General features: G+C 35.7%; 3 protein-coding genes and 1 long non-coding RNA gene across 9 annotated transcripts in view; 3 read left to right on the top strand and 1 right to left on the bottom strand.

The window, feature by feature from the left end:
• The first annotated feature begins 24,365 nt into the window (after window positions 1-24,365).
• pou1f1 (POU class 1 homeobox 1) lies at window positions 24,366-31,435 on the top strand. The gene is made up of 7 exons (XM_053497133.1): window positions 24,366-24,507; window positions 28,477-28,626; window positions 28,754-28,849; window positions 29,907-30,152; window positions 30,643-30,807; window positions 31,064-31,124; window positions 31,222-31,435. The coding sequence occupies exons 1-7, from the start codon at window positions 24,366-24,368 to the stop codon at window positions 31,433-31,435; spliced, it is 1,074 nt and encodes a 357-aa protein (XP_053353108.1).
• A 1,613-nt stretch (window positions 31,436-33,048) lies between these two features.
• On the bottom strand, window positions 33,049-49,374 carry chmp2ba (charged multivesicular body protein 2Ba). Of its 2 annotated transcripts, XM_053496898.1 has the most exons (7): window positions 49,284-49,374; window positions 47,306-47,366; window positions 39,400-39,491; window positions 37,041-37,235; window positions 35,762-35,864; window positions 34,727-34,833; window positions 33,049-34,432 (listed from the first exon to the last, which is right to left on the bottom strand). In XM_053496898.1, the coding sequence occupies exons 3-7, from the start codon at window positions 39,400-39,402 to the stop codon at window positions 34,319-34,321; spliced, it is 522 nt and encodes a 173-aa protein (XP_053352873.1). In that variant the 5' UTR covers window positions 39,403-39,491; window positions 47,306-47,366; window positions 49,284-49,374; the 3' UTR covers window positions 33,049-34,318. The 2 variants fall into 2 exon arrangements, with proteins under 2 accessions (XP_053352873.1, XP_053352872.1); XM_053496897.1 differs by lacking the exons at window positions 47,306-47,366; window positions 49,284-49,374 and adding an exon at window positions 43,100-43,202.
• Window positions 49,375-49,539: 165 nt separating this feature from the next.
• Window positions 49,540-52,157, top strand: vgll3 (vestigial-like family member 3). 3 transcript variants are annotated; one of them, XM_053496960.1, is made up of 4 exons: window positions 49,540-49,833; window positions 50,372-50,633; window positions 50,768-51,259; window positions 51,400-52,157. In XM_053496960.1, the coding sequence occupies exons 1-4, from the start codon at window positions 49,723-49,725 to the stop codon at window positions 51,438-51,440; spliced, it is 906 nt and encodes a 301-aa protein (XP_053352935.1). In that variant the 5' UTR covers window positions 49,540-49,722; the 3' UTR covers window positions 51,441-52,157. The 3 variants fall into 3 exon arrangements, with proteins under 3 accessions (XP_053352935.1, XP_053352934.1, XP_053352933.1); XM_053496959.1 differs by having other exon boundaries at window positions 50,312-50,633; XM_053496958.1 differs by having other exon boundaries at window positions 50,309-50,633.
• A 19,021-nt stretch (window positions 52,158-71,178) lies between these two features.
• The window catches only part of LOC128523839 (uncharacterized), an 8,607-nt gene continuing 7,696 nt past the window's right edge, over window positions 71,179-72,089 (top strand). The window contains exons 1-3 of one of the 3 annotated variants that reach the window (XR_008360458.1): window positions 71,179-71,297; window positions 71,517-71,642; window positions 71,925-71,975. This is a non-coding gene — a long non-coding RNA (uncharacterized LOC128523839). Of the gene's footprint in view, window positions 71,298-71,516; window positions 71,976-72,089 lie in introns of all 3 variants that reach the window. The other 2 variants (XR_008360459.1, XR_008360457.1) reach the window with 2 other exon arrangements.

Here is a 72,089-nt window from a genome sequence, read left to right as displayed (position 1 = left end):
AAGTAATAAACTTTGAGAGTTTATGAAATTTCAGATTGACTCTACTACTTACTATACTATTTACCCTTTTGAAAAGCATCAGCATTGATAGTGTCACGCTGACACAAATAATGGTGTCTAACAAATCTGTACCTTACAGCAATTTAGCCATTATTGTTTTGCTGTTTTTAAATAAATGTATATAGGGCTCAAGATTGTGCAGTATAGAGTGAAATATCCTTTTTTCTTAGCGTGAGCTTTGTGATTAACTGATTTTACAGTAGTTCCTTTTAACCAACTATACAAATTATTCTTTTAAATGGGGCACATACAGTAGGCAAAGGAATAGCACAGATGCACCGGATCACAAGAAGTGTGAAGTGTTTTTATTGATGTTTTTGGATGTTTCCACGATAATTAGCATAAAAATACTAATATGCTCATTTTGATTCTAGACTCATTGAAAATTTCTGCACCGTCATTCGTATATTCTGGTAGTGGTAGAATTTACCCTCTATGAAATGACCTGACATATAAAAAAAATCTAAATACACAGTTTGAATTCTGAAGCCTTCCCGTTAACTCACCCGCCCAAGGCAAATTACAATGCATTTAAATTCAACATAGGAATATCAAAGGAAAATACGCTACTTATCACTTAGCTTTTGAATTGAATAAGATAAAGCAGCTCAGAAGCATAGACATCAAACTGATTGGTAAAGTGGTCTATGTGATGCTGTCTGTAAGGATGATAAAAATCTAGAACACACCACATGCTACTAGACATGTTTACATTATAAAATTACAACCCTATGTAGAGTATATACAGTACAAACAGAAACAGATTTTTTACAGAAATATATTCATAGTATTGTGTATTTGACGTTGAACAACCAAAATATATATAAGTGCTGCTTTTATAAAGAGTTAAATGGCAAGAGGGTAAAGGCGCGAGTGTCAGTAACAAAACTAAGGTCAGAGACACACTTTACTGTACCTTTAGTTTTATGGGCATAGTTGTCATAGAGATGGTTTTAACTTCGGAATAGAAAGGGCACTTTTGAATGAAATATTAAATTACCATTTCAAGTCATTTTCCCCGTGAAACGCTTAAAAAGCTCATTCATCATAGGTGCCTTAATTAAACATGGCACATACTGTAGTAAAAAAAATTAAGTTTACCTGAATGCCTAATTTTCAGTCTCATGTTCTTTTAATTAAGTAAAGTACAATATGAGATAATAAACTGATTCTGTGTGAAAGACTGCAAATTTATTTGATGAACTGGAAATATTCATGTGGAGAAATTCCTGAAAACCATCTTACCTTCTTGAAGTCACTCACTATAAATGAGCCAGTCAATTACAGAGAAAAGAGACACAATTACTTATGCTTTAATTAGGATTATCATCACACCAAGGAAAAAATGCCAAGCTGTGTCCATTAATGTCTAATGTTAAATAAGGCATACTTTTAATGTCACATACTATTAAATTAATAGATTTATGTATTGTTTTAACATTCAGGAGTTATTCCATCATGTTACAGTTGTAAAAGAAAAATTAAAGACATGGTGTAAGAAGTTGTTTACATTAAAGGCCATTTTATTTAAAACTGAATCATAATATTGTGGTTATATTTATGGAATGGTTCCTGAAGCTTTAAAGCTAAACTTTTCAGACATCCTGGCTGATTTGGAACTCTTGTACTTTACTGGTTCCATCTTATGCGCATGTAATATTTGAGTAAATGAGTAAAATAGAAAGAAATAAGTCAGGTAAGAAGACAAAACCCTGGTTAATAACGAACATAAAACAATGAATTTCTGTTATGTGGTGCGGTATGGAGAGCCGCACCACAAGATGTTATAAAATTAAAAAGAGCCCTGACACAGGGCTTCAGAGGGGGTCAATGAACTAGGACTTTGGGAGAGTGCTTATGATATGCAAGGGAAGACCTTTCCGTATGGACATAGCGTGGGATTATAAATTAATGAACTAAAAGGAAACCAAAAGAAAACTAAAAACCAAAAATAAACAGAGCTCCGCCGTCTAAGCAAGAACGTACAGGGCTCTGGAAACAAAAAAAAACATAAGATTCTCTCGGGGCATCCGCCCTTACTGAGGATTTATTTGAGAGAGAGAGAGTTTTTATTTTATATATATATACTTTTATACTTAACCTAAGAGCGCAGGCTTAAAGGACAGCGCGTCGCTCTGTCTCTTTCGCTCTCTCTTTCGCCGGCATCTTAGGGAGGCAGAGGCTGGGTCTTTGCCTCAGTCTCTCGCCTTTTTGCATGCTTGTATTTTCTTTGTCTTTCTTTGAAGTGCTGAGGTATCAGGACCCTTAAATAGACATGCCGCTAGGTGTGGACATTGCAACCATGTGTATAAATGGCTGCGCCTCTGCCTGTTTAGAACTATGTGGGGTAGCAGCCTGCAGATCTGCCCGTTCTGAACAGTGCAGAGTATTTATGCGTGGTTCTGCCTCTCCTGAGACCTGTCGTTACAATCGTCGTGGTTACAATTTCCTTAAGTATTCTTTATGTAATAAAAAAAAAAGATTTTTTTTGCTAAACATAGTTAATAGTAAAAAAAAAAATTAATAAATTAATAATTAGGTGTGATGTGCCTACACCTTAAAATACTGTATGTATTAAGGCAAACCTAAAAACAGGATAGTAAAATTTTACTTTAATTTTTAACAGACATTAATATGCTTTTTAAACTCCTGTCATCATCAGAACATACAGTATATATACACTGCTTATACTACTCATACTGTACTGCACAAAAGTTTGGCATCATTGTCTAACTCCATGGTTGTTCCTGATTTTTATTCCTTTCTACATTGTACAGCAATGCTGAAGACATCCAAAATATTTAATAATCTGCTTTGAACAGTTAACGTTGAGATGTATCTGCTACTCATAATGTGTAAAGCCTTCTAAACGGCTCTAATCCGAGGTGCTGTTAATTGTTGATTTTTAAGGCTGATAAATCTAAATCTCTGCATTAAAAGTAAGTTTTGGTCTTGACTTGCTGATTTTTGAGAGCCAGTTTTATCGTTGTAGTTGATGGGTTTTGCAAATGCACCTAACAATACTGTTCTTGCAAGAACTATTCCAGAAAGGCCTCTAAATATTAAAATAACAACTGACTGTTGTTGTTGTTGTTGTTACATAATTATCTTCCATATGTGTTATTTTATACTTTTGATCCCCAGTATTGTTGTAGAATGTATAAAATAAATCACTTAACAGAAACAAAGAGTTTTGCAAGTGATCCCCTTTCATGTAAACCTTATCGTAAAACCCAACGTAAAATCCTTATGTGCATGCCTCTAAGGTGGAAGTCAGTATTTAATCACAGGTGATCTGTACACAAGTGATATGTTAGTTTCTGGACAGTATATGCCCAGAGCAAAACATTGTTGCAGCTTCCTGCAGGAACCCGGACACCCCTTCCTTTGTCAACAGAATCTTTGTAAGAGATAATGGGATGACCCTGGTCCATTCTCTTAGTGGGCTTTATCAATGACCTCTCAGTCTCAGCTGTAGTAATACTTAGCAGTCTCAGCTAAAGTAATACTTACAGTGGTAGGTTTTTCGGAAGCCTATTGTCTCATCGGATTACAGACAAACAAAAGTATGTTTCTAGCAGATGCACAAATATATCAGGTATTACATCTGATTGGGGAATTACCTCAATTAGTCATCAACAGTCAAATGAACAGACAAGTTTTTCAAGTATTTCATCAAACGAGAACAGCAAGCAGTAAGCAAAATGCATGCCCAAGCAATTGCATTACAGCTGAGTGGGGAGAAACCATGAATGACTAAAAGACATTTTCTTTAGCCAATATATAAGGTAGAGATGTTGGATCAGTATATAAAAGTCTTATAACCAGACCAATCCACTCTTTCACTTATTTGCACATAGTATTCAGGAACAAGCCCTCTGAAGCAAAACCACTTCACAGAGCCCACACTTCTTACACCCTTCCTAAAGCACCAGTGCTGAAACTGCTTAAGCCACATTCCCTCACCTTTCCTTTCCCATAACTGCTACATAAATTCCTTCTTCAGTGCTCAGCTAGCACACCTTTCTTTTTCCTTACACGACCCCTTTTTTCAGAACTTAAGAATAGAATGATAGACAATATACAAAAATAAATGACTAAATTGATTAATAAATAAAAAACATAGGCAAATAGTCACTGGTTATTTTATATTCTCCAACAAGTGTATTGCTTCATTAAGCTGAGTATTAATTAATTATGAGTGGAGAGTTCTAAAGACTAAAGCGTTTTAGTCAAAATAATTATATTATTAAAAAGTGACCCAAAATAATTTAACACCCGTGAAGGACTCCTCTGTAGCATTGTGGCAACATGCCAAGAAATCATTACCAATTTCCACTTTCCAGATTCTGATAACAAGTTTGACACAAGACAGAGAGAAAGAGAAGCCCTTGTACAGCAGGAGGAATGTTTTAATCAAACTGCACATCTCATCTGCTAGTCACGTAGGATAGCTATTGTTTAAAATACACATTTGGGTCACTCTCCCATGCTGATGACAATGTTGACCCACATTCCATTAATAAAAATGGTCAATGCTCTAAATGCTTTTAGAACGATTTGGGATTTAGCGTGATTAAATAGAGCTGTTGTAGTGCAAATAACACCTGAGGTTAATGTCTGTGGCTGGAAAAACAAGCAGTAGGTTTAGACTGTTAAAGAGCAAAATTGTTTCACTGCCCTGAAAAATCAGATAACATTATACTTACTGGTGGTATTTAAGCAATGTACTCATCAGAATTAATAGGATTTATGTGTTTTTTTTCTCTCGTTACATATACAAAAGCATTCTTTTTCCAGCCTGATGCAAAGCGGGTAGGAGGTATTGTTTTTCTCTACTGTTGACATCAAAACATGCTCTACATACAACTGTTATCATCCTGTCACAATAACAATGTACTGTATGTATGTGGATGAACAGTACTGTGCAAAAGTCTTAGGCACATGCAAATAACTTCTGTAGAGCAAGCAAAGATGTTTTTTAAAAAGAAACATCCTGCATAACAAGCAATAGTCCTTCTGGGGACTTTGTCGCACATGCTTCTGCTTTTATGCATGCAGAGCCTTTTTTTTTTACTTAATATGCTGCTTTTTTTCTGGCGTACAGATATTTTCCTGTAAGATTTTTTTTTTTTTGAATAGTAATGTTTGGAAATCAGAAATGTTTTTTTTTGTACTGACGTCTAAGTCATAAAATAAACATGTAAAACAATGTTGGTTAAAAAAAACTTTTGCACAGTACTATACATAAAAAATACTTTTAAATGTATATTATTTAACACAAGAGGCATTAGTAGAATCAGTGATTAAGATATCATTATTTCAAGGCACTATCAGTGAGCTGTTATATAAATTTGAGGCTTATAATCAAAAAAGCCTCATGCTCAAAATAAGCTAAAATAATAAGCTAAGATAATTAGCAAAAGTATACTATTTGCCATTCATGCTTTATGATGTTTTATCTTTTTATCACAAATGATACTTTAAGGTACAATTCTGTCTTTCACTACAAGCAAACCTCATTTTTGCATCATAAATGATGTTTACTCAGTGCTTGTTTAGCCCTTGAACTAATCTGTAGTCACCTACTGTACATCATATGATCCAAAACTACTACTTTTGACTACTGCTTTTGTGTCTACATTAATTCTTTATCCTCATAGATACTTACTACTAGGCAATAGACATTAAATGTAGTATAGGTAACTCAGAAAACTGTTCACTGTTCAAAAAAAGTTAAATAGCATGGACATAATCTCATTATCAAACAATTACCTGATATAAAGGATTCAGAGTAAAATCCAATCATCAAAATAAAATAAAAAAATTCTAAAATAGTTGGCTTAGCTACAGCATACATGCTCTCTGCTGATAACAGTCTGACTGACACACACTATAAGGAAGTGTAATACTTGGAAATGAGAGACGCAAAAAAGAATTTGAATTGATGACAAGTCAAGATGTTATTAATAACACACCAATAGTGTTTGTATAACGTTCAAAAATATTTTGAATGTTGACTTTATAGACACCTACATTATAGTAATAATAATCCTCATCATTATCATCATAGCATTGCAAATAATATAACTGTATAAGCATATAAGTGCAAAAAAATCCATCAAAGCTAATATTTCATAAGGGCATTTTGGGAGCTGTTCAGTTTGCCCAACTGTAATAATCTTTGATTTGTTCCAGCAGAATGGATCTTATTTATTATGGAGATGGGTTTAATTTGCTTGACTTGATTAACATATTCAATTTTGTTCTCATAATTTTATAACTCAAGTGTAAGCACATGAGAAATGCACAAACACTAATTAGGCTTTTCAAGCCTGAATGCTATTTCTGTTTTAATGTGTGCTATGATGTCTATGTTTTACACATGACATATAATTTTTTAAACCAAAATTAAGAATTTTAAGACAAAAGTTAAACAAAAAAAAGTTAAAAATCCATTTTTTATATAAAGCACTGGTGTATGTATAGTTTTATGTAAAGCCCATAATTATATAACATGAATGCACAATAACACAAACACATGCACTTAGCCATCACAAATGACTAAATTTGAATAGGATTTGGCAGAAATGTAAATACACTGAAATGAAAAAGATGTGAAACATGAACCTTGCATTTGTTTTGGCTAGCGGTTACTTTAACTCCATACTGACTTCATTTAATTAATGTGAATGTATTTTGCATTTATCTGTATTAAATAACATATGTTCTGTTTCCCTACGAAAGCACACCTACAGTACATGTTCCTATAACTACTTGCCACTAACTGACTCAAATAACCATTACACACCAACATATTCCTATTACAACTATACCCACCAATACACGCCGATAGTCATTACAAACACACACAGACATTCCAGTAGCCACTCCTTATATAACCGCATATCACATGCCAACACACTCCTACAGTATGTGACGATCACACACATACACATACCAATATGCCTTTTAACCATTGCAAACTAACTTTAATATCCATCACACACACACACACACACACACACACATAGCACTATGTAATGTTTAAGCTCTTGTTGATGTATATGAGTCAGTGAAGCTGAGTGTTGGTGTATTATGGTTATGAGTGTAAGATTTATACACTAACCTGCTACTATGCATTTTAACCCCTTACAATTTTTAAGAAACATGTTTATTTTTATGAATTAATGTAGCAGATACTCAAATCCCCATAAAACCGTTTTAAATGGTCTCAATTACCTGTTAAATAATTTGCTGAATTGTTACTCCGTATATGAAGTAAACGCCTAGAACTTTATAACTGTGATTACTTACAGATTCATAAAGATGACCAGATCTCTCAAATATACAAGCGGTGCATATGAATACCCGATAGAACTGATTAATCAGAGTTATCTCTGCTTTTTTTTTTTGAACAAAAAAAGTGTTCTAACCACGAAATCTCCCCATGCATTTCTAAATAACAATTATAAACAAACGAGAGAAAGAGAGAGACTGCGTCTAACATGCATGCAGCAGGAAAAAAGTAGCCTAATTTACATCCTTACGCATTTCACCTAAATATTTGCAATGCGCTCCGGTATTCTGCTTTGCGTCTTCATATGTATTCATCTTCATATGTATACATATTTTAAATGCTGTCATTAGTGTTTATAGAAAAAAGCTTCACAGGAATACTCACATGTTCGTGTAGTCGGTTAAAGCAGGAGCTGTTGAGCGGAGCGGCTTTCAGACTAGACAGTGGCCGTGAGCGCGCAAAACCCAAGACGGAGACGCGCACAAGTCCCAGGACTGAGAAATCGGTTCGGGAACACGCATACTGTACGGGTGTGGGATTGGACTAGCGAATGTCATCGCAGATCGACCAGTAAGTGAAAATATGGTTACACTTAGCTTGATACAGAACAACACATCTCCCCGCACACACACACACACACACACACACACAACAAGGGGAAAGAAGAAAAATATAAATAATTAAATAAAATGGTGGATTCATATTGTACATACATTCAGAGAGACAACGAGAAAGAAAATTTCTGGTATAAAATGTACACTTAGCAAAATTAATTCAGTAACTGAGGAGAGGAGAAATATGAAGGTCATTTCTGATTCACACAGGGGATGACTTCCTGTCAGTGGAAGCAAAAATACAACATAGCCCATATCAGTGAAAAAAGAAACTCAGACCTGTCAAATTTGCTAGAAGCTACATATAAGGGAGGCTTTCTAAAGACATGTACTTTCACATTTTACTATGTATTTTTAACAAATCTCTACAATCACTTTTAGAGATTATTTATGATCTATTAATAGCACCAGCATCTATGACTAATTATATAACAGTATGCCCAGAGTGATTATAAAGAATAAAAGAAAACAACACTTATAAATTGTTCAGCAAAAAAGCAACACACTTCTTCCTCCAAGCCACTAACCATAACAAAGAGAAACAGGACAATATTTCCCCCCTCCCCCCCCCCCCAAAAAAAAAAATGTTGAAAAGGTCAAACTGTCACAGCCAGTGGCCTTTCACTTTTTTTCAACACATAACTCTAACATCCACTCAGCAACTGATTACTGTGTTTGTGAAAAACTGCAGAATGCTTTCAATTACAGAAATGGGTCCTAATTTCACCCACAGTGCTGCACATTCATCTATTTCCTTGCTCATATGAATGATACTGCTTAATATATATCTGTTTCAATTTAACACAGCATATTAAATGCAATAATTGAATTTATGTTGGTGGCACGTGGTGTAGTAGTTAGCACTGTCACCTTGCACCTCCAGGGTCTGGGTTTGATTCCTGTCCCTGTGTGCATGGAGTTTGCACGTGCTTGGTGGGTTCCCTCCAGGTACTCCAGATTCCTCCCACAGTCCAAAGACCTGCAGATTAGGCTAATTGGTGTTTTTAAATTAGCCGCAGTGTGTGCCCTGCGATGAATTGGCCCCCCTTTCCAGGGTACCTCCCGCCCTGTGCCCTAAGTCTCCTGGGATAGGCTTTAGGTCCCCACGACCCTGAATACAGGATAAAGCAGTAAAGACGATGAGTGAGTGTAATTTATCTGTTGCAAAACTGGTCTCTGGTATCAACAGCAAATTACTGTAGTAAAAAGGAAAAAAAACACTGTTGCATTATTTTAATTTCCTTGGCAAAACAATGTATAAAAACAATAAATAGCACTATAGACTAATAAATATACTAATCTATTTAAATCCAGTTTGACTTTTTAACATCTACAACATAGACCCCCCCCCCTCCCAATATATATACAGTATCGAATAAATTGCTTTAGAAAAAAAAAGACCAAAAATAGTTTAACTAAACTGAGAGACAGGTGAAAATGAAGCTTTAATTACTTGCTTATTTCTATTGACATGTCTTAACTGCTTGCAAAATTACACTAGGTACTGTAGACTAGTTTTATTTTGCAAATATCCAGTAGATGTGGGTGAGTAGTTAACGAAATGCATATCACTGTTACTTCTAATGACCTCTTAGACTCTAAAGGGCACATACAGTACTAAAACCATCCAAGATCAAGATGGTTGTAATCTGGCATATGATGCCTGCCGCAATGTCACAACAAAATGTCAATAAGCTGTTTTGATCTTTTCTTTTTTGCCTTTAATTACTTTTTTTTAGCTTTTAAAAAAATATCCATTTGAAATACAGTGTAGGAGGATAGCTTTCTCTCTTAAGCCACCATTTTATCTTTAGTGATCTTTTCCTTGTTCTTGTGATGAGCAGAAAATTAGTCATCACGTTTTAGACATTGAATTATCTAGGGATGTACAGTACAATGTGCCCCTTATCAGAACAATGGACTAAAGTAATTAAAATCTTATAATTTTTTTAATTAAAGAAAAGCTGTTTATTTTTGGCCAATATGCAAATTTTCTGATACAGTAACAGATAAAAAGCCTTAGAGAACAAAAAAGAGTGAAAAAGGTGAGTCACATATACACAAATAGAGAGATCCACCATTCATATTAATTTATACAGAAATATTGCAGTGTACATCTGCAATTTTCTTTCACACATGTTCTCATACTTACACACATCAGACAAGCATAGTGTCTGTTTAAGGCCGACACCACAATGACCTTCAGCCGTACTAATGTTAAAGCTGCCCTGATAGAGTTCTATCAGCATACCATCTTGCTTCTCAGCATCTAAGAGTACTTTCTTGATGAGTTTATCTCTTTTCTGCAAACCTCCCCTCAGTCGCCCTTCTTCTACAGTAAATCTCTCTTCGATCTTTCAGTCTTCCAGGCATGTTCTGCCAGCTTGTTTTTTTTTTAATCACCTCCCTTAGTTGCTATTATAATGAACAGCAACTTTCCCAACTGTTTTTTCTTTTTCTACCCATCCCGAGGCACCTGGAGATTCTGCCAGCTCCAGTAGACAGCCAACCCTGCGTGGATCCTGAGGCTTCCAGAGTAGGACAACCTCCAGCTAGATTCTGCTTCATGATGGTTTGGAGCTACACACACTGCTCTCGAGCTCCCAGCAATCAAGATCCCCAATACTGGATAATAATGCAATACTCTGCAAATAAATAGTGTAGGTGTAGACCATGGATGTCTTAAAACCCCCCACAAATAATTAGTAAAACAAAGTCTTTCAATTTACTTGAAATGAAAGTTTTACTGTATCCACTCACAGTTCTTCTTAGAACACTGACTGTTGCACATGCAACATTTTTTTTGTATGAGAAACGCAGCAGCTATCCCTTATATTGATTGCACTGTGAACATGTGGTATGGCTTGTTTACTTTTCTTTAAATGAATACAGATTTGTCCTTGGAGTATTAAAATAATTTATCACTAACAAGACTTATTATTGTTATATTGTCGATATTGCCATCATGGATAGATGTTTGCTTAGCTTGAGTTATATTTTAATTATATTTGAATTACTTTAAATACTCTACCTTTACCTGCTAATAAGAATTTAAAAAGCTGTTTTCTTTTATGCTTTTTCATTTCTATAACAAAATTTGTACTAAAATACATGGTGTCTAAAACTTTTTATTACAATACAATAAGCTGAAACTATCTAGATAGTGGTACGCCACAATGACCTATGACAGACACAAACTCACACATGCACACACACACACACACACACACACACACACACACACACACACACACACACACACACACACACACACACACACACATTAATGTGTGGAAACCATTGATCATAGTGTTCTCCTACATAGATAAAAAAAAAACCTAGAAGGAATTAAAAGAAATGTTCACTCCTGGTTTAGATCCTATTTGACTGATCGTTATCAGTTTGTAGATTTAAATTGTCACTATGCTGCCTGTTTTCAAGTAAAGTTTGGTGTTCCACAGGGTTCGGTTTTAGGCCCACTGCTTTTTTCTTTTTATATGCTTTCTCTGGGCTAATTTGTAAGCATGGTATTAGTTTTCATTATTATGTTGATGACACACAGTTATTATATGTCTTGGCAAAAACAGATGAGAAAAAACAGCTTAATAAAGTTGAGCAATGTGTGAATAAAATAAGAGACTGAATGGTAATTAACATCCTTCTGCTTAATCCTGACAAGACAGAAGTTTTGGTCATAGGACCACATGCAGCTAGAAGCAAGCTTTTGAAATCCACCGTAACTTTGGATGGCCTCTCTGTTTCATCAAGTGCAACAGTAAAAGACTGGTATGATTATAGATTTTAGTCTTTCATGTAAATAATATTACCAGGATAGCTCTTTCATCTCAGAAATATTGGCAAGATAAAGAATATATTGTCACCAAATAATGCAGAAAAAATAGTTCATGCATTTATCAACTCTAGATTGGACTATTGTAAAGCCTAACTGTCTGGTTGTTCAACTAGGTGCATAAATAAGATCTTTTCTACACTGCATAGGCCCCCAGTGAAATTTGATGAAAGGATGCAGGCTGCTTGTCAGTACTGCTTATGAAAACCACAATATGGGGCAGAGCTTTTTCTCACAAAGCCCCAAAGTTATGGAATAGCCTTTCAATTAATGTTCTGGACTTTGACACACAGTCTCAGTGTTTAAGTCTAGGCTAAAAACCTATTTATTTAGCCAAGCAGTTTTGTGAATAGATTTGCCTTAGGTAAAAAAGCAGATCTGGGGGACTAATGGACCAAGAGTATTATGGTGAATGTGTATGTTTGGATGTTGTCTTCCCCACTCTCATTGATCACTCAGGTTTGTTGACGGTGAAGGGATTGGTTGCTTTACATCCCAGGGAGCCCTCGTTTCTGTGTTTCCTTCTGGCTCTCCCTTTTATTTATGCTTTCATAGTGACTCTTTGCTTGCACGCTGCATTAAATATACATTCACCATAACGTGTCTGTGACCATACCTAACAGTTATCTCTCCTTCTCTTCCGCTCTCTACTGCTCTCTAGGTAGGAAACGAGAGAAAGAAGAAAAGAGAAGAGTCTCCTCTTTTTTCTTCTCTCTCTTCCTTTCTTCCTCTCCCTGTCTGTCTTTGTCGAGGTGCTCAGCTGCCAGTGATCCAGACCTTCTCTGCCATCTGGACCTGTCTGACTTGTCCTGGTGCCCCGCTTCAGCCTGAAGATGTAGTTGCATGGATGCCCTGTGTGGTCTGCTTGGGATTTGGGTGGTGATACTTTACCATGAAGACGGTTCTGAGGACTTGTGTCTGCAGTCGTTCCATAGTCAGGACTGAAATTTCCTACATTCTACCTCCAATAACGAACAGTACATTTTAACCTAAAGACGTCCAGCATGAACTTCCAGCCGCCTTACACACAGTATGACTGCAAAAAAGTTCCTGCTCTCCATTATCACCCAAATGAGGGTGGGTTCCCTGTTATCTCCTTGGTTCCTCACAAGATTTCCTCCTATCACCATCTCAGGGAGATTTCTTTGCCCCTCTCCTCCTTAGCTTGCTCATCAAGGACTATTCAATCATTTAAATTAAACACATTTTTTACATTACATACAAATTTCCATAATTTTATTTGGACAGTGTAAAGCTGCTTTGCGACAATGACAATTGTTAAAAGCACTATACAAATAGAATTAAATTGAATTTAATTGAAAGACCACATGTCAACTGTCAGGGGAAATCAGAGTAGTTGAATGAAACACACCAAGCACACAGAGAACATGAAAACTTTATATGCACAGACTGGGTGAGTTTTGTGCCATGTATTTCTAGAAAAACTTAAAATCCAACACATATCAATACTGTTTATATCTGTAGATAAAATTTTTACAGCTCTAAATTAAATTATATGAGGGTATTGCCTGCTTATACAACATAAGATTTTATTTGTTGCCACCTCTTAGTTATAAGGTGGGCCAGGTTGATCCTGAGCTTGAGTTATTGTTTATGTGGACTTCACATGTACAATACTCCATCTGCTCAACAGGGTTTCCTCTTGGTACTCTGGCTTCCTCCCATTTTCCAAAAACATGTTGATGCGTTGATTGTCTACAAAACCTTCTCATAAATGAGTTTGTAAATGTATATATGCATTGTGCCCAGTAAAGTACTAGTGTCCCAACATTGAATAAGCTCTTGAGCCACCCCAAAAAAAGATTTATATTCAACTGGGGAACAGTGGGTCTAAATTAACGGATCACCTTAGCATTGTGGAGCCATAAAGTTCCCGGGCTGGTGTCAAATGTGAGCTAAGGGGGGATTTTTTTGGACAACAAAGTAACCATTATCTCGACAGATTGGTAATGCTCAAAGAGAAGAAAAAAAATTCTTGGCATTTTGTGAAAATATCACAAGGTGGGAAGAAGGATTCAATCATCAAGGGCAGCTAGAAATAGAAAGACTAACAGCATACCTCTAAACCACACTTAAGAACAATAGGTAAATGTGCAAACCAAATAAGGGCTTAGAATTTCTATGCAGATGAATAGAAATTTCACTGCGAATGATATTGATAAGCTAAAGCTATAGAGCAGCTAATTATTGAAGGAAAACAGTTGTGTTCTCATTAGTGGATGGGAGGTAGAGCTAACTGAACAATAGTCATTAGTTGAGCTGAGCCTAAATTACAGATTACAGTGATTTACATTAGCCATGCAACATCTAACAACATTTAAAAATTAACCTATACTGCATAACAATATCTTACTTCCTTAGTGTATGTTTGCCTTTAAAAAAGGAAAAGAAAAGAATAGAAAAAGATTGTAAAAAATAGAAAAAAAATATACAAACAAATGTATACTGCCAAATAGTACCAGGTCCATTGTTCTAAAAATGCTACACACAAGATTATATATAGATCTCCCTATGAATGTAATATTCCAATAACATAAATATTTTTTTCTGCATGTCTATTTGTATAACTTTAACCTGATTGTTTTTACAAAAGATTTTAAAAAACTATTTGCAAAAATATGTATAGTCTAATATGTCTAGTACTAAATACTATAGTACTAAATACTTTATGACAAAGAAATATTTATTGGGTTTATCTGAAATCAAACAAAATAGCATTCATCAAATCTTAAAATGCACACAACTGTATTATCACAAGCATTGGTGAAAAAAATACATCTACTTTCTATAACACTTAATTAAATAAACTTGCTGCCTAACAGTGATGTAGCCTACTATTGAGTAGTTTGAAATGCTCATTACAGCTTAGGGAAAAAAAAACTTACCAGGGGTAAATCTCTGAGGTTTATAATTTGCATAAATCTGAATATACAAGCTGTGTTGTAATTCACAGCTATAATGACTCTTCCTTTATCTGCATGGGTTCATTCTTACAATGTCTGTGATATGCTAATTGCTGCTGTGTGTTTTTAACAGCTGAAAAAATAAGACAAATTGGTTTGAATGTTTCAGAAACTTTTGATCGCTGTGATTTTCACAAAAATCTTTATCTTTTACACAAAATAATAATAATAATAAAATAATAATAATAATAATAATAAATAATTCTGCATTCTGTGTGCATGGACTTTGCATAGTCTCCCTGTGTTCTGTGGGTACAGGTGCTCTGGTTTCTTCCCACAGTCCAAAGAAAGGCAGATTAGGCCAATTGGTGTTTCCCAAATTGCCTGTAGAGTGGAACTGGGTATGTGAGTGTGTGTGCTTGTGCAATCAAGCATACATATGGGGACTTAAGATACCAGGTCATGGCTGTAAACTCCTAGTCATTTTCTTTAAAGAATACGTAAACCATTTTTAAAGTGTGGAAAGGGAAATTATCTTGCCAAAAAAGGCCACTCTTACTGGGTTTAGATAATGATAAACTGATTTTACCTTCTGAAAATGGTTATGTTGCAGACTACCTTAACCACAATGGCTAATAGCAAGGTAAACATCTGTTTTAAGGTACAAATAGAGAAAATAACATAAATAATAGACAAATCAGCCCTGGGAAAAGGCTTTCAGCTGTCTGCCTTCCACCTCATCTTTCTCATTTTCTTTCTCTATCTCTCTTCATCCCTGCTGTTAAGGTTATTCCTCACTGGATCACACAAGGTCATGACTTAATTTTTTTTTCTCTCTCCAGCACATCTGTTCAACTGTCAGTGTCAATCATAAGCCAGTTATCAGCAACTTGCTTTTGGGGACTCAATAAAGTCTCTGTCTCTCCTCTGAAAACGGTGTACTTTTTAAATACTGAATAAATACATTTTCAGATCTGCTTTTTGTATAAGTGTGTGCATGTCGGCTGTAATTTATTAATAGTAATATTTAGTAATAATTTTTATCATACCCGCTTTAAAATGTTTAAGATACACAAGACAGTTAACGTGTCAGTGGCTATAGTGTATTTGGTGATTTTTTTCAGTGGCTAGTGTATTTGGTGATTTTTTTTGCTCACCACAATTTTGCATTTAAGATATCTCAAAATGTCAGTAGTTTGCATTTGATCTTTTAAAATTACTGAGAGACTGATTAAGATTAAGCATTAATATTAGGGCTGATATGGACTGAAATATTATATTATGATTGGAACAGTTTGACATTTCTGACAAAATCTAATGAGTTATTTTTGCCTTTGATTTGAATTGTGAATTGTGAATGCCTTTGATTTGAATTGAATTGCCTTTGATCACTGGTAAAACTGCTGGAGGTGGCACACTTTTTTTAAATGCATAATTACAGCTGTTGTTTAGCAGGAACATCTGTTTAGCTGCACATTCATGCAATGATTAAATTAGCCAATCTTTTATTTAATTATTCAAATCATGCAGATACAGGTAAAAACATTCAGTTAATATTCATATTGAACATCAGGAAAACATCACCTTATCTTTAGCTGCCCACTTTTAATAAGTCTATACCCAATGTAGCTCCGACTTAAAGCCGCTTCAATGTAAGTTGCACAGCTTTTTTAAGTTTACTCAAATTTTAGAGAAATTTGCTGGACAAAAAAAAATATTTTAGACAAGACAAAGATAAATCCAGTAAATATCACAGAACATCTGGCTATGATAAAAAAAAATTTAAATCAAAGATATGAATAAGGCTACATACCACCAAAGGTGTAAAAGACTTATTCTGTTATAGGGTTCTTATAAAATCATGTTAATTTATCTCAATGAAGGTACATTGCTAGCTCAAGTTGATTTTTTTAAGTTTATTTAGTGGGTGTCTTCAAAGTTTTCAAGTACTTAATGTTACCTGTTGTCTCAATAAATTCCACTGTTGGGCCATCAATACAATATTAATTAATTTAACATTCATCTAGTTGGACTTTTTACAGTGTGGATAATAGGATTGGAAAACAACTCCTGGTGGTCTTTTGCTGTTGCTACCCATCAGGCTCATGATTTAACATGTTGTGCAATCTGAAATATTTTTATGCACACAACAGTTGTAAAGTCTGATTAGGTTAAATGCATGAGATCTGTCTGCTTAAATCATTCTCTCCATCTCATTGGATGTTTTTGTTTTTACATCTGTGCAAACTTTGAAAATTGTTGCAAAGATCCCAGAAGATCAGTCATTTCTGAAGAAAAAAAAAAAAACTGGCCACCTGGCACCCACAACCATGCCAAGTCTCTAAGATCACATCTTTCCCCCATTTTATTCTGAAAATTAGCTAAAGCCCTTGACGTGTATCTGCCCCACTGCTGGCTGATTGAATGATTGCATGAATTGAACATGTGTAGAAGAGTTTCTATTGGCCAAAAAATTAAAAAAAAAAAAAAATGTTTTGTAATTTTAAAAAGTTCAGAGGAATTTATGCTTAAAACAACAATGAATGCTGTGACATGTTGTTTCCAGGAAGAATTATTAAACTTTTAGAAAAAGTAATTGAAAAAAAAATAGATTTTAAACTTTTCTGCTATTGCATTGCTTAGATTTCAATATAACTAGATAATTTTGCAAACAAGATTACTTTCAGAAAAATTATTATCAGGAGAAAGGAGAACAAGAGACAAAATGTCAGTTTTTAGAAATCTAAAATTATCTGTGCAACTACTTGCATTTGACCTTTAAAGAGATCATGAAAACCTTTGTTCAGCTACTTATCTACTTCTTTGATATTATTTTGTGTAATGTAAGATTCATCAAGTGGCCTGGCCCCTGGAGTAATAAGGTGAACTGGTCTGATTCTCCGGTAATTATTCTTAAATCTAGGAGCAGTGGCGTTGCACTGGGGCACTTTCATCCTTAGACTGTGCACTGTTTGATCTTAGCCTCCAGGCAGTATTTAAGGACTACAAGGGACAGCAGAAGCACTGTCATTAGCCTTAGTACTTTTATCTGCTTCAAAGCTACTGACTAGTCAATGCCATAAATCATAATGAAAATAAATGCCCACTGCTTACCATTTTATATAGTAGAGCCAGTTGAAAAGTTCTAATCAATTACATTCATATCAATTACAAATATTTGTATATTATAATAATATTTTATATTACTAAAGGTATATACTACAGATCTAGTTTTTTGTATTATATTTTATTGATTTTTAACAACACCAAAAAAAAAAAAAAAGCAGAGCAAGATCAATATACAATTGACACCGACAGCAAACATTTAAACACACACAATTTTCTGCATATATAAAAGAGTAATCATGGGAAAGCCAAGAGCAGAACAGTCCAGTGAAAGTAAATATAAAAGAAAAAGAGGATTGGGATGGGATTTATTTTTTTTATATCCGCCTAAATAAATCAAATTTGTTCTGTAAGTCATATGTAAACTTTTCCAAAGGAACAAGATTAGCCTATTGTGCTATAAGTACTGTATATATATATAAATACAAATAAATAAATAAGTATATATTTAGATAAACTGGGGTGAGGTATGTTCTATATATAAGTTTTAAGTTTGCTCATGCACAGATTTATGAAAAACCTCCTCACATATAGAGAGCCATTCATCATCATTGATCATCAAATGTCTGGCCCATATCCTTTTTCCAAACTTTTCACAGAGGATTTAAAGGTAAAGAGGTTTCTGGTGAAAGGGATCTATACAGATATCTGACCCTTCAACACCTCGAGGAGATGGAGATGATTTCAATGTCAGACATTTCAGCATTTCAGCAGATTTTCCTGAGGACATGACGTAGCTGGAAAATTTTGAAAAAAATCTGTTTAAGGAAGTTGAAAGTCAATTCTAAGTGTCTCAAAAGATTTGAGAACATTATCTGTAAATAAACTTGCAAAATTAGAAATACCCTTTTCTGCCCAGGTTCGAAGGCCAATACTGGATAACAAAGCAGGGAAATCATTTTTTAAGGTGATTGGGGATTGCATGATCAAATTCCTGAACAGACTGAGATGCTTTCTGAGATCTTCCCAAGCCAAAAGAGTGTTAAATAACAAAAGAATTTCAACCACTGGTCGGTGTATATACTATACTGATGTAGAACAACCACTCCCAAAAATTATTAATGAGTGGAAGAGATGTTAGTGTTCTCAGAACACATGCAAAGGATTCCATACTACAGATCTAGTTTCAAGGATTTTTTGGAGTGATTCATACAGTATTTGCCTTGCCTTTGATTTAAATGTTTTTCCCAGAACAATATTTGTGCTCTTGTAAAAATAAAAAACTAAGACTTTTATTAGAGAAGAAAAAAACTACGTCTGAACAAATTATTTGTTTAATCACATGTGCCTGTCTTTCATAGGGAATTTGATAGCAAATGTTTTAATTATTTGTGAGGAACAATGAATACCAAATTGTGTTTATTTTAATCTGATAATAAGACACTGAACTGTTTTACCTATGATGTATGGGTTTTATGTATTTTCACTAATAACAAAAGAAAAAGAAAAAAGCTTATTTCAGTAAAACATTTGTCCCCACTAATTATACTTAATCTACATAAATTTATATATTAATAAATATTAAGTTAAATGGCATAAATGAATAAGTTAATAATAATAATAATAATAATAATAATAATAATAATAATAATAATAATAATAATAATAATAAAAGTTTATTTAATATGGAGAAATGATGGGTAAATCAAGCCTTCAAACAGTACTGTATATGAGAGGAACATTTTTATAATAGTTACTATAATACCTTTATTGGCTGCTATGAGAACTTTAAGGGTCCATGTCGTCCATAAGGTCTTAAAGTGATAGAAATACTCCTGCTAAACATAACAGTTTATCTCTGAAATAAATTAGCATCTTTGTGTTTATTCCAAAAAGATATTTTTCTAATATCACTTGACAGTTGTGTAGTGGTTAGCACTTTAGCCTCACACCTCCAGATTTGAGGGTTCAATTCCTGCCTCAAGTCTGTGTGTGGAGTTTGCATGTTTTCCCCTGGCTTGGTGGGTTTCCTCTGGGAATTCCGGTTTCCGCCCACAGTCCTTACATATGCATCCATACTGCAATGGATTGGAACCCTGTCCAGGGTGTACCCCGCTTTGTGCCACCTGGGATCTTTGGGGGTTCTACTTAGCCCCAATTTCTATTAGTGCAGTATGCTCTAAGTCCATTAAACATTTTTTTTAAATGCTAAAATGTAATTAAAAAAAAAAAAACATTTTTTTGAAAGGCTAGTAATATATTATGTGTTTGCTGTATTGCCTTAAATATGAGGACAAAGCTTTTTAAAAGGCTGTAAAAAAAAGTGATCTCCACAAATCCCGCCTAGGTCAAAAAAGTCTGCTACTTTTTATCACTTTAAAAAGAAGGAAGAAAGAAAACATCAGGTTAATTATTATTTTATTTTTTTAAGGAATACAATATTCTAGCTTACTCCAAGCTGATTTGTAAATTCAATTTTATGTTAATTTGCTGCAGATTATAGGCAGAGTATGATGAAAATGGAACAAAGAATGAATAAGGTAATTCATTTGCTGCATAAATACTGTAACACCAAACACTGATTACTACACAAAGACTTTTAAGCATTCAGAACTCCCAAGTAAATGATTAGCTGGGAGAAATAATAAAACAGATTGAAGCAATGTGCTTATATTGTATATTAGAGTAACCTATATAATGTGGGATTCAAAACTTTGATGATTGAACATCCCACAATGGCTATGCATCAGAACATATATTTAATCCTGTTATATTATAATCCTGTTATATATTAACACAACCCTGTTTGTGTTAATATATAATAACATTAATGGTAAAAACCTGAACATTTGCAAATAATAAATAAACTCTGCCAACCACTGTGGACCTATGAAATTAGAGCTGCCTTGCTTGGCCTCCTGCCTAACTTTTCAGTATCCTGCAAGATATTGAATATGATGATGAAATTATCTTCATTGCCACTGTTTTTCCTGTTTATTCATTGAAAACCGAGTCACTGATCCCTCCAGGCAGATGTTTTAGGAATTAAATGTACGGTTGTCTTGATATTCATCAGTACACTGAGCTCCACAGTTGTTCATGTTTGCATAATTAAGAAATTAAACCTGGGAGCTGTGGCCTGTTTTTCAGATGACATTTATCACAGCCACTTGATTAATTTTCAGGCAATCATCAAGTGTAGCAGCCAACAGCTGTTTAAAGTACAGGAGTCACTTTTTTTTTTTTTGGTCAAATTTACACAGTGCCAAGAATCTTTGTAATAATTAATATTTGAGCATTGCACTTGAAGTATGTTAATGGATTAATATGTTTATATAAAATGTTAATAATATATGGATACTGGATTGAGAATAATTTATGGAAAAGTGTAGTGTTAGTAATTAATCAAGACAAAATAAAAAATATTTCCATACACAATGTACACAAGATCTACAGTATATGCCTTACATTTCTATACTGCATAAATGTGTATTAAGTAGCTAAGCTGTGATACCTGTGAGAAGGTGTGTGTAGCTGCTGTTCCCACTAGAGACCTAGGTAAAGTGACTCCTGTACTGTAAAGGTTTGACGTGTCACCGTGTCTGGCCATGAGAGACAGCAGGCTGGAACAGGTGCAAGAGGATGACTCCAGGCCTTCGTTCAACTCTCCCCATGATAATTAAGACCAGAGGCTTTGTGCAGCAGTGCCTTGTTAGTCTGGAAGGCTATAAGGGCTCAGTAAGCAAGGATTTAGGCTAAGCGAACCAGTAAACATTGCCCTACTCTCTTAAATCACTGTCCTTTTGTCAATTTTCATGGGAAATGGGTTTAGTTGCTGTTTATGCCTCCTGCCTGTCTCTGTTTCTCTGTCTATAAAAAGCACACTCACATGGAGCTTTTTCCAATATGTGACTTTCTGAGAGGAGCCCCTTGGATTTAAAAGACAATCATCAGTTCACACCCTATGTTATCAGTACACCATAAAGTGGCATGAAACACCTCAGGCACAAGTCACATCATGCAATTGATGAAGAAATTAATATATTTAAATGCAAATTGTGAGGGTCTCAGTATCTATCTGTCTGTCTGTCTATCTGTCTATTTATCTATCTATCCATCTAGAGAGATAGAGTGGGTATTGAAAATAATCACCCCCTTTAAAATAATCACATTTTGCTCATTTAAGGGTGGTCATAGTCTGCATGTTACAACAATATCACAAATTCTTTACAAATGTAGCTTGTATAGGAGGTTTGCAAAAAAAAAAAACACCACTCCTCAACAAAGTCCATATGCAGTCATTACTGAGGTTTGCAAAAATGCAGGAAGTCAGATTTAAAACTTAATTATGACAACAAGACCAGATGATATGTCAGCTCACTGTCCAAATAACACCAGTCATACAATAAAGCATGGGGGTGGTAATATCCTGCTATGGAGATGTTTCTCTGTAGCAGGGTTTGGAGCAGTTGGCAGGATAAAAGGAAAATGGATGGGGCAAAATACTATCAAATTCTTGAGACAAATCTGTTGCCTTCTGGCAAGAAAGTTGTCAATGGAAAGAAGGTTTACCTTCCAACATGACAATGACCCAAAGCACACAGCAAAACTGACCACACAGTGATTGAAGGAGAAAAAGGTGAATGTCCTTGTATGGCTTAATCAGATCGCAGATTTAAACTCAATTGAAAATCTGTGAAATGATCTAAAGACTACAGTCCACAAGCGGTCATCACCACATTGAACTCCACGTACCAGTTATGCAAAGAAAAGTGGGCAAAACTTGTCGAGATGTGCAAAACTTTGTGTGCCATTGAGAAGATGATTAGCTCCACTTGATTGAGTCAATACAAGTCATCTTCTAAATCAGTGATTCTGTTTTTTATTTTGCAAAATGTAATTATGTTAAGGTGCGAAGGGAGGGGGAGGGTACACACACAAACGGACAGATGACATGAATAACAATAATTATCTTTCTATACTGTGGTGGGATATATCAGGCAGCAGGTGAACAGTCAGTTATCAACATTGATGTGCTAGAAGCAGGAAATCTGGGTAAGCATAGGAACTGGGAGACTTTGACAAGGACCACATTGTGATAGCTAATAAGGTGGGATAGAGCATCTCCAGAATAGCAGGTCTTTTACTGGCAAGTTGTAGGTGTCCAGTACTTCTTATTCGGTATTGGAAGCAAAGGTGACGCTGCTTGGGCCAATGTCACATAACAGCTACTGCAGCACAATTTGCTGAAAAAGTTATTTTTGGCTATGATGGGAAGGTGTCAAAGATGGGGATGCGGAGCCACAGACTGGTCAGTGTGCAATCTGTCTATATATATATATATATATATATATATATATATATATATATATATATATATATAAGGCACACACACAAGGCCATGTGAAATATGCATGATTTTTCTATAAATTTATCTTGTAAGGTCTTTTACAAAATATAAAATATATACCAAATATCTACTTTAAAAAAAAGGGATGATCTTTAAATGCAGATGTAATGAAAAAAATATTGTTAGTATTACTTCATTTACATATCTAAATGAAAACCCTACAGTTTACAAAGATGAGCAGTTACCAAAATGCAATTACATGTTGGCAATACATGTCAATGTCAAACACAAAGACTCTGAAGAGCTTTACTTCAACTGGTGATCAGCTGTGTGTGGCCATAAATCTTGCAGGGCCAGTCACCTGCTTCCTTAAGTACTCCCTTAAGAGTGAAATGATCACAAGCAGAACAAGTCAAGACTCAAACGTGTGCTTTTAACAATTACACAAATGGACTATCTGAATAGCAGTCATGCAAAAGTTAATCCTCACTTACCAGCTGGCATGCTTTACACATAAAAGCCTAGATAAACATTTCTTGTACTGCCGAAAGATTCCCTGTAGTTGTACTAAACGTGACAGAAGTAAAGCATAAAAGATGAACAGATTTTTATTGACTGAAAACTAAGAGTGATTCATAAATGCCTCACATAAAATTACACATAAAATTGTTATAATTAAAGTAAACTAGTGTTTATATATAACCTTAGATTAACTTAGTTCTTATTATTTTATAATTTAGATTTTTAAATCTTAGAAATAATTTATGGCATTTTTATATACTTATTCTAATTCACATCTTTTTTTCTTTCATATAGTATACGTATTAAAAAAAATCATGCAGCATTTTAATATTGGCTGCCTTTAATATGTACTGCCTTCGTACATGTTTAGCCAATAAACAATCACAGTGGATTTGTTTAAGCAGTGACAGGCATTAACTGAAACCCTCATGGACAGTGGAAATGGGGAGGAGGGTGTCAGGTTACCCCTTTTTGTCCTAATTACTGTGCTTTTGCTCTAGGAGACTGCAGAGGCCTGATGTGGCCCTCCCTGGGAAGGAAAGCATTAACATGGATGAGCAAACCTGAAGGAGAAGCTCATATAAATACCTGTACATGCCATGCATGAATCACACAGGTGGCCTGATACTGCTAGTGCAGGTGAGCCCAGAGACATCAGGACAGAGATAGACAAAAAGACATGAGCTGCCAGGCCTTCAGCAGTACTGACTCATTCAGCACTTTGAGCGGTGATTCAGCTGCGCTGCCTCTACTTATGCACCATGCTGGAGGTGCTGACTGCCTTCCTGTCACCAGCCACACTACCAACATTATGCCTCCAGGTAACTGCACCACTATTCAGCAAACACACCTCATTCATCTTAGACTTAAATAGAGGAAAGTAAAGTGATAAGAGTGCTGACATCTGTCAGCATAGGCAATTACAAGACAATTGCAGAGGACTTTGGTGTTCTGTTGAGAGCTGATGTGTTTCTGATCTACCGAAGGCAATGTTACTGATACTGGGATTTTATTCACTCAACTATCTAATAGCTTTTTTGCAAAGGAGCTTTCACAAAGTATTCTTTCTCGCTGACTGACCAGTAGGTTGTCTTAAAATACCCATAAGCGTGAAGACAAATAGGCTTGTTATAAATCAATCTCAGAGGAGACCAAGGTTTGGAAATAGCTGTCTGAGAGAGAGCGATAGAGACGAAAAAAGCGATTAAGGCTTGGTTGGGAGGTCACTGTTTTTATAAAACAGAAATTCTCCAGTGTTATTGATTACACATACATCTTACTTGATCTTTGTCTTGCACTTACATTGAAGTCATGACTTTTTCCATCATAACTACAAACTCTATTCTAATTTAGTTATTCACTTCATTTACCCAGAGTTACTGAAATGTAAATGTATTTTATCTCCTAGCTCAAAGTTGCATGTGTACTGGCACTGTTTTAATATTACTCGTAGTGGTAGTAGTAGTAGTCGTAGTAGTAGTATTGTTATTATTATTATAATTATTATTATTTTACTTTGATAAAATAACATTTTTGTAACAATTGTTCATTTTTTTCAGTGCTTTTCCATTTACCAACACTAAATGGTGCCAATATGCCAGAGAATTGTGTAATATTTGCTTTTCTTTGACAAGGTACCAGCTGTACAGTGCTGTCTAATGAAAATGGGCTGTGTTGTGTTTTCATATGGGCTTGTAAGTTAGCATCTGGAGAATGTGGACTGACAAACAGCAATAGACTAAAATAAGTAAAAATTATAAGCATAGTTTGCACAGCTGCTGTTTTCACATGGCAATTACAGAACCAGACATGTTGTTGTTTTGACATGTTGATGGCTAAATTAGCATTTGTTCTTTGCATCAGTGACTTGCATATGAGAACAGCTTTGAATAAATGTCCCTAAGAAGCTCACTAAATTTAATGATGTTTTTCTCCCACTCACTGCTACACACAATAAATCCCAGCACTTTAGCAAAATTGCTTATAATGCAATAATTGCGTATAATGCACTACTTACAGTATGTTATTTCTACCAGCACACAATTATACACTCGCCTCAGACAAGATTCAGATAGGTGCCCCTGAACATTTTGAAGAGGGCTGATTATCTAATAATGTATTGACAATCGCTGTCTTTCTGATCTATAATGTGATTCCTTGTCAAGCAGTGTTAAAAATAACAAATAGCAATGGAGATGTCTTCATACAATTCCGGACAGAAGACAAGAATGTAACATTCAAATACTACAGATCGGATAAAGAAACATCAGGGAAAAATAAGTGGAATAACAAAGCAAGAGTTGACGATACTAAAGGAACTAAAGGAATTGTAATAAGTACGGTACTAAAGGAATTGTAGTAAGTACGGATTTTGTTCTTTTCTAAGGATTTTACCCTGTTCCCTCATAAAATCTTTTTAAAAAACACTTTAAAAAGGGCCTTTTGAGGAGTTGATTGCTAAGTATGATATTCCATGCAAACGTCGATTTAAATATCTACAAGTGAGAAACTTTATTAGATCATCTCAAAATCAGTGCTTGTCAATCCCTCCATTGTCCACATTGGAAACAGAAATGAAAAAAGATTGCTTTGGAAAGAAAATAATCTCCAAACTGTATAATACATTAGTAGAGGGCTCCCCTGAATCTTCTTTAGGGAAACTTAATGCCTGAAGGAAAGACTTACAGGAGGACTTATCCTCTGAAGACTGGGAGGAGGTATGTGCTGAGGCACAAACACAAACTACCAGTACTCGTCTCAAAGTACTGCAATATAATTGGCTAATGAGGACATATGTGACTCCAGAAAAGCTTAATAAGTATGGTGGTGATATCCCAGACTTGTATTTCAGGTGTGGAGAGAAGAAAGGCACATTCTTCCACTGTATCTGAGAATGCAATAAAATGCAACTGTTTTGGAAAGAGATCAAACAAGCTCTGGATACTATATTGGGTGTACAATTAGATCTTGACCCTAAACTATTTATTTTAGGTTTATATCCTGATGGACATCTTATGTCTAGAAAGATAATTAACGCCATGGACTTATGTCTACTGTTGGCAAAAAGAGTTATAGCACTCTCATGGAGGAAGACCAGTAAATCAAAACTCATTAACTGGATAAAGGAATTTTCCACAACTTTACCTATGGAGAAAATTACTTACATTGTCAAGGTAAAACTCTCACTTTTTCAAAACATTTGGGGTCCCTTTATGCAATATATGGAAAATGTGGATCTTAGTAGTATTGTGAATGAGGCAGATGAGATGTACAGTAATTGTTGTCAGTCCTCTGCAGCTTCCAAAACTAAATAAATTTGAGTTTGTAATTTTGAACCATACACAACAGTACAATTGAGGTGAAGTTGAGCAACCCTTGGAAAATAGAGAAACTTATTTGTTGTTGGGTTTTTTTTTTTTCTTTTACTTGATTAAGTTATTATTTACAGGTCATATTTTGTACTTCCACCTAAATGTTGTTTTATCATCTTATAAATATCTGATTGTCTGATTGACTGTTAAAGGTTGATTGACCAATCCAATTTTCTCCTATTGTTATCCAATAATTTAGTTGCCTTAAATGTTCCTTTTGATGTGGAAGCACTCTAATTTCTGTATATATATATATATATATAAACTCAAAAAAGATATTGTTGGGGGAAAAAAGGGCCTTTTTGTGCTGCAAAAATAGCTCTGACTCGCCAAGGCATGGACTCCACAAGACCTATGAAGGTGTGCTGTGATATCTGGCACCAAGATGTTAGCAGCAGATTATTTAAGTTCTGGAAGTTTGAACTGAGCCTTGTTCAGACTTGTGTGTCCAACACATCCCACAAGTGTTCCATCAGACTGAGATCTGAAAAGTATCTAGGCCAAGTCAACACCATGAGCTCTTTTTCTTGTTCTTGAACAATTGGTTTGCTGTGCGGCATGTACATTTTGCTCCTGAAAGAGGCCACTGCCATTTAGCCTCCAATAATATTTAGATACGGTGTAAAATTCACATTGTAAAATCCACATGAATGCAAGTACATAGCAACACATTACACAGAGCATCATGTTGCATCTGTCAGCTTTCATCTTTCTTCATTCCACAAATAAGTGATACACAATGGTTTAGTGGTGGGCAAAGGTCAGCATGGCCACTCTGAATGGACTGCAGCTACGCAGCCTTATCTACAGCAAGCTGTAATGCGTTGTATGTTTTAACACATTTCTATCATAATTATACCTTATCATACCTTAATTTATTTCAGTAATTTGTGCTTCAATAGCTCTTCTGTTGGATAAGACCAGAAGGGTGTCTACACTTCACTCCCTATGCACTTAAAGAGTCTCGGCTGCCTGTGACCCTGCAGCCAGTTGTCCTTCCATGGACCACAGGTGGCGGTGGCTCAGTGTGTTATGGCTCTGAGTTACTGATCGGTGGGTCAATTGTTTGGCCAGGTTGCCGCTGTTGTGCCCTTAATCAAGGCCCCTAACCCTGTCTGTTACTAACAAAAGAATACCAAAAGAATAAAGAATTTTACTGTGCAGAAATACACACAATTTTTAATTTCCATCTTCAAACACATGAATTTCATGTGAACTTCAAGCACTGACCTGTTCACTTGTGATCTAATATACCCTTATTCATTTATAACTTTTCAAAAATAGTCTATTTTTCTTAGAATGTTAAAACAATATGATACGTTTTCATCAGTTCCATGAATCCCTGTCATTGTTCTTATCATTTTGCCCTTTGGATGTAGCTGATAAGATTACATGCATGTCCTGTGCTTCTCTTCACAGTTCCCTCAGGTTTGCCCCTAGTCCAGTCGTCCAAGCGCTCTCACATGCATCTTTCCACATCTGCCCTTAGTAATGCCTCAGCTGGCCTGCACTACTCCATGCCGCCATGTCACTATAGCAACCAGCAGACCACCTATGGCATGATGGCAGGTGTGTTGGGTTGCCTCAGAAGCCTTCAATCAAAGCATAATTCGGTTCTTTGAGTGATAACAATCAGTGCTACTTTCTGTGTGCGTGTGACTGTTTGATGATGACAGTGCAAGTTTTCTCTCCCCAGCACAGGAAATGCTCTCAGCCAGCATCTCCCAGACACGCATTCTGCAGACCTGCAGCGTCCCACACAATATGGTTAATGGAGCAAACTCTCTTCAAGGTACAGTCTTCAGGGCAAAAAATTTATATATATTTTTTTCTTTTTGTTTGAGTGAAATAAGATACTGCTGCCTGCTAAGATTACTTTTATCATTCCAAAATAGAACTTTGAGGCATACCAAGTAATAAATTTAATGTAACTGCAGTTTATTTAGAAAAGACTAGGACGATAGAGTAGGCGACACAGTGGTGTAGTGGTTAGCACTGTCGCCTTGCACCTCCAGGGGTTCGATTCCCGGCCAGGCTCAATTTCCGTCTCTGTGTGCATGGAGTTTACATGTTCTCCCCGTGCTTGGTGGGTTTCCTCCCACAGTCCCAATTAGCCTGCGGTTAGGCTTATTGGCATTTATAAGTGCCTGTAGTGTCTGAATGAGCGTGTGTGTGGCCTGCGCCTCCTAGGATAGCTTCTACCCTGAATATAGGATAAAGCAGTATAATGAGGAAGAGGATGGATTTGAGGACCTGGAAGAAAAAGTGTGAATAGTCTTCCCCCTAGTGTCTATACTGTGAATTAATGAATTAATAGTTTTGATATGTACAGTGTCCATAGCCATAATCAGTCTAATATTTAAATACTATATACCTATCGAATTATAGTCCATAGCAATTACCATATATACCTAAATTATTTTGCAGTTAAAGGGGTCTCTAACTTTAAAATAAATAAATAATAAATACATTTAAGAACCCTTGACTTAATGAAGGCCAAAAGTAAAAAAAAAGAAGAAAAAAAAAAGAAATTAGACTTAGCCTTAAACCCCAGATAATCACATAAATAAAACATTTTATGTTTATACATGAAACATTATCTAGCATGGTGTTTGAAGTGTAATTTAAACCTGATTTCTTTTACCACTGTTAGGGTTTGTTAGTAACATGCAGCCTACAGATATATCCACAAGGTGGCAGCAGAGTGCTGTTTTTGCCTACTAGAAACTTGACTTTTGCGACTATACTGTATGCAATAGTATTTAAACCCAGCTAACAGCAGTTGTTAATACATAAACAAACGCACAATGATATCATAATTAATGTTTCTGACTTCATCCGACCCTAAGGTGCCCTGGCTCCATGTCTGTATAAGTTCCCTGAGCACAGTCTGGCGGGGGGCTCGTGCACTCTGTCCCACAGTTTCTCCGCACTGCCCCAGGCCCTGTTCACAGATGAGCCCCCCCTGGGGGACATCAAGCAGGAGCTGAGGAGGAAGAGTCGAGCAGCAGAGGAGCCGCCAGACATGGACTCACCCCAGATCCGTGAGCTCGAGAAGTTTGCCAATGACTTCAAACTGCGCAGAATCAAACTTGGTTTGTTCCGGACATTTTGTTGCATTTAACTCACGGTGCTAACAGTATAGACGTCTTTTAATCAAAATTTTTTACGTGTTAGTTTTATTTTTGTAGACAAAATTTATTTTTCACTTTATAATTTATCTCATATAGGTTAATTTATGTGTTTATAGTTTTACTTGTGACTTTACAGACATATTCTTCAATTACCGTTAATGTCACATGTGTTTACCTGAATTTAAAGTTCTGGCCATAACAGTGAAAAGCAGTTTCATACATTTTTTTATCATGATTGCATTTTTCAAATAATAAACACCATGATATTTGTAATTGAATAAATATCCACTCTTTCTGTTGTGAAACCCTCAATTAAATTGTCATACAACCTGAAAATGTATGGAAATGTAGAAAGAATGGGGGTGTAAATGAAATTAAATAAAGCTGATATTAGTGCAAGAAACTACCATGAGTAAAAATTATAATATCTGATATGTTATAAACCTTACAGGTTACACTCAGACTAACGTTGGAGAGGCTCTAGCAGCTGTACATGGCTCTGAGTTCAGCCAGACCACCATCTGTCGCTTTGAGAACCTACAGCTCAGTTTCAAAAACGCATGCAAGCTGAAGTCCATACTTGCCAAATGGTTAGAAGAGGCTGAGCAGGCTGGTGGTGAGTGATTAACAAGAGCAGCTTACACTGAACCATGTAATATACTAAATTACAGTAGTCCACTTTTGTTTCCCTCTTGGAAGTTCTTGGAAAGCTTTCAAGGAAAATCCTTGAAACTTTCAACTTCTTAAATGTTTAGAGTATACTGTAAGTATACCAGAGAAGGACATATTCAGCCACTTATCCTGTATCACCAACTATTATTAAAGGCATTTTGCAAAAATCACGAATGTTTGTTTTTTATTTTTCTTCACAGCATTATTTAATGACAAAATGGGACTTCAAGAACGCAAAAGGAAGCGAAGAACCACCATCAGGTATTATACAGTATGTGTGCAAGTGAATCTTTGATTTTTCTTGATCCTTCATTTAAACACTCTTCCCAAGAAATAAATTAATAATTCTTTTTCTTAGTCTAGGGGCCAAGGAGGCACTGGAGAGGAATTTTGTAGAGAAGAGTAAGCCATCCTCACAGGAGATTGTGCGCATGGCGGAGGGACTACATTTGGAGAAAGAGGTGGTTCGTGTTTGGTTCTGCAACCGCAGACAGCGGGAAAAAAGAGTCAAGACAAGTCTACACCACAGCTCTTTTATGACCAAAGATACTGTATGTAGAAATGATAGATGATCAGGTGTTAAAAAGCTACTCTGCTCAGGCCCAGACCCTTTACCTCCTAACTCCTCAGACAGCCAAAGTAACTGTGTGTCACAGAAAATCGTTAAGTGTATTAAACAATAGTGCATGCTGACATTGTATGGGAAAAACTACTTTCTGATTTGTTAGCAGGAGTGAATGTGCCCGTACATATGTGACCATTTGAAAGGAAAAACATGGAAAGGAATTGCTGTTAATCTTTAAAATAAGGTTAGGTTTGTCATTATATTTTACATCATTAATGTGAGTTTTTTATTTATTATTATTATTATTATTATTTGGATGAAAAATGATTCATCCCAGAGTGTGACAAAGCATTTTGATAGAGTAACTTAATTTAGTTAATATATTCAGGTCTAAATTTTGCAGTAATTTTAAATGTTATTTATTGAATTTTTCTACAGATTAGTCAGTCAAACACTGATTTCCCATTGTAAAATCACTAATATATTAAATAAGTAAATGACAATGAAAACACATACAGTATAGGAGGACTTCATGGTGAGTTTAACAGTCATGTTGGGTTTTAAAGTCTCTCATTGTACTAACACTGGTTTTTAATAGGTTAAATAATTAAAAGAGATAACTACAGTTGATGGCATTGTACTGTATAGTTATCAAATAGATCAACTGATGGCAGTACAAATTAAACATATTACTCAATTTAACACAGTCATATTAGCAGATAGGCAAGCACACACACCAAGTTGTGTGGGGATGTACATGTGTACATGTTCCTAGTGTGTGTGTGTGTGTGTGTGTGTCTAAATGTATGGGTGTTGGGCAGACATTAATTTACTCCCCTAGGTGTGGAGAACAGTAGTGTTAGCTCTTCTCTGTCCCCATTGGGTTTTACTATGGAATATTTATTGTAATGTTCTACAATCCTGAGTGTACAAACACATTCAGGGGGACTTTTTTCCTGTATTCATGAAATGCCATGACATACCCTCATAAGCATCCTGTCACTGCTTGCAATAAACAAAACAATACATATGAGTTATAGAGTTGAATTTACATTCAAGAATGGTGCAGTGTTGTTGAAAAAAAATTTATACCAATAACTGCATACATTATATACAGAATAATAAAAACAGAAAGAAATGGAGTGGTTGAGTTTCTCCACAAATCTATTAATTTTAGAGTGATTTATTCACCATTATTTCACACACTGTTAAATTATTTCAAAACTAATGGGTTCCTCAGAATTCAATTAAGCAAGGTCATGCTGCAAAAACTCATTAAGGCCTTATGTAAAAATTATATTCGCTTATCATTATGAACAATTAACTATAATTTAATGCAATTAAAAATGGTCTAAAAGGAGAAATTCGCACAAGTACATTAATGCATTGTTTTTCTTAGACTAATTTTTCAAAAACAAAAAAACAAACAATAAAAATACATAAAACCCTTGGTTTTCTGATGCATTTGCAACTTTGTAGGAGCAAAGAACACACCACAAGGTGTTACACATTTTATTTATTACAAAATCATCCAATCCATAAAATTTTATTGACATACATTTAACAAAAAATATACAAAAAACAATAAATTAAAACATACCGATAATAATAATGTTAAAAACGAAAATGAAAGATAAACATACAGTATGTATTGCTTTTCCAACTGTCACTGAAATTACACCAGAGTTTAATTTTCCATACTTCACAATATCAGTTGTACTATTCAGTAAGCATGGTATGGTTTAAATTTAAATGTCCTTCACCTAATGATGTTTTCACATGAGAACAACAGCAGTAACATTGACTTCTTCCTAGTAATTTTCACAGCTTATTTCTCTTAACAGTGGATGCAGCTTTAATTTAACCATGATAGGAGAATTCTCAGGTCAGTAACAGACCTTTAGCCTAATTAGCTTGCACATGTGGACTAAGCTGTGATAATGATCCCTGAAACAATGTTCTTCAGTAAATACAAGTCCACATAATTAACTACAGCTGACACTACAGTTTAGTGTTTCTTCCACACCTGTGTTTCTGCATCCACTTAAAGACCTCTTAGTGGAGGTAATATAGAACTAATTGAGTTACTATTGCTGACAGGACCACTTGTATATACTAGTGTAGTTATTTCTAAATTACAGTATGTATTATGTTAATTATGTCTATGCATGAATTAATTTTCCAAATAATCCAGTATTGAAGACCATTTCATCATAATGCCATTCAATAACTCTATAAGAAAGATTTTGAGCAAGACAAATGCTTACCAATTGCTTACCAACTGCATCAAAGCCACCCAATTCACTATGGGGAAAAAACGTAAACTTACTTTCAATATTCATGGAAGATAACCTACAGAGCTAAAGGGACTGAAACTTGGGAGTCTCGTAAGAAACAGCACACATATAAACACTTCACCAGAAATGTAACATTATGTACACTAAAACCATAACACTATTTTTTGGAGTGCAAACCATGATCTAAGCTAAATGATGTAAAGAGAGACCTGTTAAAAAATCTTGGGTATTAAATGATTGATCATTGGATTTAAGCCTGCAACTGGATTAGAGAAGGCTGGTCGTTTAGTACATTAAAAAAATGGCAAACTACTTCTTTGTCTTAGGAAAGACAATGATGTCCTCATTGTAAGACCTCCTTGGCACAACAATTCCTTTATCCACCCCAAAACCACTTGTGCTTTTTAAATATGTACAAATCCTACAAGGTACATAATTATTACATTTTTACATCATTGATTTAGTAGCTAGCTCTGTGGCTCTCTGTGTTCACAGCCAGTAAAGTTTTACACATATACACATTTGTGTATATATGCTTTAATATAAGCCCTTTGCTTTGGCACAGAAAGCACAGGTGTAGAGTGCAAAGATTTTCAGTCCATTCCCAGGGCCTTTAGCTGCCTCTCAATGTCCTCATCTGAAATGGTAGCAGCTTTGGCCTTTGATGCACTTGGAAAAGTCTTACCAGCTGAGGGGGCTCTTGCCATCTGCATAACACCATTCAGCAAAATGACTCCAAGAATAAATAATCACATAATATTTAAAAGAACTAACAAAGAGAAAAGAAATGTGGTAAAATATAGATTATGTTTAGGCCCAAGGGAGCACATTACACATCTGTCTGAGTTGACAGATATTGGGTAGGCAACAAACCAAAGGCAAAGCCAAAAGCCACACATCTGCCGAAACTACCTATTAACTATGTGGAACCCCAAACTATTCATATAAGGCACATGGAAAACTAGAGAGAAATTGAGCTAGCTAGTAAACAAGTGTCTCACCTTTCCTGAAACTTCAATTCCAATTTCATCCAGCATCTGGTTCACAATGTCCTGAGATTCTTCCTCCTCGCCTGACTCACAAAAAATTTCATCCAGTGTGTCATTGACTGAGGATAAAAAAAAACTTTATTAGCATTTTTTTTGTAATTTATTGTAATAACAATAATATTCCAAAATTTGCTGAAAAATGTATTTGTTTATGGATACAAATATTTTTGCTGTTTGTCTATTTTTATGCACTTTTATTCCTTTTCTTGTTTGGATTTCATCTATATGCTAATTATATAATAATTGTGGGGTACGAAGTCAACACAGAGATAAGACATGTTTTAAAAAAAGGATTCATGTCTACTATTGATAGCCTTATGTCTCTTTTAGTGCCACAAAAGCCATAATTTCAGATCATTAAGTTCTTCTGTGACATGCTGGCTAAAGAAAGATGTTCTGTTACACTACAACCCAAACACAATCCATTTATCAATCTTTAACTATGGTTTGTATTTATATTTTCCAATTCAAATCAGTTGTTTCATATTTTAACTGAAAGTACAGTAGCTAGTATTGTTTGCATAAAACCGTTATCCCGAGATGAATACAAAGAGTAACAATTCCAGATTAGCATTTTTAGTAGCATTAGATTTGGTGATCTGTTGTCTGTGTGTAGCCTTTCATGGTTAAAGGCATCCAATGATTAATAAAACATTGACTGATTCATTATCATATGGGCAAGGACATGTAAAAAATTAAGATTAGTTAATAAATATGTTAACAACTAGAGAAAACAATAATTGTGAGAACAAATATACAAAAATGCAAATAACAGTTAATAATAATAATAATAATAATAATAATAGTTAGGTTAGAGTTTAAAGATTTATATTTACGAATGTTTCATGCCTAAAAAGACTTTGGCATTACAGTACATATTTACTAAACAATTGTCTTTTGACCTCTACTTCCAAAGTCTCATTTATGTTCCCTGTTCTGAAACAGGGTCAATCAAATATTATTAATATTTTTAATAGGTGTTCTTACTCATATCTTCAGTCATGCCCATTTTCATGTTTTCTTTCTGGAAGTCCTGCATTGTCTGCATTGTCTTCTTTGGGTCCATTTTTTTATTGACAGCCTGCATAGTCTGAAAGATACACAGACATCATAATATTAATCATATTCAAAGAAAGATTTTAAGGTATCTTTGACACAGGAATAAAACATTTTAATGACAGACAGTGTGTGCAGCATGGAGGAATACATTTTGAATGTAGCTCAACATAAATCGTGTTGCAAGTACAGAACATATAAAAAAGGTTGAGCTGAGAGGAGACTTTTTTTAAGAGCCCAATGGGCTTTCAACAGAAATACACTGCAGACAAAACAGGATAAGCCCAATTTGTTTACAGACAATTATTTACACAAATATTCTCTGTCACAACCTCATTACAGAGCATGTCTTCGACAGCAGCTCCTCCAGAAAACCTTCACTACGACACTACAACTCCCACAACACATCAACAGACAGGGAAGTAAATATTAATAACTTTCTTCCTAACACAGAGAAGATGTTTTGTGTGTGTGTGTGTGTGTGTGTGTGTGTGTGTGTGTACCTACTGAAAAATTGAATTTAAAAAGTCCCACTTTTTATATTCTCAAAACTATACTTATTTTACAATTAATTTAGTGAGTGTTCACAAAGGAAGTACTAAAATAGATGCACTAGTATTGCCCGCATAGAGCATTTCTTCTCTAATGGCACAATACAAATCCCCTTAATCATAGCCCAGGTTCATTGTCCTTGAGCTCAGGTATTTAGAGGAGTGTTGGCCTGCTTTGACAAAACAGACTTTTTTCCACTCCAGGCTTAAACAGATGAAATGTTTAATTGAAATGATTTCAGTTGGATTTTCGAAATATTGTCCATGTAATCCTAGCTATTGTAGTCCACCAGCTCGCTTTTGATACAAGCTTTTTCAATGCAGCACATTTAATATACACAGTTGTACCTTGAATTATAACAGCTGCTGGAATAGACTTGGCTTCAAGTGGGTTTAGGATATGATCTTTTTTGTGTCTGTTACTTTACCCTGTATCAGAAATTGTTTATTTGCATGCCTGCTGCCTCGTCTCCTCTGAAGAAAAATGTTAATTAAACCTGCTTATGCATTATTTTGAAGCTCAGTATGTTCTATGTACACTCTCCTGCTTTTGCAACCCACGTTAAGTGTTCCCACCATCACTGATCAACTTCACGTAAATTAACATAAGCATACCCAAATGTATGAATATCTAGTGGCTCCAAAGGTAACAGTCTTACCTTGGCTGTTGTAGACATAGCACCAGCCATTTTCATTTGAGAGTTCATGACCTTGGTCTGAGTGGACATAGAGGTCACTTTGGAGCTCACAGCATAGGTTCTGTTCTTCTGCTTCCTCAGCTGAACTAGTTGCTTAGCCAGGATCTTGCAGGCATCTCTGTTTCCAGCCTTGGCCATTTTCTTAATTTCCATTTCCTGATTATGATAAATAGATTTATAATATAAATAAAACATAACATCCTACCAGATATGCCTCTTTAAAGCATCTTTATGGGTTATGGTTTTCATAAAAGAATTTTATTATTATACTTTTTTGTGCTTGTGATGTGGAAGTATAACACAATTAATTTTGGAGGTTTATGTACCCCAGGTAACAACTGGTTTAGATTCTCAAGTAAGCATCTGTTAGTAAGTGAATAGAAACAGCACTTGAGAGCTCCGGGGACTTTATGCATTAGACAAAAATTATTTATTGCAACATAAACAAATTGAAGCAGCTCTGCTGTGCAACATCACCACAGTCTTAGTTTTCAGGAAAGCTGCAAATTAGCAGCTTACAATTAGCTGTTGTTATAAGTTGCATATAAAGTACTACACAAAAATTCTCTAATAACAAATTTCCCATTGGAAACAAATTTCCCACTTGTGGGACTAATAAAGGTTTATCTTATCTTATCTTATCTTATCTTAACTTAATACTAAGGTGCCTCCAGAAATAATGTAACTAAAAGTTTGAGTTAAAAATTTCATAAGAAAAATACCACAAAAGGAAAGTAAACAGTAAAACAAATAGACACTCTTACCCAGAGCAACATATGTTTATCTTGTTGCACATTCAAACAGTTGAGGGTCTTGTACAGTGGCAGAGTGATGGGATTTATACCTGCGACCTTCTGATCAAAAGGTCAACAGCATAAACACAGAGCTACCCCAGCCTCTATTTGGTACGACAACTTTTTGTGCAGTTTTAAAAATACATTAGCTAATAATTTTTACTAAGCTCATAGAAACATTATGTCTGGCAGAATACAGTGTTATAAAATCTGCAAAAAAAACTTTTTAGCTGTACAGCAAAAACTTTAGTAAAAATAAAATGGCTGAGAGTTTACATACATTAGATGTGTACTAAATAAGTTAATTAATAACAATGAACAAACATTAAAAATAAAGTGCTAAAACTCACATGGGATTACTGAAAACAAGTACTTGGCATGTGTCAATTTCCTTACCAAATTTAACAGATCAATACAGAACTGATAAACCCATAAAATGCATCATCTTTCCTTAATGTAAAAAATGTGACCTTAAAAACTGTGTCCTACGAATACAATACGATAAATGATTCAATAGTCTAGTGTCACTTTTCGTGACTGAAATAAGGGCATTTTTTAGTTGAAACAAACTTCTGATGGGAATCTCCTCCTGTCATGGTGATTATTTATATTGTATGATGGGATGAAATGGGAGCAATGGAATACAAATTATTAGGGATGTTTTATTGCTGTGTCAGCCACTAGGCAGCACAGTTTGAGAACTAGAGCAAAAGTGACAGACTGATGTCTAAAGCAGTATAGCCTCCTGTCTACAGCCTGACAGTAGCTACATCATAAGCTAAGAGAAAGTAAGCTGCACTTTACATTGTTGCTTAAACTTTTACATATTTTACATCTGCCTAATGATAAGATGTTATTATTGAATAGCTTGACAGAACCTATAGATAAACCAGTCAGCCAGAGGTAGCTTGGTGGTTAAGGTGCTGGGCTTCTAATCAGAAGGTCCCTTGTTTGAGCCTCAGCACCACAAAGCTGCCAATATTGGCCACTTGAGCAACTTTACCCAGAATTTCTCATATACAATTGGGGTGTTAAGCACAACCCTCGCTCGAAACTGCCACTGAAACAAATAATACTGCCCCACCCCCGATGGCTGGAAAGTATTTGTTGCCTTACAGATAAACCAACACATTACCATGATATCAAGTAGGCCTAATGCTCAATTTAGATATCATTTTTATTTTTTAAATAAAAATAATTCATACAATTACAGAAACCTCCTGGGAGCAATTACATTAATGTTTTTGTTTACTGAATGTAAATTACTAGTTTCTTCATTTAATGATTAAAATATGGTGAAATACATTATTCCAAGTTTGCAATGCAGAGCACCCTAACATTTCTCATATTTGCCTTTTAGTCTATCTTGTTTCTGAAACCAAAAATAAAAATCTAATTTTTAGATTTAAAACAATGAGTCATAAGCAGAACAGACCTCACTTTACTGTTTTTTCGTGCTCTGTACAGTTTAAGGAAATAAAGGAATTTATACCATGCATATATGTCATTTTTCCTGTCCCACTTACCATTTGCTTCTCCTGTTTCTCCAAGGCGGCACGGTCTCTGCTGATTTGTCTCTGGGTACCTCTCAACTCTTTGGTTTGCTCTTTGATGATATCTATGGCAGAAAGGGGATGAGGAGAAACATGCAATAAATTTGCCTTGGAAATCCAGTTATAGTTCATTGAGCTGAAACTTTAAGCTTGTCTTTGAGATCTAATGCATGTGCAGACCACTATGTAGGCCACTTAGCCAATTCCAAACACTGTGTATTACCGGCAGATTCATGTTTAGGAAGCTTCCTACTAAAGCGGCTTTATGTTGTTCGGTTCAAAATTCTACATCTCTTAAGAAAAAGTACATGTACAGTAAATACATATAGGAAAAGATCTATTCTAGGGAAATTTCTAGGAAATTTTATCAAGCTGTTTCATCTGTAAAGATGTGATTTTGTGGACTACAAAAACTTCATCTTCCATGAAGTCTCTTATGGAATCAACTTGCTTCATATTAAAGATTGCTTTGGCTCTCCAATTATTTATCAAATTAAAAGCCATGTTATTTTTGCAATACTTCAAGAATACACTGAATTTATTTGAGTATTTTTGTTTAGGCTTAACAAATATACCATTTTATACACAGAGAAATTAAGATTGTAACTGGTCCCCCTACTACATGCATAAAATTATTGTGCACAACTGTTTAATGCTTCAACCTGATATAAAATGAGTTAATTAGTTGTGATCACATGGGAAAGCAACATTATCACTGAATCACTTCAGTCCCATCGAGGCATGGTCCTTCCATCATTAGATCCTCATTTTTATGGGAACTATTGGCTGTTTCAAATCATCACAAAGTACTTTCCAAAAAGGAGAACATCTAAAACCAGGGCATTATTCCATGAGCCATTTAAACATGTTATACTAAAGATTTTATGAATTAACCTCATATTTAACTGGAAGTGCTTATAACCCCTAAATCTTGTGTTATTATTTAATGGCCACAATTTATACTGGTAAGCAAATCCAGTATCACATTCTCAAAAATAAATTTAAATTAATCTGTAGAATGTAACAATTTAAATAAAATTTATAAATAAATTTATTTATAAATAAAATGTACGCTAAAGAAAAGAAAATGTTGAGGCAAATCATTTATATTATCATATTATCATATACTATATTTATGTATTATCATACATAATAACTTTAAATCATACTTTCTAACTCCAACCCACAAATAAATGGCCACAAAGTTAAAAAGAAACAAAAAAACACTGCATATTTTACTTTAAAAAGAGACCCATAAAACAGCCTGAAAAGTAAAAAAGGACTGAAAAGTAATCATTAAATCAGAGTATTGAGAATCAGAGTAGTAGAAATGGGAAAAGAAAGACATGAGTCAAAGATGTGGTGAGTTTGTCTGGAGGGAAATCAGGCATTTAATTGCTAAACATTTTTATTATTTAAAAAGTAACCTCCATCCACCGTTTAACAGACATCCATGCTCACACAGTTCAAGTACAAGGGAAAAAAAGCCCACTGCCTGTTGGGACATTATGATCTGGCACACACGTCTCCATAAATGAGACTAAAATCGTGATTTGAGCTACTCTGTCTGGCATACAATAACAGGGGGAAAATAATAGGGGGAAAAGTTATGAAGACAAAAAAAATTGCAAAATAAAGAAGAGGGAAAAATAAATGTTGGACTTCATCATTATTATTATTATTTTTATTATTAATAATAATAATAATAATAATAATAACAAAACAAAATTAAAATGTGTAATCCTTTCATAATTTTTTTTAAGTTCTTAATTTTTTTAAGTTTTTATTATTTATAAGTTTTAAATTTAATTCTATCAAAACCAATAAAAATGAAATACAATCAAAATATTGTTACTTTAAATAGATTAACAAAACGACATGATAGCTTTTAGAAATTTTTCTTACCAACTTATCACCCAAAAATGCAAAGTAACTGTTAATGACTTAAATACGCTACGTAAAAGATGACGTATATCGAAACGTATTAGAGGGTGGGATGTCGTCTACGCAAGTCTAGGAGACAAACCAATTGTGCCATCTCAAAGTAAGAGCAAGGGCAGGTTGGCACAATGGCGCTGCACTAACACTGTGCTAATACTGAGGTAATATGACAGTAATGCAAATTAAACTTGGCTTATGAACTTCAGAAACAAACCTTGGATCAGCAGTCGCAGAGGAATACACCCAACATGTAAGTATTAATTATTATTTATTTTGCTTAAGTATTTAGGATATGTTTTTACTTGTAAAAGTGATCTGTTACACCTGTCAAAAACATATTTAGAAATTATTATATTAAAGGCTTACACTACAAGAATAAATGTTATATGGTAAGGTGTTGGAAGGAATGCTATGGTTTCTATGTAAGGAAATGTCAAGTATATGGGAAACTGAAAAGCCTGAAAGATTATATATACATTACTCTTGGAGTTGCATTTATACCAGAAATAAATTATTTATGATTAAATGAAAGCTAATTGAAGTGGAAGGCAAAATTGGGTTTTGAGCAGACATTCTAGGCAAAACATTGTAGATAACTGCAATATGAAGAAAATTGAATATATAAATACAGTCTACTCAATGTAGGTCTGTTGCCATAAATGGACAAGAAATAGATTTCACAAGAGTGTAAAGAAAGGAAAGATATTAGCTATAAAAGTCTTGAATAATTTATGGATGAACTAATCACTTAGTCTGGCTCCACCAAGCATTAAGAACTGGATCCCTCTGACTAAATCCTTTTTTATGTACCTCATTACACCTAGTCAATATGTTAAATGGTTTGTTAATACATGTACCTTGAATTATGCTTCATTAGTGTATGGTTTACCTCAGTCAAAAGCCGTATGTTACATGAAGGAGATATACAATTAGAGCTGCTATGGGTTATCACAGACAGCCGTCAACAACAACATGCACCATAGGTAAAGAAACAGGAAAGCCTGAAAGATTTGTGTATACACACTTTTGGAGATAATTTCATAACAAAAATTAATTAGTTAAAAGCTAATTTTTAAAAACTCATAATACTGTATCTACAATATTAAAAAGTATTAGGAGTAGTATCCTTCTGAGTAAACCAGGTACCATGAATTGCACTGTAAGCCTTACCTCAGTCAAGTGGAGTATGGTACATTATGTATACAGAATGAGTGAGATAGATAGATAGATAGATAGATAGATAGATAGATAGATAGATAGAGTACTTTAAAGATAGAGAACTTTCTTAATTCCTATTGTTACAGCAGCTAGTTTACATAATATACAAGTAAGCAGCAAACAAGAATTGCAATGAGGGAGGATGGGGAAGGGAGACATTAGTGGACAGAAGAGTTATTATTAGTTTTTACGTAATCTCTGGTAGGAACCAATTTCAGATAGACTTAACTAAGAACACACATCAAGTAGAATATAGCTGTTGTTATTATATATTAATAATATTAATAATTAATTATTGTTATTAATTTTATAATAATGATTATTATTATTATTATTATTATTATTGTTGTTGTTGTTGTTAGCATTAAGAAGAATCTTCCTTAAAGCTGATGGTGCTCAGCTACTTCATAAATTAGCAGATGTGGAAGGTCTGAATTGAGAAACTGTGCAAGTCTCCATTTAGATGCAAAAATAAGTCAAAAATAATCAGTAACAGTAGAAAAAAGTAACTTACCGTCGACAGTCTTCTTCTTAAACAGAGAGGCCATGACGACTTGATGTTTAAAACTGACTTTATTTAATGCGGGATCTCAGTCCGGCTGTGTGCCGAAAACTCCTGATATCCTTATTTGTTATCTCTAAAGCGAGCTGACTTTCCCTACACATGACTGCACTGAGTCAGCGCGTCTCTGACGTCACCGCGCAGCTCACGAGAGCTCCCTGACACTCTAGAGGGTGCTAGAGATCGCTGACTGAACTGGTAAAACGCTTATACTCACTGCGTTGCCAGATTCGCTATTGTTCTGCTTAAATTGGACGGATGTTATTTTTATGGTGGGTAAAATATTTATCATCCCAGGTAACACCACTTGGATTTACAACCGGTCCTTAAAAATAATTGTAATTAATGAATACATGCGGGCTGGTGAATAACTGGTGACTTAATTTTTTATTTAACTTTTCTTAATTCTTAATAGTTGTACTGAATAACTCCATAACGAACAAATCTTTGAATACCGATTGTTGTCAAAAAAAATATTTATTTATTTTGTTTTCTCACACCTGGCAACGCTGCTTTCAGCGGCGTCTTGTAATGAAGGTTTTCGCTTCGCTTCGTTTTCACCTTAAAAATATATCGCCGGTTTTCAATAATCTATTAAAAGTAAAAAAAAAAAAAACCTCTCATTATATAAACTAAATACAATTGGCTTCACAAACAATGTATTTGAGTTTTCTGTGATGTAAATGTGTTTATCAATTCAGCTATTTCCACCACCTGCACAATGTGATCAGCCAGTGTGAGACCGAGCTGAAAAGTGCAGGCTCTGAAAATGAGGGTTAAGGGATTAGTGAACCTGAGCAAAATACTGAAAGCCATAAAGATGAGAGGAAGAGGGGAGCTGCACAGGGTGACTTTGTGAGGGACAGTGTATGTGTTGCCTCCAGCAGTTTGCAGCCCCTCCTTAGAAAGACATTGGCCATCCTGGGGCAATATTCTTGTTAAGGTTATTAGGGGGATGTTTTCGTACAGTCAGCATGGCTGGCAACAGGGACTGGCACTAAACGTTCTCATAATGATAATAAGCCCACTGGTGATCAATCTTGCCCCAAGCACACAGACCAATTGTACAATCTAATAATGAGATAAAACCACAATTTCCTTTGCCACTGAAGGGTGTCTTCGAAGTATATTAAAAATCTAGATCACATATTGAAGTCAATGTGTTCGGTGCATTTATTGAAGTCCCACAGAGGCACTTCAGAAACAATGATCTCTCTTTCTCTGTTCATGGAATAGCCCAAGGCTAATAGACATACCGTGTTAATGAGCTAACTATGCAGCCAGGCTGCTAAATAAGACATTTCAACTGTGAAATTAGATCTTTATACTACTTCTTTTATAAAGCCAGAATTGTAGAATCAGAGAATCTGTATTGAATCTATATTGTGTAAATATAACAACATCTTATAGTATATTTTATATTTATCCCCTGTGATATAATCTTGAAATTATATCAGTGATAATTGGTCAAACATTTAGCCTGCAGAAATATGATTTGTTCAATTTGTTCAGCCTGGCTTTGCATGTGTTTGTGGAATACTGTGTTTAAGACACAGCTGCATAGAATTCTTATGACGGCCATAACAGATAATACATTCATTGTGACCTCAAAATATGACATGACAGCATTCAAACAGGGACAGTGGAATCTGGGTCCCATCATGTTGATTTAGTGTCCACATCTTTGTAGTGATGAATGTGTTATGCTTGAGCACACTGGTCAAGAGAAATGGGAGCTTATATACCGAGTGACTGCCTTCGCTCCATCTGCCCCTGGGAGGAATATGGCTCAGGATTGTCCCACACTATACCACACAGTAATACCCAGGGACCATGGGTAATGAGAGATTATCACCCCTGTTGAGTTGCAGTTGTGCATGCGGACATACACCAACATACAAACGTACACACCTTATTCAGTGCCAAAGACTTAGCTGAACAAGTGATTAATCAGCCCATTAAATTAGGTTTCACATGGATGACATTATCCTTGAAAAGAGTTACTTGGCAAAAAAAAATTCTTCTGTGCACCATCCAATGGCAATGTTTGACCTCATCTCCTCAATTCCACAACTGGCAGCATAGTTCAGATACTTTAAGTTCGGGCACATGAAGTAGGGTACAAATTTGTAATTGCCAGGTCTTCCCTTGTATTTCCGTTACCAGAGCCTCGGGGTTAAGGAGAAGCCAGAATTATTCAACTGAAGCAAATGAATAGTATTTGCATGGGGAATTAGAATCATTAAAGTTAGAAGGGCAAAGGGAGGAGAAGTCCTTCAGACAGGGACACTGGGAGAATTCCAGACAGACTTAGCTAATGCCTCTGCACCCTGCCTGCAACCAATATGTGCCCTAAATACAGTCCATGTAAGTAAGATTGGCAGAGAACAGAACATTTTAATTCATCCTTCCTTAATTACTTATATTGCTGTTAAAGCAGAAAAAGTAGATCACATTCACATTTCTATTTTTTAGCACCATTATAATAATAAAAAATAAGCAGGTTATTTTTAATACATTTCCAAGAAAACAACAGGCATTCAATGCCAATGATGCAGACTCAGTTGATAACGAAAAAGGAAAAATGTAGATCAGATAATATGACCAGTCTAAAATAAAATACATTTAAAAAGGCAAGAATTATGCATAAATTTCTCCAACAAAAAAATGCAATTATTATTCCCTTCGAGCTGAGTTCATTGTTGACATTTAGATGTTTTCTTTGGTATGCAAAAAACTGATGAGTTTTACTATCTCTACCTATAAAGTCTTTGAATCCATATCAGCTCATTTTAACCCTCTTCACTGTTAATACATTTTCAAAATAATGACATTTACAAAAAAAATACAAAAACATGGATGCCTAATTATCCAATGTTCATGCAGGGACCTGCTTAAGATGGTTTTGATATAATGGCAAATCGATTTAAATGGGAGGTAATCGAAGCGAACGAGTAACACAAGAAGGGCTTTGGTGTCTATGAATACTCCATGACAGTTTTTCTTGCTGAAATGAGTTTCCTTTTAAGAGCTACTCATGCAATTAAAAATCTAATTCACTATTGGGATGATAAAATAATTGCTGAAACAGTAGAATAATTAAGTGTATTAAAAATGTCTTTGTAATGACATGCATGCTGACTGTTCTTTTAAATACATGCATTTGTCCTGGAAACAGGATTTTGCTTTGTATCAGGATAATGTGTTCTTTGAGTGATCCCATGACACATTGGACTCAATTAAACCCTGTTTTAAAAATAAAAGAAAAAATTATTATTATTATTATTTAAAAAAAAATATATATATTATTATTATTTCTTCTTGTTGTTTTTGTGCACAATTGCTTCTTTTCTCATATTCTTTCTAAACTGCTCTGCAATGCAATATTTCATGGGCTGCAAGACTTTTCACATAAACGTGTTACCAATTTGGCTCCTATAACTGTGCTGGCTATGTAATCAAAATACGAGGATATCATTTTCTAACAAAAGAAAGAATTTCCTTGGAAAAATCATTCATGACATGCTTGATTGTTCACACTTAACAACTTAAAGTCTCAGGCTATTATTCAGCTATTTACCTTAAATCATACTCCTTGGTAACTGCCATGAATTATTCAGTAATGCACATGTTTTCGACTGGGCAGAAACGTCCAGTTGCAAGAGGAATGTATATACATAACCTATATATACAAAAGTATGTGGACATTCTACAACTATGTTAATTAGTCCTTATTATTATCCTTATTAATAATAATAAGGAGGTGGTTCTTCTTTACTGTTATAACAATCTTCATTCTTCTAGAAAGTGTTTCCACTAGATTTTGGAGTGTGGCTGTGGGGATTTGTGCTCATTCAACCACAAGAGCATTAGTGAAGTCATGCTCTGAACTGGGTGAGGAGGCCTAGCGTACACAGACAACATTCCAACTCATCCCAGAGGTGTCCAGTGCAGTTAAGAGATCTCTGTATGGTATTTTATTTCTTTTCCACTAACCTTGTTAAACTGTTTTCTTGTGGACCTAATCCTTGCTTGTTGCACAGCAATACTGTCATGCTAGAACATGTTTAAGGTTTTCAGTTTAAGTAAAGGGGAATTGTAATGATACAACATACTTGGGGAAGAGCCACATATAGCTGTGATCAGGTTTCCACATACCTTTTCCATGAAGCTGCCTGGACTTGCCAATGGTTGCAATGAATTTAGAAAGCTTATAAATCTAAAGCAAAACAAAAATAAAGAAATAAAACTCAAAAACTGGAAGGACACACTATAGACAAATGCTACTGACTTGACATTGGTCTGTACATGGCCTTTGGCATCTACTAATGTAATTTATGTTGAAACAATATATGACCCATGACAGTAATAAAATACAGCCTGGCATGATTACTGATATTAACCAGTGATTGTTGAGTTCTGATGGTTAAGCATTTGAAACAGGTGAATATTTAAGGTTTTATATGCTATTTCACTTTTCTTAATTAGAGATTATGATGGCTTATCTTTTAACATAGTAAGGCCTCAGTGACATCATTATTTTTTTGCAAGACATAAAATAATTAAAATACAGATGACTTCATTTCTTGGCCATCACAAGACAAAGAAAGGCTTAAATAGGTTTTAAGGCACAGCCGTGGAGGAAAGAATAAACATCATAGCATTCCACTTCTTGCGTCTCTAGGGATTGATCACATCCTGCAGGCCATGGTTCTTCCATACCGTCTGGAGGATGGGATAAGGACACAGCCACTCAGAAGAGATTGCTGCTGTACACATGCACTGATCTGCTTTCTGTGCTTCTTTTTTATGATATTGTCTAATAGACTGTTCATGTATTTTGATCATACAAATCACTTAAAGCAATTTAAGAATATAATAATGTAAGTTAATTAATTGTAATTAACCTACAAATTGTTTTGTGCAGCTGTCTATAGAAAATGTTTTTATTATTTAGGGAATATCTGAGTAATTACCACTCATTAATAAATGCACAGACGCAAAAACATGTACTGTACTGTAATTTAAAGTGGCCCTTATTATTTGTGCAATACAAATAAAGACGTCTTGTATTATTGGTGAATGGTGTCTTTTTCTTTTTTGTGTGTTAAAAATGTTTAGGAAAGTAGTACTAACAAAGGTACAATAAAATGTTGATGGGCATGATGGATTAAAAAAAATTACATAATACACCAGGGTCCTGGTGCTGTTACTTAGCTCTTAGTGTAAAACTAAACTAGCTTTTAAATCACAGTATTATTGTAATTTATTACAATACAACAGTTCTGAAAATCTGAAATAAAAAAATAACAATCAAATTATATCTAAGCAATTTATTTCTTTTGCTTTTTAATATCACTTTGGTGATCAAAGAACAGCTATCCATCAAATGTTACCGCCACATAATTTACTGTGCAGTAGCATAAAATCTTAACAGGAGTCTACAGGATGTTTGAGAAATATAATTTTAAAAGACTTATACAAAACAAACAAAGATATTTAGCATTTCTGGTCACAGAGTTTTAGATAAGGAATTGGTTTAGCATTTTACGTTATTATAGTTATACCGCGTATATATACCGCGTGCGCGTGTTTGTGTCTGCGCTCGCGCTTTCTGGTTTGGCTCAATATTGTATTGTATAAGGGCACCCAAAATCCAGTCGGAATACATATGCCTTTTACACCAAGAACCCGTTGTGGACGCAGCTTGTAACTACGTATCTCGTTCGTGCTTTAAGAAGAACTGAATAATGAGACAGAAATGTAAGGCCCAATACTATGGAACATACTGTGATAACTCACTCTCTAAGGCTACAGCAGGTGGCAGCACATACTTGCTTCAAACCTGGCTTATTAATGGGCGAGGTCAGACAGTTATTTCTGGTATGAAAAATCGTGAAAACGTATACGGTTTTGTTAAAATAATATTTAAATGTATTAATTATAAATGTAGTCAGTTTAAGCAGGTATATAACCCTGTCAGACTAAAAAGTAAGTAAAATAAACAGCTCATCTACAAGGGCATAGATTCCTCGTAAATGGAAGTTTTCAACCATTTTCTTTAACTTTATCATAAGATGCCACTGTCAGTGACTACATGTTGCTTCTTTTGATGTGTAGGGACAAAAATACTTACGTGATAGCTAGGTATATCTCAGAGCTATCTTTCACAAATACACTTAGTTTAAATGTTTTACATTCGTTTCTTGATCTTTCTGAGATTGGACGCTCGTCGAGCCCTGGAACTTAAGTGGGTGTGTGCCTGCGCTAATCACTTCCTCCAATCAGAGAAGGGCGCGCTAAACTTCCATCCAATCAGCGCATCTGTTGCAACTTTGGGTATCTCTTTAGGTAGAAGCGCTCGCTGTCGTTTGTCTATTTTGATCCACGAGCTGTAGGTGGTGAATCCTCGACTGGGAACACTTTTTGCATGCAAATTTTTCTTTTTACACAATGCAGCGCTTTTGTTGTCGCTCAGGTTTATAATGAGAGCAGTGATGACACCAGCATTTATCCCTCACTGAGGAGCCAGCCACTTTTCGAAAACCTATCGAGATTACTGACAGCCTTCTGCCATGAGCTGCCTGGATGTTATGTATCAGAATTATGGAGCTCATCATTACTTGCCAGCGACGGCAGCAGCAGCCTATAAAGCGGCATACTATCATCACCACCAGCAGCAGCAGGTAAGGTCATTTACTTCAGTATGTTTAACTGCATATTAAGTGTTTTTTTTTCCCTCTGTATCTTTTTACCAAGACTCTAACTTTTTTGTTTTTAGTTGTTACTATTATGTAGAAAGTATATAGTGGTTATGCTCTTAAATGCTCTTATGGCATCTATTTTTATTCTTTTAAATATTTGTGGTAACATCACTGCCATTTATATATCTGTAAAGCCAATCAAATAGTTTTAAAGATAGATCATGTTGCTATATCAACATACAATATACAAACAATAATTTAGTATTCCTGCAGTCAGTTCAAATGCAAAACACATTCAAGTACTGAGAGATCAAGCTGGTTCTACAGCACACTTAGAGCTTTATTCATAGTATAGTGCCAGGAACTAGTGCTAGGAACAGGAACTGAATATGTATGCAATATAATAATTAAAAAAATATTTTTCTTATGTAATCTTTGTTTCTTTGTTGCTTTACAGAAGAAGTTTAGTGCATACAGCAGGATGCATGACTTTGCTGACTTGCCTGCACACTGTGTCCAGAGTAAACAGGCTGAGAAGCCCAGAACTGAGACTGAGTTGGAAAGAGATAATGATGAGCAGAATGGTGAGGAGGAAGGGAGATCTAAGGATTCACAACCGGCTGAAACAGAGTACCTGAGCTCCAGGTGTGTGCTGTTTACATATTTCCGTGGAGACATTGGCGATGTGGTGGATGAGCACTTCTCCCGTGCCCTCAGTCAACCTAGTGCCTTCAGTAATGACAGCAAGAGCATTAGGCTTCCATCTGGAGGACCATGGAAAGGTAAGTGGAGCCAGGATAACAATTTTATCATTAAATTTCATGGACACCTAGTTAGTAGATATAAATAGATTATAATAATACATGATTTGTACATCAGTATCACCCTAATGGTTTTCAATGTTTGTCATTTTTAGATGGCAGTTCTCCCTGTGAGGGTCAGAGTGCCTCCTTGCCCTCCTCAGTATGGAACAATAGTTACCCATCTCAGACCAACTCCTGCCTTCCTTCTGTTCATAGTGATTTCCCTGCAGCTGCTGCCTTCCATACAGGCGACACTGGCATTTGGAGTGGCCATAGCTTGACCCAGCCTAGCCTGACCCATCATTCATCCCTTACTGACTCATGGCCTTATGGCCTGGGTGGCCAAAGCAGCGCTGGACACCATCATGTCCATGACATGTACCCACATATTCACCCTCGTCACCATCATCCCCATGCTCATGCCCATCCCATGCTCCATCACAGCAGTGCTCTAGACCATCGCTTCAGTGCCCTTTTGTTGCCTGGCATGAGGGCGTCAAGTAGCCCATCTTCTCCCAATACAGAAGGAATCAAGACAGAGTTGGAGCCTGCTGCCTCTAGCTGGCCAGCATCCTTTCATGGCTCTGTAGATATCTATGACACAGGTAGGAAAATTAAAATAATATAGTTTATCTGCTCTGAAACTGTGGTCCAGTTATATCAGTTAACAACAAACTATCCTAAATATAGTCTTAAATATTGGGAATATAGGTGCGTGTATTAAACCTATTTTTTTTTCCTTCAGCACTGGAACAGGACAAAGCAAAATCCAGTGTCTGGTTCTGAAGCAGAGAAAGCCAGCCAGTGACACACAGCCTTGGAGTAGAGGAGCGCTGACATGAGCAGTGTGAGATGGGCCAGAGTCTCACTGTGGAATCTCTCCCTGGAAAGCTTTTAGATTTTCTGGGAGGCGACTCAGGAAAGGAAACTTTGACTCCCTCCATTAGACAAGCATAACAATAAACTTGGAGAAAAGCAACTTTCTGTAAAAGTAAACCATCCTGTCCAAGTTTGTGTATGATGCGAAGAGTGAGGCGCTAATGAATTCGGACGAAGTGCTGTCCACTTGGACTTTCAAAGAGCTCAAACTGAGTCAATGCAATGAAGGAAGCCACTTAAATGTATCCAAGTCTAAGAGGTATATTTTTCCTACTTTTTGTAAACCATGTCGAACATTTCCTGTTTGGTGGTTTGTGATCAGGAACAGAAGCGTAAGCACATACCACTGGTTTTGTTAAAAACAACTGCCTGTCTAGTTTAAAATGAAGGCCAGTTTTGTGTTAAAGTGGCTATAAATGTTTGAATATTTGAGTAGCAGCCTTGTTCAAATAGTTGTTTTACTTTAATATATTTTTTCTGTGGTCTTGTGATCTGCAGATTTGATAGTTTTGTAAAAGAAAAAATGTGCAAATTGTTTCTACCAAAGTGTTAACTGTTTTGTTACATTATTTTGACTTTTGCATAAGAATATACATGTTTTTTATGCTACATGCTAAATAAATTGCTAAGTTTTATTGGCAAATATGCGTTATTGACTGAATGATATGTTGTAAATATTGGCTAGTAGATCTCATTATGTTAGACCAAAGTATTTCACATTTTTTATGTCAGTGAATGAATAACTTGGGGACAAGTAATGACATCTTGATGGCAGAAGTGCTTTGAGTGTATAGACCAATGATAAGCTTTTGACCAATTTTGGGAAAACACTGCGAGCACTGAGAATCCCAGAAGGCATAGTGTCATTCCATTCAAATTCAGCAGGACAACCCAAATTCTACCAAGCCACTTAAATTATTTTTCTTTTCTTTTTTTTTGCTGCTTTTGCTTTATTTTTAGAAATTACAAGATGCATTTCCTGTTAAAGTCAAATAAAGTAAGTAACTGTCAGTTTTAACAGACACCACACACCCACTGCAGACACCATGATTTAATGCAGAGTTAGATACACCAGATAAATGTGTAGAGGAATGACCCTAATATCAGTTCAAGAATGCAAAGATTGTGCAGTATGTGCTCTGGTGTGAAATTGGTCATGATTTCGGAGAACTACAACTTAAAATATTTTGATGGGAGCCTAATGCCAGAAACTGTATTATTTTCAGCCAGCTGTTGGGTCAGTGGTTTGATATGTTGGGAACAAGAACATTACATATCATCTAGAAGTGAAATGTCTGACCAGGTGTAAGGACCAACCAGTAAATGCATATAATTATACTGTGACATTGGACTGAACCTGCCATTTTGTTGCTCCAATTAAAATATTTAGTCTAAATGACAAAAGCCATTTGTGAGATATGGCTAAGATCAGGACTGAGATCATCATTTAAGTTTATAGAACTTAAATAGTTTATGTAAGCTTTATACGCATACAGTACTGTATGTCCATAATCACTATTACAGTGCATTAAAATCAGTGTTTATACCATTCTAAAATAACATAGGGTTACAAGAATATAAACACCATATTTCAAGGTATTAAGTACATAACATTTTTCTGTTTTTTTCCAAAACAAACAGTAAAATTAAGGATTGTTTATTTATTCCCAACTATTATAACATGGATGTAAGCAAAAGCAAAAGCACTGATAATGACAACAGCTTTACTGATAGTCTGTTCCAAATAATTATGCAGAGTTGGGTTATAATGAATAATCTGCCATATCTGTGCAAAAATGATATTTACAGTTCCAGTTACATATTAATATATAAACCCTTCTTTGAGATGACTTTAACAACTAACTCATCCATTTAATGTAATTGTCTGTCTGTATTTCATGTAAGGATGCCAAAATACTTCCAAGAGTTGCTGTTTAGAGGTTTGCTGTCACCCACCCTCTTAGATTTATTCTTTTTTGTTTGTTTTTTACATGGAATAGTTTATTTTCCTGCATGAAAATAATTTGTTTCAGAAAGCAAAATGCTTCATTTTATACAGTACCATGGCAGTAAAAAGGCATTTAGGAACTTCACATATCTTACAGAGGTCATTTTGACGCCCTCAGGGACGTTAAAATACCTTCAATCTCATTTCATGTTCCAGCCCAAATCATCATTCCACTACCTTCTTGTTGACGTCTTGTTGGAACAGGGTAACTATTTATCAGCCATCCACAACTCTATCCATCTGGGCCATGCTGTACAGCACAACATTCATTTGACAATTAACATGTTTGCAAATTTACCTTAATGTAAAACTTTCTTCTGAGCCCACTGCTTGCTTCTGAGCCCACCGCAAATGTTTCTCTTTGTGACTTTGTGGCATTGATGCATTTTTAAATAAAATTATCAACCTTTTAAGGATCTTGCATGAAAGGTTCTTGGTGTTCCAGCGATACCAGAAGCATAAAACACTTGTTTTGTTTCCAAGCAGTGGCTTTTAATATTCCTGCCTTTTTAACGCCATTAATTTGTTTGAGAGAAACTTCCTTAAAAAAACCTTTCATCTGACAAAATTCATCTTTGCTTGAAATCTCTCAAATCTTTTGACGGTTCGATGATCTCCATTCAGTTTTCATGAAATATCAGTTTTGCATAAAGTGTCACTTGCATGATGCTTTGAAACAAAGCATGTATAAACTATTTGTCTGAACCTTAGCTATGTCACCAATTATATGACCTAATAATAGCTATAAAACCCTCATTGTTTTATCAGTCTTTTTAATTTTTATTGTTTATTTTGAAAATGGCAGAATAATGATATGGTGCAGTTTAAAATAAAATTTAGTTTTACCTTAAAATTCTTGTTTTTTTGTCTTTGAATTTCAGCTGTAGTAGATAAACATGCTCACTTGGTATAGACTAATCTGAAGCACTGGTGCTTTGCTAATTGCCACTCTTGATTATCTAAGCCCTGGGAACAGAAGGCCTGTGATCAGGTGCAGGAAGAGAGCTCTTCAAGTAGTACCAACAGAGATGAAGCTCAAAATAAATACAGAATGAGGAGTACAAAGACTAGCAATCTACAATAAACCAATTTCCAAAAAATATCCTCAACTCTTTTCTTTAACATAACATGATCTAGTTGCTGTTTTCATGAGTATGGTACTGTTGCATGTTTGATGGCTTATATCAAGATTCATCTGAGGGGTTGCATTAAGACTGCATTAGTATTTTTAACTATGTCTCTAAAGCAGACTGTCGGTACACTGGATTCTAACAATGTCTCTATCCCAAGCCCAATACTTTAATTTGATTCATTTTGTGTTTGACTTTATGTTTTTTTAATGAACATGGAAGATGGATACAATTTAGGTGGCCACAGCAGCCTTTTCAAACCAATATTTTATCCTCTCCTATTAACTCAGTTTTAGTAATCTCTGATGCCTTCAAGTCTACTTTCAACAGTGCATTCTTAGTACTATACAAGGAACCTTGCTTTCTCCCCTGTCAGCTCTCCAGGCACAGTCCCTCCCTCAGGAAACCAGCCATTGGAAAAATGCAGCTCCTGCTTGGAGCATAGAAATCAAAGTACTCAGCTTGTAGCCCCTGCATTAACATGTAATGCCCTTATATGCTAATTCACTCTGGGCTCCTACCGGTATCCTTTGGACACACCGCAGGCACTTCCAAACCAGACAGTTGACAGGCCATGGCAGGATATTTCCTGAAATAGTTACTTCTACTTCCTGTGGGAAAAAAAACAGTATGTAGAAAGTATTTTTTAAATATTTTTTTGATAGTTTTGTTTGCTAATATATGTGAAATACATTTTCTTACATTTCTTTTGTTGTGTATTTTTTTTTAAATAAGAGTTGGAATGCTATATATTATATTAGAAAGCATTGTAAAATAATTAAGTATAGATACTGAGTAATAAAAAGAGTAATACAGAAAGAAAGCCATGCTTCCATCAATGATCCCCATCAATGAAACATTTAGCGAGTGGAACACCTGATCCTTGAAAATCTATGAATAACTTGTAAGCAACTTGCAGATGAGACACATTTGTCTGTGGGAACTGTTAACACAATCATTCACAAACACCACTTGCACATTACAATATTTTCTCAAGCATTTTCCATATGTTTGGGCTATTAAAAGAGTTTCTGGGCAAAAGTTTTAGAAACAGGCCGTCCTATCATGGCTTCATGGCAACCTCGTACTGTGAAACTTTCTATCCCAATGATATCATGATTATACTGTATGTACGATGATTTAACTTGAACACATCTCTCTCTCTCTCTCTCTCTCTCTCTTATATACATGTGTCATGTAATGCAAATAGAATGACATTCAGTGTTAAAGTCTAAACTAAAACCAAAAAATACAAATTATAAAAAAAAAAAATAATATACATAGTACAAAAAATTGTTGAGTTCCTGATGGTTCCCATCTACTGTATATCAAAAGCTCTCGGTGATAAGAACTGAGAGGGTGGGAAAAAACTAAACACGTATTTAACAAACAGCCATGAAACCTGATGAAATGCTTTACAATGTTACATCCTACAACAGCCCCACTTAACTATTTGTCACATATAGTGTATTCATTCTTATTATTATTTATTATTTTATTATTAGTTTCACTATTGGCTATATACAAATAAAACTCTTAAATAGTGAGCAGATGTGCTGTAGAGGCTTAACTGTCAGTACAACAGACATCCCCTGAAGCAATATTTCTGTGATAAAATATAATAGCTCAATAAAAGAGAACTGCATGTACATATCAATGTTTAGAGGTAAGAATTATTTTAATTGATTATAAGAAGACTAAAACCTGGAGATAGCATTTTTTTTCTCTTCCTATGGGTAAGTTCGATTGCTGGGAGGGCAAAGTAGAGCCTTCCCTCATCTCTCAGCACCATTCCTGCGTAATTGAGCAGATGATTAGTGTAACAATCACCAACACAACACCAGCTGCCTGGATGTGAAACAGCATAAACACAGCCACCACTATTTCATTACACCCCTTTGGCACACCACTATTTTGAGGAATGTACAAGACCATATGGCAATCATAAAGTCAGCCTCAACCTATAGTTCTACTCCTTAACATCCACAACCCAATTTCTCTACTAATTTAACTAATTTTGACTAATTTGCTTTCCTTGCAAGGCATTGGAGAGTAAACTCTGCACTCTGGCTCTGTTTGAATATAAATATGAATACATTTGAATATTGCACTGAGCGTGACATGATTGGAGCTGTAACATGTCCTAAGTACTATCCGTGGTCCCATTACATGCCTTTTTACCTTTCTACAAGATGTATTTTCATGGTAGATGTCTCAGCAGCCCTCCAATGATTTTATAATCACACACATTGTAGTCTGATTAAACTATACTAAGCTTAACAAACATATCCTGTTACTATACACACTTTGCTTATGTGACTTTTGTATTTAAAATGGTTAAAACCAAACTGCAGAGCACTATTTCAACAATAGTAAGAGCAGGTGGTTGGTGGAAAAGATGAGAAATGACAGAGCCAACCAAATTCATGTTTAGGTCAACACTAAGGAGTGTTTATAATCTTAGGAATTAGGGACATCCCATCAGCATGTCTGCTCCTTCCACCTGCAGTGCACTTGCCCACCCACTGTGTAATGAACATGCATGCCTTGTATTAACTCGTATGACACATTAACTTCCCTTATTTATGTTAAGCAATAAAAGCCTAAAGCTATTAGAAAACATGTATTACTGTAGAATAGAAAGTAGCCTCATTGCAGTTAATACTGTAAATGAATGAAGACAATGAAATAAAATAATTGTAAAAGAAATCTATACAATCTGTATGCTGCATCGTTTTGCAATGTTTTGGCTTTTTAATTTCAGTTTGAATCACATAACTAATCATGCTACATTAAGTGAAGTATTTCCTACACTCTATTCTCTTTCCATTCTTAGATTTATGTGCATTTTTGTGTCTAGCAGTCTTCGCTGACACAGAACGAAACATCCATGAAAAACATATTCAGAAAGTTTAACTCTCCTTAAAGCACATGGTGATTTTTACTTGGTATGTTATGTTCAACTAATTCTGTCTCATATAAGTACACAGCTTTGACTCCAGACATTTATATAAAATTTATTTACTAAACATTTTATATTATGATACTAATTAACATACTAAATAACTGAAATCAGGGACCATGCCATTGTCCCAAGAGCTTTGTGTGGGATTAATCTATTCGCAGTCACATAAAGCACACAAATTAACTTTCTGAGCACTGAATAAACTCAGTAAATTCATATTTTAAAAACACCAGTACTCAGTTCAAAGACACCTCCCATATATTTGTTCTGACCCTTATTTATTCTAAATATAACTCATTTATCAAAATATAATTAAGATACATTTGCATTTTGCAGGCACACTCCCACAACGTCTTCAGCTTCTGAGTGTAAGAGAGTGGTGTGGATATAGTCTGAGTATGCCAAATATTTTCATTAGTGGTGCTAATCGCTGGGCCCCATGGTCATCTGATGAGAGGAAGAGATTCATTAGAAGGCTTGCACTTCAGCTTTTACTAGTCCTGTCTAAACAAAGTCTGGACTGTTAATGGATGGACTACAGCAGGAGCAGCTGGGAGCAAGCTGACGGTCTTTTCTAGTACTGACCACCCCATATTTTCATTCTATTATGTGTCTAGTGCCACTTACTCCTCCCAGAAACCCTTGATTTATATGATTTATTGCACATTGCGCAATGCAGAGCATACTGCAGGACAAGAGCAGCATTAATAAGACATAAATCTATTAAATCTATTACAGTCCTTACTACAAAACATTATTTTTGTCATTGTTATAAAACATTTGCAAAATTATTTCAAATTGTCCAGTAATAATGAATGATACAGTAATTTGACAATTGTTTAAGTCCCCCCCACCACCTCCCAAAAAAGGAAAAGCTCTTCATAAAGTGAGTGAGTGTTGCATGAGTGCAATGTAATGAAAGGCAATGTTAAGCCAAAGGCTAGAATAACACAGCCCAGTGTAGGCATAGCTAGAATACTTCTCCATTTTAATAAGAGATTAGTGGGCACCCTCCACCTGTTTCTGTGGCTCAGGAGCTTGGCAACGATCCGTGTGGGCCTCGGTGCGAGACCGTACATCTGTTTGGCATGTTGTGCATTTCAGTCCCAGCACTGCCACAGGCTTCCTGAGCTCACAAAGAAATTAGTGTCTTCTGCACGAGCTGGGCCCTTAACTACATGGCCGTTTGTTTTTCACCACAGCAAAGTCAACAGCTGTAGCTGTATTTGAAGTCCACCTAAAACTGCTAATTAGTCCAGTGGACGAGAAAGGAAAAAAATGAGACTACTCCTTCCCTTTTGATGGACTGTAACGTTGATCTTGCAAAAATGTTTTTTCTGCACTCAGTAGGCCACTGACGTATTTTATCCAAGTCAATATTTTGCAGAAACACGCTGGAATATAGAGTGCTACTTGAGAGTGCATCTTTGAGAGCTGTTAGTGCTAGACAGTTATTTGCATTGGGTGTATGGGTGAAGGGACTTGAGGCATGCTACCTTCGGAGGAATGGTGCACACCTGATTTAGTCTCGTCTCTCACGCCTAAACTTCACACCTCCTCAGCACAGCCAAATTGAGTACACTCCAAACAAAGCACTGCTCTGCCAAAGCATGCACATGGATCATTCATTACTGCTCTGAATTCCCCTTGTGAACAATAAGGTAAAGCAAATTAAAGCTGTCCAGGTTAAAGGCCTTATAGGATTATAATAGCCTTAAGGCAAATTCTATGAGATAACTGGCCCTAATGAGATTTATATTCTCCTTAGATATCTATTAAATGCTTTATCCTCCAAGTTGTTGCACCTGTTGTAAGGCTGTTTCACAGCAATCAGAGTTGTCACTCTTTATATTTTACCATGTCAGCAAAAAAAAAAAAAATTATTAAAGATTTATCTCTGTCTAGGTGGGGAAAATGCTCCATGTACAACTTTCATATATTCATACATACATACATATACTTGTATACTTTAATTTCCTTTAGGTTCATTCTTTCAAGGAGCACACCATAGAGCCTGTTATGACAAGTCAACTGGTAAGACTTATATATTTCTGTTTGTGCTACAGCTGTCACAGACTCGAGAGAGAGATGTATAAGGAATACAGTCCTGTGTTTTCCTATGCATCCTCAGACCATGAGTGACTCTACTAGTTAAATTCTCTAAAGCTCTTTCCTTGCCATTAACCTGCTGGTTTCTGACAGACCCCTGTTGTGGTAAATCAGCCTAAACACACAAACAGCAAATGGACTCCCACAATAGCACTACTGAAAGTCCTCTCCCTTCAAACATGGCCATTGTCAACTAATTGAGTTAGAAAAGACCCAAGTCTTCATACAGGAAGCGATCCGTCAAATTCTTGTCACGTTCCCAATTACACTAATCAGTGAGACCTGCCCCAAATAATTGGGGGCTTTAATTTCCATCTTTAATTGTTTTTACTTTTTTAACTGCATTAATAAATAGCTAGACAGATTCCTTATATGAAAATATAAGGGAAGTATATTCACAATATTCTGTATATGACAATATTTAACAGATTCATCCAGACTTCCACAATAAACACATTTGTATTATCCTAAACAATGCAGCAATATATTGACCTTACATAAATGCATTCACTTTAGGGTACAATCCAACCTGATCCAGATCAAACCTGATACACCAGACGAATGCCTAATAAATTACTTAATATCCCTATACCAATAACCAATTTTGTCTTATTCTAATACAATTAGGAATCCACTTCTGCCACCTGCTCCACATTCCAAGCCATGCCAGGGATTTGGCTCCTACCTGCCCTATTGTGTCCAACTGGACAAGGTATGTAAGGCCATCCCTGGTGTATTGACCCGTGACTATCCCGTAGGCCTTAGGCAAGTGGCACAGTGTCTGCACTGCTATTGTAACACAATCTTGGGCTGCCACCTGCACTTTGTATAACCACTGAGTAAATTAATAAATCTTATTTTATACTATTGTACATACATTGTAATTATCTACGTACTAAGTAAGGGAGAGAAAGGGACCTGTATGGATTTTCAAGAAAGTCTAACTTCAGTAAATTCTAGAAAGAATTTCAATAAAGTGTTAAGAAAATTGGGTAACCTCTCTTAAACATTATTGACAGGTGTGGTATTTGCAACTTGCACCATGCATCACACTGATTAGCAGGGGAGGGAAGACATGAGGAGGGGAGGCACTTCACATATGTAAAATGTCTCTCTGATGGCAGCTCTCTGAAACACCTGTCAATCAGTCCAGAGGAAGTTGGGTAGGTGCAGCGAGTGTGCCTGAGCCATGCCTGGTGGGAGAGCTGATCTAGACCCTGCCCAAGCCCAGCAGGTCTAGGACAGCCCATGTGAGCCTATCTGCAAGCAGGCCAAGTCTTAAACAAGCAAGCCTGCTGAGCCTCAGACAGAACAAGGCTGCTGCTGTCGAAGACTAAAAATGGATGGCAGAACAATGGTCAGGCAGTGGTAGGACAATAGAATTAGCTGCTAATTTGTATCACTTCCCTTCTAGTCCTAGAGCCATTTTATCCTGTTAAGGAGCTGCTCTCAGCTGGGGCTACACAGCAATACTTTGTAATAGAAGCATGATAAGTAAGATAAAGCCCTTGTTATCCCACTTTTCCCTCAAAGAGATTACAATCTGTGCTGTGGTGCGGCTTTTTGGGTGGTGTTCTCAAGTCGACTGATGCTTCCCATGCTTGACTGACACGAAGCCCCGGGAGGTGTCATTCCTTCAAGACACATCAAATGTCACATCACTGTAAGAGCTCAGTGTCTTCATCAGGTTCTGAGGGCCAATCACTGCATGTGACATACCAGACTCTTCTGGCATCTTCTGCCTAGCTTCTCTACACCAGCTGGGGGTTGGAGCACCGAACAGGCAGCAGAAAGAGAGGAGTTGAAGAGGGATGGAGCTTAAATGGAGGGAAGCGTACGTCCTTTTGCGTCAGGGGGCAGTATGAGTGGAATGTACGAGTGATAATGGGCTGTGGCGGGTTGGTTCTGTTCGCCTGATGCCACAATGGTGGCTTTGACAGCTGAGAGAACGGTGCTTTGTGCGGGCCTGCCAGTGACACTACACATTGTTGTGAATGCTCGGCATAGCTGGCATTCTGCCTCGTGCCTTCCTCTGTGTTCTAGGCTTATCAAAAATTCCTTCTTCTTTCTGTCTTGGACTTCTTTTTGTGTGGCTGCATATTATGGTTGAAGCTACTGCTGAGACCAAAGGACCCTTACAGAATGTTTTATTTAAATACCAGCAATTACTGGAGGTTGATTCATTCAAATAATTTACATATTCTAAAAATTATAAAATCAAATTTTCTAATATTAATGTAATATTCTCCTGCTGCCAATTTATTATTATTGTTTTTTTTGTATGTATTTATGTCAGTCTATTCCACTTAATATAAATAACAAATAAACAGTTAATGTCAAAGCAGTACTTTCAATATAAAAAATACATATTTGCAAAAATAAATTTTCAAGAGTGATTTTTTAAACGGAGCATCTGATTCATTATCCTTTCTATTGTTTGTCTGTGATCCTCAGATGGTAGGCAGGAGAAAGTAGATAAGAAATAAAAAAGAAGTAAACAGACTCTTCCAAAGGTACAAATCATAGCCCTCAGTAGGTAGATGAACATACTTGTTATCATTTTGCTTTTACAATGTCTGAGAACATCTTTTATCTGAAGAGTAGCCCTCATGTACTGACAAAGGGGATACACTAATTAAGTTTCCATCTCATGTCTTTTAGTTATTACTACCTAGGAAAGGAACACGGAATAAAATATATATCTTGACTTAGTTGTTCAATATCTATTTTGTTAAATATTTTTTCCTTTAGTATGTAGTGATTAGATTCACTGCATACTGCTCGTTTTACAGAATAATTAATGTTTATATAAACAATATAATGTCCGAATCCAAAGTACAGGTGACTCAGATGAAGGAAAATAGCAGTTCTGTTATGCTTTGGCTATCATGGTTTGTGTCCACTTGTTTATTTTAGAGAGAAATGTTACTGCGAATCAGTACGAAGGTGTTCAGACTGATGACCTTTATTCTGTGGTAAAACATTTACACCCTGTCAACAGTGCCCATACACAGGGTATAAAGGATGGAGGAATGGTTTGATGAGGATGAAAATGGCATTAATATCATTAATATATACTGTACCTTGGCTTTTATATTCACCAGATTTACTTTATAGTGAACAATTAAGGAAGTTAATAGATTTTGAATGTGAGACAGCATCACCAAATCATAAAAAACTGGTTGTAAGATATTATCGTTTAGAATAATGGCATTCTTCCCTCCAGTCTGCTTTAAAGAGATATATGCCAGGAAATATGCTCAACACCTTACGAAAACACTTTTTTTCATTTATTTATTATGTCTAATAAGTGGCCAGGGGATATATGTAGTATTTATGATTGTTTGCATAATATCTCTTAAATCTCTCTATAAATCTTATACATGTGAGTGTATTTAAAAACTATTCAAATTGTCACATCAAATGTTTTACATACACCTTGTTTTAAAGCAAATGCACTATTTAGATATTGCAGGACTTGTGTCAGCACAAATTGTTCAAATTCATTATTAGTTTACATGCCCATAATGATATGTATGTATGGTGTACCTATGCCAAAAGCATGTTCTTTAAAATGTTGCCTATATTTTAGAATATGATCTGAGTATATGTCGAAAGATTGTTTTCAGTAGGTAGAATAATTTACCCGTATATGCCACTACAGTCCTGCTGTCATTTTTTAGGATGACAAAATGTGCACAGCAAAGATCTAAGGTCTGTAGTTCAATATCTGCAAATTGCATATACTATATATTGTAAGAGATCCAGTCTGAAAAAATTGCTAAAATAATTTTTTGTGATTTATTGCTTTCTACATAAACTCATAAAAATCTTGGGTAGAATAGTTTTATGTAGAAAACAATGACTCACAAAACTGATTTTAGCTAGGTTTTCACAGAATGAGTCACATGTAATTAAACATGATATAACACCATGAACACTGCTGTCAAAAGTCACATCAAATATACAAAACAACACACAATATACAACCCCAATATATGACAGCAATATACAACTCTGACATTGGATACAGTATTCAAAACAGATACACAATGAAATCTACCTAAGGCCTCCTTCTTAACTCAGGCAGTCCTAGGACCCCCAGATTTAAAAAGCTATCTACACTATACAGTATGGCCAAATGTTTGTGGACACCTGACCATGACACCTATATGTGAGCCTTCCTTAAACATGAGGCCTTTTAAAGCATGGCAACGGCCCTATGCACAAAGTGAGGCTCATGAGAACATAATGTGTAGTAGTGAAGGAAATCAAGTTTTGCATGGAACCATGTTGGACATGTTTGGGATTAACTGGTCACTCCAGCCCTCCTCGCACAACAATAATACCTAACCTCACTAATGCTCAAGTGGCTGAATAGGCAAATACTCACAACCTCAAATACTCAAAAACTGGTGAAAGTCTTCCCAGGTGAGTGAAAGCTATTATAACAGCAACGTGAAAATAAATTTAGAATGGGTTGTTCAAAAAGCACATATGGGTGTGATGGTCAGGTGTCCATAAACTTTATGTCTACATAGTGTATGTGGCATTGAACTTTGGATGAGAGTAAGTATGCTGCACAACTGGGCTAATAAAGACAACATGTAACTGTGTACTATAACTAACAGAAAGGTGTGGAGACAGACTCCAGTTTAGTCAGACTGGAATAAATACAGATTATGATACATTTATCATATTCAATGTCCTATATGCTTTTGATCATGATTTGGATCATGATGGATTGGATGATAATAAAATCACTGCAGAGATTCTAGAAAAGAATGGGGGTAATCTAAGTGCCATACACAGTGAGCGGCAGCCAACAGAGCCATCATTATGGCAAGCTGAGCCCTATCCAAGAGGTCAGGGTAATGAGGCTGGAATTGAGCTGGCTTCCTGTCCTTTCACTATTCAATGAAAAACAAGGGATTTTATTAAGAGAAAACATCATTCCTTGCCATACTCTAGGGCCCCTTCCTTTGTCACGCAACTGCTATAGGCTGTGATACAGCCTAATGTGGGTCAGGCTGGTGCTCATATATGGTACCCACAAGTGTGCTTTCATGCTCTCTGGTTCATTCTCTGTCTTCCTCTCTCTGTCTGTCTCATATATGCATAATTAAGAGTGCAAGAAGAAAATATCCTGATGATCTCACAATGCACACTAGATCAACACTATTAATGCCTTAACAACACATAGCCCTTAGACAGTATTACTACCTTTATAGGCTACTTGAAAGCAAGAAACTGTGTGCAGTTAAATAACATTAATGTGACATAAAATGTACCATTCTATGTTCATACACACCCGTTCGGTCTGGCAAGCATACCCCCCAGCTGTTGCACTACCATCCTAATGCCAGCTTGCTATTAAGTCCAGTGTTTGATCTTTTAGTTTGTGCAGCTGTAACATGAATCTGAGAATATTTACTTTGTTTATGCCTTCCTCACATGCATTCACATATGGGGAATTGATGGGACAGAGAATTACATCAAAGGCAGTGAACAATTCAATCCTTACTTTGTGCCAAAAATCTGCTTCTGCAACATGTCAAATAGCCAGAAATAGGCAACTTTCACTATCTGAACATTTCTTCAAACCAGAGCTAAACAACATTAAAACAATGCCATTTTTGTAATACCTTAGCTTGACCACACATTATTTTGTATTTTTCACTTAAAAGTCTTTAAGATCACAAAAGATTAACAGAATATTATATTTTTGTTAAGCCCAAAAGGTATCTCAATCAAGTAAAAGTTGTATAAAGAATGCTAGGCATGCACACCCATTAGCCTACTTGTCCTATTTTAAAATGTCTACTGATCTTCATGGCATCTACCTTAAATACTTTTCTTCTTAAACAAGAGTCAGTGTGTTTAAGTCCCTCATTCAGCAGTTCTCCACTTTTCAAAGGGCTCAATACTTATAAACAAACATGTAAGTTCTGTTCAACCACAGGCCATCCTTAGCAGGATTTAAAACACATTCAACGCATCTTTATCAACTTTTTTTTTACCAGCAGCAATGAGAACAACTTTAGCAAAAGGAATTAAGCACTATACACCATATGGGCATTAGTTTATAAGGGAGAGTGTCTGGTTTTGCATGGGTGCCTTTTTATTTGCAGAAAGGCTTGGAAAGCAATAAATGTAGAGATGTTTGCAGTTATAAAGCTATGAACTAGCAAGAACTGGAGGCAAGGGGAGCAGCTTTACTGCCTAATAATAAATATCACTGTGGGGGATGAAAAAACAAGAGACTATTCTTGTTGTTTCTATGAAGATATCAATTCAGACTTTTTGCCAAAGGATATGAACAGCACAGGCCTACAATATCATTCAGCAAAGAATATAATACTCCCTATACTCAAAAGTGGGTTAATATGAAACTGTTCAATAAAGCATAACGCCCATCTGTGACACATCTGTGAACTCTGTTTAGATAAACCATGAGTTGTTACTCCTACACAGACATTCTAGCACATAAACTTTTTTTTTTTTATTGCATATCAGAAATTACTTGTTTCTATGTAGGGGCAGAGACTAGTAGGAGTGTGATGAAGAAGGAAGCAAATGTGCAGGAGTGAAGAGAGCTTCTGGGAGGAGAGACAAAAAGAGCTCAGCAGTACCTGCCCTCCTGTCTGCTAGTGTGGCCCTGAGAACTTTGCTAATCAGCCGAGTTCTCTCCAAACACAGCTCTGGCCCTGAGCCTGCTCCACATTCCACAACTTCCAGACAACTCTGACTTTATTTTGAGGCAAAAACGGCACCGGCTTTCTCACATGACATTCCCAAAAAAGGCACTGTGGCCCTAGTCTACCCTGATTGGTCTATATGACTCAACTATTGAGGAATTAAAACAATATGAGGTATAGCAAACCCAGTGGTGGAAGGTGATTCGAGCCTTCAAAAAAGAAGATCTGTGAAAAGGATGAAGATAATAAAAATACATAGAGGTCAAACTGCAAACTGCAAACAGTTTTTAATTTTATATGTCATTTGGCTAAACAGTGTCAACAGACTGTAGAAGCAGACTTGCTTTCTTTCTTTCAGAGCATTTAAACTTATACAGTCTTTTTTAGGAATCAAAATGACAATAAATCAACACAGTCTGGAAATTTATTCAAGCATAGTATGAACAAGTTAAACATTCATGCAACTGGACTTGCTCCACTAAAACCAATCACTCACTCTTTATTTCCGCAACCACCGTTGGGAAAACATTGAAATTTGATCATGTCTAGCATTTTGAGTCAAAGATATACCATTTTTTAAGATATACTATTGTTCTGATTAGTAAACACATCTCAGACTGGATATGACCTCTTTACCATTTGCACCACAAGACAAACACCTGATGTGTAGCTATTATTTTTTATTATTATTATTGTAGCTATACTGTACAATATTTGAAAAGTTAAAATTAGGTTGTAAAAACTCCACTGCAGCTTTATCATAAAAGAAATAACACACGTTTGACTAATCTTGTTAATCACTGTAATGGTCTCAAGTGAAATATTGTTTAATTAAAACTGTGGTTAAAATAAATCAAAATTGTTTTAAAATGCAAAGGGTTTTGACCAAAAGGCTACCTTGGAGATTAAAGCTACATTTTTAAAAAATCACCAAGGCCTCACATATAGAGTCAGTGCATTAAAATATTCATACTCCAATTAAACACTGTAAAATGAAAATGAATGTCATAAATATCAAGAGGGAGACAGAGGGTGAGAGAGAGAGACGGAGAGAGAGAAAGAAAGAGAGAGAGAGGGAGAGAGAGAGAGACTAAGTGCACATAACCAATATTAGATGATTAATATTTCTGTTGTTCAGAATACAATGGGCAGTTGCATATGAGGACATGGACACTCACAGAAAGTTGTTTGCTATTTCAGTCATGTATATAAGGTTAATACACTGCCTGACCCAAAAAAAACTGTCGCACACTACAAAATTTCATTGATTGCCTTCAGCTATGATTACTGTACATAAAGCAGTGGTGAATTCATGTGTGAAAATGATTGCTCATGCTCCCAGAACCACACTTTCACAATTTGAATCCTGGAATATGCCTGTGCCATTAGGGAAGAGAAAGGTGGAAAGGGTTTCCATTGAAAAGGTAATCTGGTCATTCTGTAATTCTGTGATCAATTCAGGTAATCAGCTGATTTCATTTATTGCAATATAATGTTGCTGAGCCTAACCAACTGAAGCAACGCCAGATCAGAGGCTTGAACAGTGGCCACTATGATGGATGCCCTTCTTCCCCTGACATACTGTACCCGTCACTCTGGTATATGGGTCTCATCAGACCACATGACCTTCTACAATTGCTCCAAAGCCCAAGCTTTATGCTTTTTAGCAAGTGTGTTTTCTCATTATTCTCGCTAACAATTGGTTTTCCTATGCTTTTACTTTCGATATTAAACATTGCTTTCTACTTCAGATTTTACAATGCATCTTTACTCACAATATATTGTGAGTGACCTCCAGCACAGGTTTTAAAAACGTGTTAAACATTTCTTAACCTTAAATTGTATTTATTTATTTTGCAAATATAAACTGCAATGGCAAATTCAAATGCAGACAGTACACTGAAGCAGTGTGCCTCATCTCCTGTTTCAATTGTTTAATTGCCCAGAGCACATGTGACCTGCCATGCCTTCTTAAGTTTCTTATTTGCATACAAAACACATCTCTGGGGAGATGCAAATGAATGCCAATTGAGAGCCTGATCATATTCAAAGAATTTAAGCAATTCAAGCATCTTCTTTTTAATTGAACCACTGACTATCCCTGCCAATAGATTGCTGAATCACAAGGCGGTAGCTAATTGGATCAACCGTCTTAATACGTTAAGATGTTTGGAATTCAAAGATTTTATTGCTTTTACTGTTACATCCTTAGGCTATATAGGGGTGTGCTTTGAGGAGGCATGAAATGAGACATAATAACTCAGTAAACACACGCTACTGCCTCACAGAGCAGAATCAATTATGACTGAGTTAAATTAAAGTAAATAAAGTACTGCCACATCAACTGCTACTGGTGCCTGGCGAAAAATAGCACTATTTAGCAGACTTTGGCCTTGCACCTTCAGGATTGAGGGTTCGATTCCCACCTCGGATCTGTGCACATGGAGTTTGTATGTTCTCTCTGTGTGGTGGGTTTCCTCCAGGTACTCCAGTTTCCTCCCACAGTCCAAATACATCTGCATTTTCAAATCACCCGCAGTGTGCCGCAGTGATTGGCATTCTGTCCAGGGTGTGCCCCGCCTAGTGCCCTGAGTCCCATGAGACAGGTTTCAGGCTTTCCAGGATAAGATAAGAAAGAGAAATTTCAGCAGAGAGTATTTAGCAGTCACAAATATATACAAATAAAAAATAATATAATCATACAGACTATAGTTTTAAATAAAAAACTAATATATGTCAATCCCATTTAAAGACCAGTCTTTTTAATATTTTGGGCTGGTCCAATTGAAATGTTTGATTTTAATAATTAAAATAATATGGGATATTCAGTTGTCCTTGGCAGAAATACATCTGGAAAGCTAAGAACACTAAATTATTTAAATTATAGTGAAAAAAGAACCAAATGTAGTTATACAATATGCACAATCTTCGTGGTGCGTTAACCTTCTTGGCATTATTTGACTAAAAGAATTACCTTAATAGGTTGCTAGGAACAGTGAGCTATAGCATCTAATAAAAACAGCCAAATTCCTATAGATTACTTTTTCCAAAACCACAGGGCCTATTGAACATTCTTATATCCTAGGGGAGAATAAAATTGGTAGTTAATGGCTTAATGTGGACTACCTACTAATTAGACAAAAACTGACAACATCTATCATTTGTCTAAGCTTAGAAACCCCAAAGCATAATTTCCAACATTAAACTCAATTACATTTTCCTCCACATGGATTGCAGTGCACTGACACCGTGCTGCAGCACAGCCTACTGGAATCCTGTACACACAATTTTTAAATGGTTATTATTTAACATTTATTTTTTAAATACATGTTATTGTTTAGGCAAATTGAAGGGCAGTAAAATATATATATTTTTTTTTTAATAACATAAAAGACCAGATAATGTTTGTATGTAACTTGTAATCTTGCATTTATGCATTTTTGTGTGCAATAACCTTATGCACCCAGAATCAAAAGGGCCCAAAGAATATTAGACAGAATATACAGTATGACTTGAGGTTTGCCATTCACTAGTTCGCACATTTCTGTTTATGTTCCTGGGTGAAGAGTGCCATCTACTGAATATAAGAAAAGTATACAATTAACAAGCAACAGTTACAAGCAACCATTGCTGGAAATAGAATTGCATGTACTAAACACTGACAAACAGTGAAATATCCCAATGTGGTTAAATTTACTTGTCCAATTAATTCAGTTGGCCAAAACTAACTACAGTATAATACTTTTTATATGCAGTACAGTCTTGCCAAAATTGCAAGGTTGTTAATAAAGGTGCTCCTTTAATAATAGGATGCCAAATATGTCCCAGCTTCACCAGTTAAACCAGGACGGTAGACCTGTTTAGGAAGGTCTAACACAGGTTTCCAGAAGGGTTCTTAAAGAACCCTCAACCATCTATACCACTTCATCCTGTGTACAGGGTTGCGGGGGGCCTGAAAGCCTATAGCAGGAGACTTGAGGCATGAGACAGGGTACAACCTGTACAGGCTGCCATTCCATCAAATACATGTGCGCACATACATACACGCTCATTTACACACTGTGGGCAATTTGGGACCGCCAATTAAACTGATTTGCATGTCTTTGGACTGTGGGAAGAAACCAGAGTACCCAGAGGAAACCCTTCACGCATGGGGAAAATAGGCAAACTACTTGCACACATACCTGAGGCAAGAATCAAACCTTGATCCTGGAAGTGCAAGGCCACAACGCTAACCACTAAACCACTAAACCACCATACCACGTTCCTAAAGAACTTAATGAACCAAATAGCTGCTGTAATGAAACTTAGAGGAAACTTTTTAATTTATGTATTTCTTATTTTTTTATTAAACAGACTCAATATATTCTACAAGCTTTCTATCAAACGTACATTCTCATGATATAGTTTCTTTTAAAAAATATATATGTTTAACCATATAACGCCATGGGTGTTAAACCGGCTAACAATTTACCACACGAGGGCGCTATTGTGTAAGGGATCACGGAATGCAGCGTACCCAGTCTGTTTCCCATGATTATGTATTTTGAATTCCTGGGTTAAGATGTGTGCAGTTGCGTGCTGGAGTCCTAATCGTATCGTCGTAAGACTATATCTTTAACATCATTCAATTCCCCCCCCCCTTTTCCTTCTTTTTTTTAATCTGGGGGCGAAGATCTGGCAACCCAGAACTCTGTGTTGGCGTCATCACTGCGCGCCCTTTTCCTATAAGTCGCTAAACACGTGTTTCTTTCTCTCTTTATTTCCGGGGTTCACTAGCCGTGCATGTACCAGCTTAAGGATGCAATCAAGCTAACTGTAAAGCTCGTGAAAAATGAGCAAAAAACACACCAGGTATGTATAATATCACTACCGTTTGACTTCTAATAATTGACTTAACTAAAAATGTGTATACTGACGATCACGTGCAGTGATGACTCTTCCTTACTGAGGATCTATTCAGTGAAAGTTTAAAGCATGTATTACCTGAGCACGTATTCGGTAATGTCTTGCTACAGTATATTATCCCTAACACGAAAGAGCTTCTGACTGTTTGACTTTTTTTCCCTTCAGGGTCATAATGACTCCATGTTTCTGCTTGGCCACTGATCATCGTCCAGGATAGGATGGACATCGAGACATATGGAGATGTGTAGATTTTTTTTAAAGCATTCGAGTAAATTGCTGTAAAACGACATGGTAGATTAAAAAGCAGTTAACTTATGATGTCTTTCCATATAAACCAGAGGTTTTCTAGCCACCTAGTAATGTTTACAAGGAATTTATATTAAAATATTCTACCTACATATAATTGTTAATGTAAGTAACTTTAACGTGTCTGTGCTGTGCATGTTATGATTGTTTTCTGCTCAGGTTATAACACTGGATCTAACAGCATTTATTACATGAGCACATACACATTGTCTATGCAACACGTCATTAAGTGATTGCTTTTGGTATCTCCTTGATGTTTTCCCACAGGTAAATTGATGCACAGATTGCTAACAGTAACTGGACCTAGTCCTTTCTGAGGTATGTAAATCTGTAATTAAAAATATTAGAACTAAATGCATTTGTCATACATTTTAATAAATTATCAATAATGGGATTGGATAATAATCATGGAGCTACCCAATCATGATGTAA

Source organism: Clarias gariepinus, chromosome 5 (assembly GCF_024256425.1).
Source record: "Clarias gariepinus isolate MV-2021 ecotype Netherlands chromosome 5, CGAR_prim_01v2, whole genome shotgun sequence".
Taxonomy (NCBI): Eukaryota; Metazoa; Chordata; class Actinopteri; order Siluriformes; family Clariidae; genus Clarias; species Clarias gariepinus.
The sequence above is the reverse complement of the archived record's forward strand: the minus strand, read 5'-3'. Positions and strand labels throughout refer to the sequence as shown.

What these genes read in the sequence shown, in the direction of transcription:
- pou1f1 (XM_053497133.1), top strand. Translation starts at nt 24,366, where the DNA reads ATGAGCTGCCAGGCCTTCAGCAGTACTGACTCATTCAGCACTTTGAGC. An exon ending in TACCAACATTATGCCTCCAG is followed by an intron (nt 24,508 to 28,476) that starts GTAACTGCACCA and finishes TTCTCTTCACAG; the next exon opens with TTCCCTCAGGTTTGCCCCTA. An exon ending in TGGAGCAAACTCTCTTCAAG is followed by an intron (nt 28,850 to 29,906) that starts GTACAGTCTTCA and finishes TCCGACCCTAAG; the next exon opens with GTGCCCTGGCTCCATGTCTG.
- chmp2ba (XM_053496897.1), bottom strand. Translation starts at nt 43,133, where the DNA reads ATGGCCTCTCTGTTTAAGAAGAAGACTGTCGACG. An exon ending in TAAGAAGAAGACTGTCGACG is followed by an intron (nt 39,492 to 43,099) that starts GTAAGTTACTTT and finishes TTTCTGCCATAG; the next exon opens with ATATCATCAAAGAGCAAACC. An exon ending in GGGCATGACTGAAGATATGA is followed by an intron (nt 34,834 to 35,761) that starts GTAAGAACACCT and finishes TTTTATCCTCAG; the next exon opens with TCAATGACACACTGGATGAA.
- vgll3 (XM_053496958.1), top strand. Translation starts at nt 49,723, where the DNA reads ATGAGCTGCCTGGATGTTATGTATCAGAATTATGGAGCTCATCATTAC. An exon ending in ATCACCACCAGCAGCAGCAG is followed by an intron (nt 49,834 to 50,308) that starts GTAAGGTCATTT and finishes GTTGCTTTACAG; the next exon opens with AAGAAGTTTAGTGCATACAG. An exon ending in TGTAGATATCTATGACACAG is followed by an intron (nt 51,260 to 51,399) that starts GTAGGAAAATTA and finishes TTTTTCCTTCAG; the next exon opens with CACTGGAACAGGACAAAGCA.